At 32.1% G+C, this 72,089-nt stretch overlaps 4 protein-coding genes, 1 long non-coding RNA gene, 4 other non-coding genes and 1 pseudogene across 10 annotated transcripts in view; 5 read left to right on the top strand and 5 right to left on the bottom strand.

Annotated features, from left to right (window-relative positions):
• Positions 1–1,611, bottom strand: part of LOC145001298 (G-type lectin S-receptor-like serine/threonine-protein kinase SD2-5 pseudogene) — a 2,762-nt pseudogene extending 1,151 nt beyond the window's left edge.
• An 8,091-nt stretch (positions 1,612–9,702) lies between these two features.
• LOC145002360 (glutathione S-transferase T2-like) lies at positions 9,703–10,655 on the bottom strand. Its single transcript, XM_078961647.1, has 2 exons — positions 10,650–10,655; positions 9,703–10,539 (listed from the first exon to the last, which is right to left on the bottom strand). The coding sequence occupies exons 1-2, from the start codon at positions 10,653–10,655 to the stop codon at positions 9,703–9,705; spliced, it is 843 nt and encodes a 280-aa protein (XP_078817773.1).
• Positions 10,656–30,417: 19,762 nt separating this feature from the next.
• On the top strand, positions 30,418–32,681 carry LOC145001302 (uncharacterized). Its single transcript, XR_013661537.1, has 2 exons — positions 30,418–30,574; positions 30,847–32,681. It is a non-coding gene; the product is annotated as an uncharacterized LOC145001302 (long non-coding RNA).
• On the top strand, positions 30,860–30,934 carry LOC145003699 (small nucleolar RNA R66). The gene has a single exon (XR_013662146.1). It is a non-coding gene; the product is annotated as a small nucleolar RNA R66 (small nucleolar RNA).
• On the top strand, positions 31,011–31,100 carry LOC145003510 (small nucleolar RNA snoR118). Its single transcript, XR_013661979.1, has one exon. It is a non-coding gene; the product is annotated as a small nucleolar RNA snoR118 (small nucleolar RNA).
• Positions 31,292–31,389, top strand: LOC145003704 (small nucleolar RNA snoR69Y). Its single transcript, XR_013662151.1, has one exon. It is a non-coding gene; the product is annotated as a small nucleolar RNA snoR69Y (small nucleolar RNA).
• LOC145003503 (small nucleolar RNA snoR53Y) lies at positions 31,470–31,546 on the top strand. Its single transcript, XR_013661973.1, has one exon. It is a non-coding gene; the product is annotated as a small nucleolar RNA snoR53Y (small nucleolar RNA).
• A 16,021-nt stretch (positions 32,682–48,702) lies between the features above and the next one.
• Positions 48,703–51,578, bottom strand: LOC145001300 (ENTH/ANTH/VHS superfamily protein). Of its 2 annotated transcripts, none has more exons than XM_078960670.1 (2): positions 51,268–51,578; positions 48,703–50,845 (listed from the first exon to the last, which is right to left on the bottom strand). In XM_078960670.1, the coding sequence occupies exon 2, from the start codon at positions 50,797–50,799 to the stop codon at positions 48,913–48,915; it is 1,887 nt and encodes a 628-aa protein (XP_078816796.1). In that variant the 5' UTR covers positions 50,800–50,845; positions 51,268–51,578; the 3' UTR covers positions 48,703–48,912. The 2 variants fall into 2 exon arrangements, with proteins under 2 accessions (XP_078816796.1, XP_078816797.1); XM_078960671.1 differs by having other exon boundaries at positions 48,703–50,826.
• Positions 51,579–62,238: 10,660 nt separating this feature from the next.
• LOC145001301 (epi-cedrol synthase-like) lies at positions 62,239–64,925 on the bottom strand. Its single transcript, XM_078960673.1, has 7 exons — positions 64,821–64,925; positions 64,333–64,606; positions 63,873–64,251; positions 63,481–63,699; positions 63,261–63,399; positions 62,772–63,020; positions 62,239–62,591 (listed from the first exon to the last, which is right to left on the bottom strand). Exons 1-7 carry the CDS (start codon positions 64,905–64,907, stop codon positions 62,298–62,300), a joined length of 1,641 nt encoding a protein of 546 aa, XP_078816799.1. The 5' UTR covers positions 64,908–64,925; the 3' UTR covers positions 62,239–62,297.
• Positions 64,926–68,233: 3,308 nt separating this feature from the next.
• The window catches only part of LOC145001299 (uncharacterized), a 4,177-nt gene continuing 321 nt past the window's right edge, over positions 68,234–72,089 (bottom strand). The window contains exons 2-19 of the mRNA XM_078960669.1: positions 72,042–72,089; positions 71,848–71,919; positions 71,664–71,735; positions 71,497–71,568; positions 71,327–71,398; positions 71,025–71,096; positions 70,865–70,936; positions 70,709–70,780; positions 70,526–70,597; positions 70,312–70,383; positions 70,156–70,227; positions 69,997–70,065; positions 69,856–69,921; positions 69,732–69,776; positions 69,578–69,642; positions 69,099–69,481; positions 68,812–69,007; positions 68,234–68,695 (exon numbers count right to left, since the gene is read on the bottom strand). The exon at positions 72,042–72,089 is cut by the window's right edge and continues 109 nt beyond it. Of these exons, the coding sequence (XP_078816795.1) occupies positions 68,511–68,695; positions 68,812–69,007; positions 69,099–69,481; positions 69,578–69,642; positions 69,732–69,776; positions 69,856–69,921; positions 69,997–70,065; positions 70,156–70,227; positions 70,312–70,383; positions 70,526–70,597; positions 70,709–70,780; positions 70,865–70,936; positions 71,025–71,096; positions 71,327–71,398; positions 71,497–71,568; positions 71,664–71,735; positions 71,848–71,919; positions 72,042–72,089 (1,777 nt within the window). The 3' untranslated portion in view covers positions 68,234–68,510. The remainder of the gene's footprint in view (positions 68,696–68,811; positions 69,008–69,098; positions 69,482–69,577; positions 69,643–69,731; positions 69,777–69,855; positions 69,922–69,996; positions 70,066–70,155; positions 70,228–70,311; positions 70,384–70,525; positions 70,598–70,708; positions 70,781–70,864; positions 70,937–71,024; positions 71,097–71,326; positions 71,399–71,496; positions 71,569–71,663; positions 71,736–71,847; positions 71,920–72,041) is intronic.

The following is a 72,089-nucleotide window of genomic DNA, read 5'->3' as shown; positions in this document are numbered from 1 at the left end:
TCATCTTCCTGTTGTATCGAATTCCGACGATTACTAGTCCGATAATAACCAATGTTGCTGCTAGGACTACAGCAACCACTACTATCACCATTTGTGTCGACTGTTTCTTACTATTTTGACCCTGAGAAGAGTCAGATTGAGTATCTGAAACCTTAACGTATGATTCGATATTCGCGCCATTTTTAGCGTCTTCAAAGCTTCCAATTTGATCAAACAGGTAACAGTTTCCATTGTTGTTATCGAAGAACAAAGCCACGCAAGTGCAGTTGTTCAAACACGACGATTTACAGCCATCTAAATCGGTTTTGGAATCCGGCGAAACGAACCCTAGCGCAAAATAGCTCAGATTCTCCCCTGCGTTGACAAGAGAAGATGAAATTCTCGACTTGTTACATGAAGATTCGATTTCGGGTTTGCAGTTAACTTGAGCGAGTCCAGAAGGACATTGACAAGTGTTCCCATCATGACAAACGAGATATGGCGGACAAGCTAATGGTCTGCTGCATGAATCACCTGGAATTTTAGGGTTAGCAGTGATTTGTGATTGGAGATTATGGAATTTAACGAATCCATCATCTTCTAAAACTGCAATCCACGTGTCATTAGCATCAGAATCATCTGCAAAAACAAATTGCGAAAGAAAGATTCCATTTTCATCATATATCCTCCATGAATTAGCTTCAATGGTGGCAGAATTTGCATCTCCACCGCTTTTGTTGATGATTCTCCTTTTATCTTTCCCCATCGACCAATACGGTTGCGAGTTCTTAAACTCCGCTGACAAAATCAGATCTTTATTCTCGATTTGCAAAGAAAAACTCAAATTGTTATTCAAATTGCTTACGAGCTTCATCCCTTTCACAAAATCTTGATTCGACATAAGTGTGTTTGTCGGATGGCTGAAGCTTTCCCAAACAACACCACCGTCGTTCTTAACCAACACCAAGTTCCCGGAATCACGCAGTTCCATGGCGGAAACACCATTTTTGGCGGTGTTTGTTGACCAGACGACTCTCCCGTTGTTCTGTAAATAAGCATTTCCGTCATCGTCGAACAGAAACTTATCGGAATTGCCGACTGGGGAGCCTCGATTTGCAGACCAGATGATCGTTGAACTGGTCATATGAATGATGACTAAAGTGAATGAAGTGACGTCACTATTGGGATTGAAACCGAATCCGAAAATCGATGAATTTGATATCATGAATAATCCGTTGTTGTCTATGTATTTCATTTGAGTCGCTTCGAACCCTGGGTTCACTTTGCCATTTTGTCGAACACTTGATATGCATGTTTGAGGTGAAAACGAAAAGAAGGAAAAGATAACTAAGAAACAAAATAATCCCCAACTCCTCATGATTGAATTTAGCTGATTTTGATCTATTTGACTATTTCTTCATCAAGAAAGAATGGAGAATCACACAGAAACAGAGAATGGAGAATTAGATATGAAACGTCATCAATGGAAGCTCTCTTCACTACTGAAAAAAAAAACTTCACAAGAAGACAAGATTTGAAACCGGAGATTGAGAAAAATGATGGATGAATTTGTGGGTGCCGAGGTCAAAGAAATATGAACATCTCAGGTGGGTGTCAAGTGTCAACTTTCAAATTTCAACCCATTTAAAATAATATGCTTTTTCAAATATAGAGAAATAACATAAAACATGCTTTTTTAAGCCTCATGCAAAAAAAAAAAAGAATCATTGTTTTATTATTTTAATGCACCAAATTTAGTAGTTTTGGAATCGTTTATATAATTTACGTAAAATGATTTTGGAAAAGCACTACTAGCTTGTTACTTTAAATGATTTGATTTTATGTAATCATCGATTTAATAAAACAGAAATAGGAAAACCGTTTTCCATTTTAAAAACACAATGATCACATATTCAGTTTTTTTATTGAAATCCAAAACATGGTTCTGTAAAGTTCTGAAAAATTGAATATCCTCTTACCTTTTTATCCTATTAATCCTTATATCCATTTAAATGATGATATATGTCATATTATTATCCTAAAATATCATTAAATGAAGATTAAATGTTACACATGTTACAATTTCATTGGTTGTTTAAATATATATAACATTGAAATCATATTCTTAAACTTGTTGATCAAATTTCATATATTATTATTAAAAAATAAAGTCGGAGAGAATAAGTCAAATTTTGTCTAACCAACTAGTACTTCAACATCTCAACTTCAACATGAAGCGACTTCACATCTCTTTGCTGCGTTAAGACAAGAGAGCCGAAATTTTCAAACTTATTTTATTTGAATCTTTATTTTTAAATGAATTATATTTACAAACTAGTTGTAAGCCCTATGATTTATTGAAATATATATATATATATATATATATATATATATATATATATATATATATATATATATATATATATATATATATATATATATATATATAAAAGCCAAACACAAATATCGAAGAAAAAATATATTTAATTTGTATGTTGAAATATACTCAAACATTATAACCTAGTCTTGATCACCAATGTGATATCTACAGCTTTGAAGTATTAGTTAGAAAAATCATAAATAATAATAATAATAATAATAATAATAGCAACAACAACATATATTCTATAAGTAATTTATTAAAATCACTACAAGAGTATAAAACTAATATCAACAAAGGCAAAATCAATGAAGAGTTCTTAAGAAAACCAAATATGGATAATTCTGTTGGAACTTTAAGTACCAGAAGTAGGAGCCTTCAAGATTCTTTCAAAATTTTATTTTGGAAACGTACTTGGCAGATCATTAAATTATGGCAACTTTAATTAGTTTTAGGTTTGATTATTAACACTAATAAGTACAAGTACTACGTAATTTAAACAACTATATAAATTGAATACGTGCGCTTTCACTATTTCACAATTATGTTATATCTTTTATATCCAATTTAAAACTCTAAAAACGCAGTAAAGCACTTTTTTGAAATATCAATTCACATCCTCCTAAACGAAAGATTTTTTTGCCACATGTCATCTTCTTCTTCTTTTGGATACATGTCATTTTTTAGACTTTTTGAACTTTCTATTTTCCACTTATCATTTTATTGTAATTTTCATTTTATTAAATTAAAATTTCACATTTAATATATAAGGTAACATATATGTAAGGTATTTATTAGAAATGATTTATATATGTAATGTATACAATGTATTAAAGTCTCATTAGTTTAATAATTTAAATTTTTTCTTATTTTTCTTATAAATTCAAACTTCTCAAATTGTTAAAAGTTCATATTTTTTTTAAAATAAACTCATGTAATATATGGGTCTCACATCTAGTGTATATCTAAAGACTAAACTGCACAAATGGTCCCTATGGTTAGCTCAAAATTGCCACCTTGGTCCAAAAAGATTTGGACTAGCGCCAGAGGTCCAAACTTTTCATTTTGTTGCGAGTTTGGTCCAATTTGCTTTAAACTTTTTTCAAATGACATATTTGCCCATATTAATGTCTTTTTCTATTTTTCTGTATTTCAATAATTAAAAAAAAAAGGAGAAAAAAGAAAATTTGTGATTTTACCCCCCCCCCCCCCTCCTATCGCTCTGTACATTAAACACACTCAAATACTCATGATATAAACGCTACCACCGCCGGAAAAATATAAAGACCACCGTCGAAAAATATAAAAACCATTGTTGCCACAGGTCAACACCACCACCTTCTGAAGTCGAATCCAAATCTAACGAGCTAGGGGTTTGTTTTCACTTGAAAAACTTTTCAAATCCAAGATATTCCCAGGTTTGTTTTCAAATCTGAGGTTTTCACCCGAAAAATGATGGGGTATAAGATCGATAATGCTAGTTTCGGGTTTCTAGACGGTGGTGGTGGCTTTAAACGATGGGGTACAAGAGCGACCACACTAGGATTGTCAGAGAATGAGAGGCGGTGACATATAGATCTGTACACTAGCTTCGTCAAGGAATTAACAGTGGTTTGGTTGTTGCAGACCCGACATTGGATATTCATATCTTCATCTTTATCGTTGACGGTGGTTTGGATGTTCTGGTGGTTAGTGGTGGAGGATACGATGGGGATTTAAGACTATAACCTTAATTGGAGTCGGATCTGCAATGGTGGTCTCTCCCCCTCTAGTTGTTAATCGAGTGTTCGAGTGCTAGATCGTTTCCTTTGCTGACGGCGGTGCTAGAGCGACTCCACCCCCTTCTTCTCTGTCGGTTCTTCTTCTCCGGTAGCAGTGGCGAGCTTAAGGCGGCGACGAATTTCAAATTCAAGAAGGGTTTTCCAGATCAGAGGGTTTTGACTGGAAAACTTTGTTGTCGGGTGTGTTCTTGGATCTTGAGGGTTGTAGTCTGCAGGTTTTTAGGGATTGGAAGGGGTTTTGGAGGTGGTATCCGGCAAGAACGGTGGTTTTGGTGAAGGTTCTGGTAGGGTGACGATGTTCACAGCTTCATCTGTTTAATGAAAGTTTAATTTGGGAATTGAGATGGTTTATTTTGAGAGTGGGTGTAAATCTAAACATTTGATTCCGTAATGGGTGTATTTTTTTGTGTTTTTTTGTTTTTTTTATTTAAATCTAAAAGTTAGAAAAATAAATAAGAAAAAATAGAAAAATAAATTAATATGGGTAAATATATCATTTGAAAAAAGTTTAAAGTAAATTGGACTAAACTCGCAATAAAATGAAAAGTTTGAACCTCTGATGCTAATGCAAATCTTTTTTGGACTAAAGTTGCAATTTTGGGCTAACCATAGTAATTGCTACACGTAACATAAATTATGAAAATGAATACAAAAGAAATCACATTCAAGATCAAAATAAACATTAAATATTTTAATAGTATTAAATTTTCTTACTCTTGTGCCACTAAACAACAGATTTTTTTAATGATTTGTAACTAAAGTTGATATTATAGATCTAAATGAAAGGGAAAACATGAATATAATACTCGTATTTTTTTCTTATATCATTTATTAATTATAATAAACATATTTTCTACATTTCATTTATACTTTTCAGTTAGCTTATGAGTTAGTTATTATTAGACCATCCGTTATAGTCACCACATACCATATATGTGGTGGGTGGTACATCAGTACCGCATTCTCTTACCACTAACATGAGATATTTACCACTAATACACCACTCCATCTTATTTTTTTTAATTAAATTTAATTCAAAAATACATTAAAAAACATATAATTTTTTTAAATACTAATTATAAAAATAAGTTATTTGATAATAATAATAATAAGAATAATATTCTATATAATTAGGAAATATAAATCCAATGTTTATTTTGTCATTTTAGAAACTATTTATGTTAAATGATTTCTGGTTAGAGGTATTTTCTATAAATTGACTATATCTCAGGGTAAAAGTTGCCCAGACTTACAAACTTTGTCTTCTTCCGCAACAAAAATACTCAGCTCGAGCCCTCATCTTCTTTGTTTTAGTTCTTCAAATGAGCAATCCAACCTCATTGGTTGTTTTGATTCGTGATACCCACCACTGAAGACCACGAGCACAGAGAACCACGATGGTTCGGGCTAGTGTGGACGGACCACGGTCGTGGCCGGCTAGACCACGAGACCCACCGTGGTTTGTATACCAGTAGGTCTTATGTTATTTTTTATCAGTCAGTTTATCAATTATGGTATCAACTAGTTCTTCAGCTAGTCTATAGAAAATAGCCTTGGTATTTTAAGTTTTTGAAAATCCTCATCATCATTTAATTTTGTATATAGTTTTGCTATATTTTCGTAAAGTATATTAAACTATTTAAAAGTTCAATAAAACATATTTTAATGAAAAAATAATTTATATGTTAAGAAATTTATATTAAAAAGACAAAACTTCAAAAATGGTCCCTATGGTTTTCGAAAATATCAAGTTTAGTTCCTAAGTTCAAAAAACCTCACAGATGGTCCTTGTGGTTTCAAAACTTTTAATATTTAGTCCCTCCGTCTAACTCTGTCAGCTTTCTACCGTTAAGTGAGGGACATTTTCGTCATTTCAATACTCAGGGAACATTTATGAGGATTTTTATTTTTTATTTTTTTGAAAAAAAGAAAAAAATGAAATATAAAGGGGATCCCACCATCTCTCTCTCTCTCTCTCTCTCTCTCTCCCAAAAATCAAAAACCCACCATTCCAATTCATGTCTGAGTTCATGTTCGTGATTTCTAGCAAACCCACTATTCCAAAAATCAAAAACCGAAACCCAATTTCAAAAAGATATAAATTTCTAGAAATAATAACAAAAAAAAATAGAAATCAAATGTGTGTTATTCAGGATACAATTTTTATGTTTGTTTTGCAACACAGGAATCAAATATCCAATTGTTCATCTCTGAGTTTATGTTCTTCATTTTTAAGAAATCCATCATGACAAAAATCAAAAATCAAAACCAAAATTCAAAAAACCATTTCATAAATCGATTAAGAAACCAATCAAACAACCCTAGATTTCAAGAACTTGGACATGTGTGTAATATCGTTACATATCATGCTCAAGAAAACCAGATGAAGATGAACAAACATGAACAAACAGGTTAGGATGAACACACACGTATCATCGAATATGGAAACATTATAAATGCCGATCTACTATACTCTTCTTTATCTTGTTCTCTGGAACATCACAACCAAACATCACCATCATTGACATCACCAACACATGTGATCGCCATAATCAGGTGAGAGAACAAGGGTCGGTATTCATCTGCTCACTCCATCCAATCTATTGATATCAACATACCATATTAATGGGTCAAGATTCAAGCTTTTTAGCCCAAGGTGAGAGAACGATGGAAGCGAGCGTGCCCGTTACGCCTCTAAAACCGACGACTTCCGCCGATGAGACGACGCCACAATCGGAAACATATCGATCTGTTGATCCTCCGTCTCCGCCGCCACGTCACCTTCGAGTTCAGATCGGTTTGACGATCGTTGAGATGATTTCTTATGCATCTGACTGCTTCCTAAAACAATTTCTGTAGGTAAAATCGGTTGGTCGTTGCTCGGACTTCCCATCAACATCGCTAATGCTCGTTCTAACGCAGTTGTCACTTTATCCATCGACGGGCGTTCTTTCCCTCTCATTTGCACACATTTTCACGCGACATTCGCGATTCTTTTCAGTGCTTCTGGATCCGACGGCGACGTCAGGGCGGGGTCGAGAATCGTGTGGATCTCGCCGGATTTTATCAAGGGCACTGCCATTCGACGATGTTTCCTTCTTCGAATTGCATATCGATTGCTTTCCGGCCACTGAGGATTCAAGCTTCTTAGACGCCGTCGACTCCGGCGGCGGAGGCTCTATCGGGAACTTTTCTTCAAATTACGAAGAAATTAAAGGCGTGTGCGGATCAGAAGATGAAGGTATGCGGCGGAAGCGAGTGTGCCCGTTGCGCTTCAAGGCTGAGACAGCTTGTTTGAAACTAGGAGAGGCAGCGTAATCGTGATTTAGCAGCTGGAAGATGCGATTGAGGCGTTTAATGGTCTGAATTCCAACTAAATCCACCGCTATTGTTGTAGAAAAAATGCTTTAGAGAGAGAGAGAGAGAGAGAGAGAGAGAGAGGGGAAGAGAGAGATGGTGGGACCCTATTATTAAATAATTATATTTTTTTTTCTTTTTTTTTAAATAAGGCAAATCTTCAAAAATAGTCACTGGATAGTGAAATAACAAAAATACCCCTTACTTAACAGCCAAAAGCTAACAAAGTTAGCGAAAATGACAATTTGTTAAAAGTTTTGAAACCACAGGGACCACCTGTGAAGTTTTTTGAACTTAGGGATTAAACTTGATATTTTTAAAAACCACAGGGATCATTTTTAAAGTTTTGTCTATTAAAAATTTCTAACAATCGTGCATTTTAGCATGTTTGCAAAAACTAACTATATGTTATAATTTTTATTTGTGAATAACTATTCGGAGAAAATAACTCATAGCTTTTAAATGTGTAAATATGATAAAAACAAATAGTAAAATCTCCCAATAACTACTTCAAGTAGGTTTTCAATTATGTTTTTCTGTTTAAAATAAAATATAAAATATCAAAAGTAAAAAGTCAACAAAAACTTGATGTCAAAAACAATTTGTATCTGATTTAACTATTTCATTAAACTATATATTACTGGTTGTTAGACTTGCGTACTACACAAAATTATTCAAAAAGAAATAAATATAAGTGTATAAACATTTAGAAATTTCAATTCATAAGGAAAGTGAAAAATATTGAACTATTAAAATTGAAGTGTTTTTTTTAAATTTAAACAAATAATTAAAATACATAAACAATAGAAATAATTTGGTTTTATTTATGAAAAAATTAAAAGCGAAGTTGTATTAATGAAATTGATATTTTGTTATTACTATATTTATTACATTTCAATACCGTGTAGAATTTAGTAAAATAGCATATATATATATATATATATATATATATATATATATATATATATATATATATATATATATATATATATATATATATATATAAAAGAAATTAATTCATGAGAAAAAAATATTTATTAGAAGTTTAGTTGAAATCTTATGAAACCGAATCAAACCACAAAAATCTTGTAACCACACCTACCATTTTTGCTTGGATTTAGTCCATGATTGAAGCTTTTTGATAAAATATAAAATTACAATATTTAAAGACATGTTGTGAGATTTGGTTCATTATCAAACATATAAAATATAAAACAAATAATAGATAACATGATTTGAAAATTCATAAACCAAAACATACTTGGTTCAATTGTGTGATCTGCTAATATAAACATGGTGTCTTGAATCGCTACAAAAACTTACATCGAACATTTATATATAACTAATTATATTTAATGATGTTGAAGAATAGCCTAAAAATATAAAGATACTTTAATTGAAAGAATCTAATTGATGTGTAGTTATATAGCATGCTTGACCAAAAGTCAAGGAGATGTATATGTGCCCTCTTGTACAAGGAATAAATTTGGAGTCTTCTCGTCCAATACTTTGTGACTTATATATTCTCATGTCACCAATAAAACAAGAATAATGCATTTAGGGTTAAATTATTTTTTTACAAATTTGGAAATACGATAATGGATTATTAGATATTGAAAATACCTTTAAATATGGTTTCGTGTATCAAGCTAATGTGGTTCCATTCGACTTCTCAAAAAAAAAAAAAAAAAAAAAAAAAAAAAAAAAAAAATCTTGACTTACAAGTAAAGCTGGAGAGAGTGGTGGTGCCACCGAAACCGTACTCCCTCCCTCGTCACGTAAGCGTCACGTCACTTTTTACCACTTAAGTGTGGTTTCTTGCCACACCAAGGGTGTGGTGCCACAGTTTTAGTTTTTTTTTTTTTTTTTTTTTTCCTTTTTTTTTGTTTGTTTTTTTTTTTTTTTCCTTTTTTTTTGTTTGTTTTTTTTTTTTGTTAACTATTTTAATTTAATAATTTTTTTTTTTAATAAAAAAAACATAATTTTAAAGGCATAATATTTCATTAATTAAAAATACAAATACCATACATTACTTAATTTAAAAAAAAAAAACCTAAAAATTTAGAAAAACAAAGTACAAACAAAAAACCAACAACTTAAAAAACAACACACAAGAAACCATTAAAAACTTGAAAAAAAAAAACCTAGAAATTAGCCACGATTCATGTAACGGTTTTTCACTTCCTCCTTCATCGCCAAAACCACTTAAAGCTCGGCCCCGGTCATATTCGACGTGTCCATTGCTAGTATTCGCATGTCGCTCTCCCTTTGTTTCCGAAGCTCTCTTTCAGAAGCAATTTTCAAAATCTTGTCCATTCTCTCTTTTATATCCTTCATGTCGGTTCCCATTTCTTTCAAATCATCTGTATCCGACGCGTTGCCTTTGCCTTTGCTTTTAGATTTATCTCTTCCCAATGGTCGGGAAGGTGGTGAAACTGGAACAGGTTCATCTTCGTTCAAATCAAACTGAACACGAGCATCTGATGTAGTGTGGTCGGACTCAGATGTTCTGCTGCGTTTTGACCCACTGTCGATATGTTGGTCAGATATTTTGCTACTCAGCCATTTCCTATTATCTTTCAAAAAATTCCAAACTTCAAGAAATTTGAAAGCCTTCAGATTTTCTTTTTGATACACTTTCAACGCTTTCTTCAAAATGACTTCATCGCTTTCTCCACTTTTCCATTGACATTTCATGTTGTTCCACAAGTCATTAAACAACATGACTTCCTTGTCCATCTTCCCCCATTTGGAGTACACTTGATGTTTTGAATGGTATTCTCCACGGTTCATTCCTTTATGGAACCTGTGTAAAACGCGAATCCAAAAGCGGTCATGCTTTTGGTCTTTTCCAACCATCGCATCTTCTGAAATATCGATCCAAGATTGTGCCAACACTAACGCTTCCAAAGGTTCCCAACATCTAGCCTCCGCCTTCTCTTTTCTTTTAGTTGCTGCTCGAGTCGGCTGAGTTTCTGTAACGAATTCCGGTTCAGAACCAGAAACAACCGTTTGTGGTTGTGTTTGTGTTTGTTGAACAAACTCGGGTTGGGACAAAAAATCAAATGGATTAAAATCTGGGTCGGGTTGTGATAGTGGTGGTGTTTGTGGATGTGGTTACCCTGGTCGTTGTGGAAAAGAAGGAAACATACCGCCATAGTGGTAATACGGAGGTGAGAAAATCGGTTGATCAAATTAAGGTATTGGGGTGTTGGTATTTCTGACTGATATTTTCTCTTTGCTAGGTCTTTTGGAAGAAGATATTTTTTCAAAGAAAATTGGATGAAATGATTGTATTTATATGTGTTTAAAGGTTGTGTAAATGTAAAAGTGATAACATATGTATATATAGATGGAGTAAAAAGTTAAAAAAAAAAATACACGAATCTTTGAACGGTCAAAAGAAAAAGGAATAGTCAATCAGCAAACACGGTCTTCAAAGGCCGCAGTGTGGTCTAGACCGCCACAAACCGCACCCTGGGGGCGGTGTTCCTGTCCCACGTGGCGCAACCGCGATTCCAAACCGCATACCACACTGAGAAGCCTAAAGGCTCACTATACACTCAATAAAGTATGAAATTGCCCATATCATATTTGGGTTCTTATACGTCAAAATGGAAAGGTTTATTAAGTATAATATATATATATATATATATATATATATATATATATATATATATATATATATATATATATATATATATATATATATATATATATGCTCATGGGTACTCATGAGTATCCCTCAAAAAAAGTTAAGAAAAATACAAATCAAAAAATCGAGCACAATACTATATTAGAGAAAACAAATTGGGAAATTTTTTTTAGATCTTTAGAATTGAATCCTGAATCATATTAATGATCCATGATTCACTTTTTAATAATCAATGATTCAATTTTAATGATCCAAAATTTTTTTTCCCAAAAATTGTTTCTCTCCAATATAGTACTATGTTCCATTTTATGATTTGTATTTTTTTTCAACAGGAACCTATATATATATATATATATATATATATATATATATATATATATATATATATATATATATATATATATAAAACCCTCCAGACTATATAGTTTTGATCAATTATATCTAAACTAATCATAATATCTCGCTTACTATTCTTCTTTAATCATGCCACTTGTTAATCCGATCGAATTTATGTTGTTTTTCGTCATTGTGTCTAAGATCTTACAGCATTAAAAGTCAAGTCCATTTATTCAACCTTACTAAATTTTAAATAAAAACAAATACAATAAAAAGATAAAAGAAGAACACCCAATAACTTAATCAAGGTTTTCACAAATCACTGGATATCGTTTTTCAATTGAAAAAAAAACACATTTGACTTATATTCGTTAAAAATATATTTTCTTTTACTTTCCCTATAAACCTCAATGTTTTTTTTTTTTTTTTTTTTTTTTTTTTTTTTTTTTTTTGCAATAAAAAGATATATAATTGATCATTTCCATTCCATAATTTAACTTAATTCAATTGTAATATATTAAAACAAAATGAAGAGAAAATGAAATTGAATTTGTTTTGTTTAAAACTATGTTGTTTAAGAGGTTCTATACATATGCTTAGGTACATAACATTCATATATATTCACTTTTCATATATATATATATATATATATATATATATATATATATATATATATATATATATATATATATATATATATATATATATATATATGGGTTGTTTTATTCTAACTATTTATTTTGTAGATGTATGATTGATTGTGGCCCTAATGTATAATTCTTTCAGAATAAACTAGCTGAGTTTTTTATTACATTATAAAATTTTGAATAGATTGGGTTCTCACACAAAATTTTTGGGCAGAGACATAAGCATTGCATATATTAGATAATGAAGATAAATATGTTCTCACTGGGTGGGTATTCTCACAAAATGTAATTCTTGTCTAACGTTAGTCTCACATAATGTCATTCACGTAAGAATGGTTGGAATCAAGTCGACTCTAAACCATTGAAGAAAAGCAAATGCATTTGTTCAAGAATTGTATATTTAAGCATGCTATGTTTTTTAAGAATTTATTTCATTTTATGAGATTTTGTTAAAATGTGTATAATTGTATTAAAATGTGTAAGCCTATTATTATGTAAAAGAAATATATATGAATCTACATTCAGATGTCCATAAATATACAATAATCTTGTTATTTTTCAACTAATGGTTCAAAAATGTTGTCTTTCTTTAAAAAGATTCATTTAATAAAAATATGTATTATATCATAAATATGTATCCAGATATTCTTATAGAATATCATACTAACTAAATATCATTCTAATAAAATATAATTGAATATAATTAAAAATTACGTTATAACTAAAACTGAATTAATTAAAAAAAATCATAATTTTTACATCCAGAGATTAATTATCCTCAAAAATCTAGAATTTTCCTTTTTTTTTTTAATTTATCTCAATTGACTAAAATACCTTTATAGTGAAATTAGATGATATTTTTCAGTTATTTTTAATTCAATAATATTTATTAATCATTGTTTTAAAAGAACTAAAATGATTGATCCACAATCAATTATATATCCACATAATAGATAGTTAGAATAAAATTATATATATATATATATATATATATATATATATATATATATATATATATATATATATATATATATATATATGACGTCAAATTTTAATGGCTTTATGAATGATTAATCAGTCCATAGTCAACTTCATATAATTCTCTAATATCTTTTACAAATTCACTTTTTGAATTTCGGTGTAATACAAAGTGAATGTCTTATGTTTTAAAATTGATGAACTGAATGTATTATGTATGTGATGTTATTTTACAATTATAGAATTACTTGGATAATGATTTTCACTTAACAAATTTTAAAGTGCCTTAAAGTTCACAAATTTAATTTACCATAAAATTTTGTTTTATGTAAACATAATGCAAACCACGCACTTAGAAATCATATGTTTAAATCTACAAAATAAATGATAAATTAATAAATTATGTATCATGACACTCTTAAAAAACTATTTTTGCCATGATTAATTACCATCGTATATAGATTTAACCTTTATATTATTATCATGATAAATTAATAAATTTCGAAGACACCAAAGCTCGTTCATTGGATTAGATATCATGTTATGTAATATTATGTTATCGTGTAGTAGGGATCTGTTAGATTGGTATCTTGATATACAAGATGATGTTATTCTTAGTGATTTGTAGATCTGCATGTCTGATGGTAGACGGGTTATATGTTTATCTGTTTTATATGGGCACATATCGTTGGTGGTAGAGGTTTTAACTGCTTTGTGTGTGATCCATCAAACTGTGGGCATTCCAACCCGATGGTTGATTGGGTCCGAGGGTATTCCATCCCAAAGAGGATTTGACCCGTTGTATATTGGTATTCCAACCCGGTGGTTGATTAGACCCGATATGATAGTATGGTATGTGGTAAGACTGGACTGCTTTGTGCGTCGAATAATAGGCCTGGGTATTCCAACCCGATGGTTGATTAGACCCGACATGTTGGGTATTCCAACCCAAGGATGAGTGGGTAAATCGTAGACATGCCTAGTATTCCAGCCCAAGGTTGATTGGGCCAGGCATGAGTGTTTGAGTATGCTAGTTGTTGTTATCTGTTGTGTGGTCGTATTTTGGGGGAACTCACTAAGCTTCATGCTTACAGTTTGGTTTATGGTTTCAGGTACCTCAGAGGACCATGGCAAGGCGAAGGCGTGACCGTAAACATCCTTGGTTTTACGAATGAATGGATATTGAGAGTCTCTGATTTAATGCTTTAGAAATACTGATTTTGTAAACACTTTTATTAGTAAATGGGTTGTTTTGAAAAGTTTAAATTTTTGAAAATTTTGGGATGTTATAGTACATGCCCATTAAGTGCTTAATATTTACACCTAAAAGCCCAAATTTAAGGTCCACGTCTTATTAAACATCTTAATCCAAAAAGTTATGAACTTGGAGCCTTTGCATGGCTTAAAAGGACCCAAACCTTAGTTTTAGCATTCTACTTTCACTATAATGACCTAAACACATGCATGGTTGAGCCACAACCATAAAGATGCTAACTTTATGGACTAAGGACCTTGGAAACATCAAGAGAAACAACTCCTAACTTCTAGAGTGGAAGGAATCCACTAGATCTCATAATGTGATGAAAAATGGACCAAAACTCCATAAAGACTAAATCTAAGCAAACAAGGAGCAAGTTCTAAGCCTTATACCTGAATGAAGCTGGAAATGATGTGAGAAATATGGATCTACAAGTTCTCCTTTGATCAAAGCTCCTTCTTCCAAGCTCGTCTTCAACTTTCACCAACACACACTAAAACACACACAAGAGGGTCAAATCTCTTCAAGAAAGGCTGGGGTTTTGAAATAGCACTCTAAGGGAAATGTTGGCTGAGAAATGAGAGAATAAAGGGTCATAATGTTGTTTAAATAGGGTCCATTTCGGATTTTTCCCCTGCATGTGTACACCCAGCGTACTCCAACTTCTTCCGAAGTTGGCAAAACTGTCTCCTAGGAACCAAATCTAAAAAATATTTACATACCAAGGCTCAAAATAAAAAGTACCTTAAATCGAATGTTACAACATATATGCATATTATATTCAAGTATTTAACTGAATTGAAAAATTCAGTCTTTATGAATGACCAATTCTCATTTTGGAATGTGTAATATACTTAGATGAAACTTTTAATTGTTTCCACTTTTTGTTATGCACGTGTTTTCATTTGTTTGTTAACTATATTTTGTAAATTAAATGATTACATTAAAATAAGGTATGTATGATGGTGATTTAGCATCGTCATACAATATATGTAACCGATATTCAAAAGGTGTTAAGTGCACGCTTGCATAAGTTAGATAAACCCTACACACAACTAGTGGAAATCTTACCCTTTTTGGGGTTCACGACAACACCTAAAAACATAAATGGTTTGGTCGATTGCATGCGGAGGTGCTAAAATCGAAATCCTTAAACCATGGTCTTAAGATGGCTACTATCGAACGCACTTCTCCAACGTTAACCGTCATCATCCAAAACTTCTATTAACCAGTGCAAAATCGCCATTTGTGTTTATCCATTGGGATAGAACGTGTGTATATATGTATGTGTGTGTGTCTATATATATATATATATATATATATATATATATATATATATATGTGTGTGTGTGTGTGTGTGTGTGTGTCTATATATATATATATATATATATATATATATATATATATATCATAAAACATATTAGTCATATATTGAATTATAAAATGTATAAGGTACAAAACTTTTTGTACAAATCAATTATGTATAAATAAATCATTAATATTTGCTAAAAATTTGAAGACTTAAATTAAAGAAGGTCATTAATAAATTTAATTTTGAGCAAAATTTTAATTTTAAAATATTATATTAATCTATATAAATTAATTTTAAATTTTAAATTAATCGTCGATAATAATTACTTTACATAAAATGTATAAGTATGCAATATAAATATCAGTTCTAAAAATACATATTTTCTTTAAAAGGGATAATTTTTTTTATTACATAATAACTAATAATAAAATATAATAATTATTTTCTCATAAAAAACCAATTCACCAAAAAAAACTATTTATCTCCGCCACTTTATGCAGACAAATATCTACTATATATATATATATATATATATATATATATATATATATATATATATATATATTAAAAGTGAATATACCCTTAAGGGTATATAAGCTTAGGTACCCAAACCTACTATAATACGTCATTTTGTTTGATATATTCATTATAATGTTCTTAAACTTCAACTCCTAACTTGATTTACTTTCAAGATTTTTCAAAATTCCATTATTATCTTCCTCTTACATCACATTTTTTAGTCGAACACCTATTAGACTATATATATTATAGTTGAAAATGAAAATTATGTAAGAGGAAAATAAATGTGAAATTTATAAAAATCTTGGAAATAAATCAAGTTAGAAGTTGAATTATAAAATATTGGACAATTACAATGTGTGTGTATATATATATATATATATATATATATATATATATATATATATATATATATATATATAAAATACAAAACGACGTAGTATGATGAGTTTCGATACTTAAGCTTATATACCCTTAAGGGTATATTCACTTTTTCCGTATATATATATATATATATATGCCTCTCTTATGTTTTCGAACTTTTGTCGAATAATCCTTATACGAATTTAGTCAATTGAACTTCCCATTTTCACCTAAACTAAATTGTAGTTGCAATTGAGGGTCCGTTAAAAAAAAACTCATTTTACCATGTAGACACCTTCAACTGGATCACCCCCCCCCCCCCCCCCCCCCCCTTTCCCCGCGACAACTTTTGTGATCCCAAACAATTTAGGCTTTAATTATTTCTTAAAGGAATATCTCACACGATTTGGTTTTAGTACCCTTAAATTGTAAAAGTATATTACTAACAATTTTGGATTGATGATCCTAACATTATCCATTTTTAATAGATTCTTATTATTTATAGTTAGTTGTTTAGTCTTATTTTTTATCATAACTTTTATTATGTAATAATTAGTAAATATTTTAATATAAAATTCTGAACATTAAGGGTAGGCATTATTTGGTTTGGAATTCAAGAAATCAAAATCGAAATCGAATTCAGATTAAACCAAATTTAAAATTCAGTTTTCGGTTAGGTTTCAGACCAAACCGAATTATGAATTCGTTTATGGTTTGAGTTATAGTCTAGTGGAGTTCGAATCAATGGATTACCAAATTTAAATAGTTAAAATTAAATAGTCGAAGTTTCCTCCTTTAAAATATTACAATATTTTATATCTCCGGACACATCGACTTCTCGATCCAAAATCGTCGAAGTTCCCTCCTTTAAGACATTATTTTTATATTTCGTGTAGTTTAGAACTTTTGAATTTGAGGTTTGAAACTTTAGATATATTTATATTTGAAAATTGTGAACTTTAGCTTTAATTTTTAACCTTAAAATTGGTTTCCTTGGTTTTCAAATTGGATTGAAATTTGGTTTTTGGTCAGAGCTCAAAAAAAATTCAAACTAAAGAAAACATGAACTGAATCGATTCTTACCCTAGATATCGTTCCATTTTTATTTGCATAATAATATAAATTTGTTTACCGATTCTTGCCCCTAGATATCGTTTCATTTTTATTTGCATAATATTATAAATGTGTTTCAATCCGACCTGTAGTAGATATGATATATTTTCATTGTGAGCATTTGTTTTTCGTTATATTGTTAAAATATATATTTTTCATTTATATAATTTTAAATTAAGTTTTAATGTTTTATGTATTATGTAATACTCGATCTGAATTCGGATATACCGTTAAGACCATATCATTTTTTTTTACGTAGTTAGATAAAAGTTTCCGATCCAAAACAAGACATGGCGTATTTCTAGCGTTAAATCCCTTATTTTATATTGTTATAAAGTTCAATTTTTTTTCTTCGTATACTGTTTCCTTTTATAAATAATTCTAGTTGTTCCATATGATTTTTTATCATAATTTTATAACTTATTAGTTTATAACCCGTGAGAATCACGGTTATAAAATTAATTAAAGTTTCATATTAAAAAATCAAAATTATTAATCAATTATTTTAAATAAATTATTACCTAAGAGATATTTTTTTTAGTTATATAAAATTATATTCGTTGATTTAAATAAATATGTGAAGTTATATCATTTTATAATGTGTATTAATTATATTTTATTTTTTTAATATAATGTTATTAATTAATATAATTAAAGTGAAAATTTTTAAAATTTAATGTAATTATTGTGTGATATTTAAAATTTAAAATTTAAAATAGATAATTAATATGGTAACAAGTGACATGATAGGGATATATAGTATTAATGAAGAGTTCTAATATAATGATATTTGTCAATAAAAGAATAAACTTATTCATTTATTATAATAGAGAAGATTACGTAACAGTTGATCCAAATATGAATTTATTAGTGAGACCATTTTATTTTTACTAAACAATAATATAAATTTGTTTCAACTCAATATATATAGCATACATAAATATATGATTGAAACTAGGGGTGAGCATTTGGACCGGTGACCCGGACCGGACCGGTGAATCGGACCGGACCGGACCGTTTTTTTGGATCTCCGGGCCGGTTCTCGGTTCTAAGTTTTGTACCCGGTTCGGTCCGGTTTTTTTCCCGGTTCAGTCCGGTTTTTTTCCCGGTTCAGTCCGGTTTTTACCGGGTCCGGGACCGGTTGGACATGGTAATATATATATATATATATATATATATATATATATATATATATATATATATATATATATATATATATATATCGGCCTTATTATACCATAGCAAAAACGATCGTTCCCTTTCCCATAACACGTGATACGGCTATTAGTATTACCGATAATTTGCAAACCAAAAAAACCCTCGTTCGAAGTCGATCATCTCAAATCCTTAATCGGCCATGGTCTTTTTTGAAATTTGAATGGCATCGCAATCAGCAAGCAATACTGCAATAGTCGTCTAGTAGTCGATGCCAAGCAGCCAAGCAATAGTCCTCTACTCGTCTAGTACTCTAGTCGATGCCAAGCAGCCAAGCGAAATCGGAAATCTGAAATCTGTAACCTCAAATCGCAAGTAGTCAATTCGTTTCTCTCAAGTCTCAACTCTCAAGTGTGGTTTCTCTCAAGTCTCGATTCACTCAAGTCTCGATTCACAATTAATGGAATCAAAAACCGGGATCGCTAATTGGATTGCACTTGATGATGATGAAATTCAAGTAAGGGTTACGATTTTTGGTTATTTTTTTGTTAAATTTTGTTGAAATAACAAACAATATTGTTATATTTAGTTGAATACTTGTCAAAACAAAATTATTGTTATTATATGTAAACTAAGGTTATGTTTTTTGGTTGAATTTTGTTAATATTTGTTGAAAATTATAAAGAATGTTGCTACATTTTGTTGATTAATTGTGAAAAAGTTTGTGTTTTGATTGCATGTAAACTAGAGTTATGATTTTTTTGTTGATTTTTGTTAAATTTTATTGAATGTCATAAAGTATGTTGTTATATTTAGGTTATTTGTTGGTAAAAAAACTTATTGTGATTGTATGTAAAGTAAGGGTATGTTTTTTGGTTGAATTTTGTTAATATTTGTTGAAAGTTATAAAGTATGTTGCTATATTTTGTTGATTAATTGTGAAAAAGTTTGTGTTTTGATTGCATGTAAACTAGGGTTATGATTTTTTTTTTTGTTGATTTTTGTTAAATTTTATTGAATGTCATAAAGTATGTTGTTATATTTAGGTTATTTGTTGGTAAAAAAACTTATTGTGATTGTATGTAAAGTAAGGGTATGTTTTTTGGTTGAATTTTGTTAATATTTGTTGAAAGTTATAAAGTATGTTGCTATATTTTGTTGATTAATTGTGAAAAAGTTTGTGTTTTGATTGCATGTAAACTAGGGTTATGATTTTTTTTTGTTGATTTTTGTTAAATTTTATTGAATGTCATAAAGTATGTTGTTATATTTAGGTTATTTGTTGGTAAAAAAAAACTTATTGTTATTGTATGTAAAGTAAGGGTATGTTTTTTGGTTGAATTTTGTTAATATTTGTTGAAAGTTATAAAGTATGTCGTTATATTTTGTTGATTAATTGTGAAAACATTTTTGTTTTGATTGCATGTAAACTAGGGTTATGATTTTTTTGTTGATTTTTGTTAATTTTTATTGAATGTCATAAAGTATGTTGTTATATTTAGGTTATTTGTTGGTAAAAAAAAAACTTATTGTGATTGTATGTAAAGTAAGGGTATGTTTTTTGGTTGAATTTTGTTAATATTTGTTGAAAGTTATAAAGTATGTCGTTATATTTTGTTGATTGATTGTGAAAACATTTTTGTTTTGATTGCATGTAAACTAGGGTTATGATTTTTTTGTTGATTTTTGTTAATTTTTATTGAATGTCATAAAGTATGTTGTTATATTTAGGTTATTTGTTGGTAAAAAAAAACTTATTGTGATTGTATGTAAAGTAAGGGTATGTTTTTTGGTTGAATTTTGTTAATATTTATTGAAAGTTATAAAGTATGTCGTTATATTTTGTTGATTAATTGTGAAAACATTTTTGTTGCGACTATATGTAATGTAGGATACGAATGTTGATGAAGAGGAATTTATTGAGGATACACCACAAATCAATTTAGTTGATGATTCGGCAAAAGATGATCAATCAAATGTTAACAAACGAAAAAGAACAAATAGCAAAACGAAAACAAGTCACAAAAAAAAAAAAAAAAAAAAAACCAAACAAACAAGTGGCAAAGAAACATCCTCTTGTTGGGACTCATTTGATAAAGTTATGATAAAAGAAGATGATGGTATGGAAAGAAGATATGGAAAATGTCAATGGTGTGAAAGGCTACTAAAGGCGGATGTGGAAAGGAATGGGACTTCTAGTTTACTCAAACACGTAGATCGGTGTCAAAAAAACCCGAATAAGCTACAAGATCCAACTCAAACCAAATTGAATCTAAAAAAGGAGTCAAATGGAGATACTAGTGTTAAAACATGGAAACACGATGATGCAAGGATCAAAAAAGCATTACTTAACCTTTTTGTGGTAGGCGAATTACCTTTCAAGTTCGTTGAAAACGAGGTTTTTGTGGAATACACCAATGCACTTAATGCTAAGGTTGTGTTGCCATCTAGACATACAATATCCCGAAATGTTTCCAAATTTTACATACAAGAAAGAACCAAAATGCTTCAATTTTTAAGTAACCCAAAGACCGCTATACATTTGACAACGGACACTTGGACGTCTTCTTGTCAAAGGACTACTTACATGGTGGTCACGGCTCACTTCATAGATGAGAATTGGATGATGCACAAGAGAATTATAAACTTTAGGGAGATAGATAGCCATAAGGGAGAGGATATGGGCCGAGAATTACTCGATTGTATTCGTGGATGGGGAATGAAAAATGTCATGACCATTACCTTGGACAACGCCGCTACAAACGACAAGGCAATGGACTTTTTGGTCAAAAAGTTGCCCAATCTTTACGAGGGTGGAAAGCATTTCCAAGTTAGGTGTATGGCTCACATTTTAAACCTTATCGTAAAGGATGGACTAAAATACCAAAACTATCATGTTGAGTGTATCCAAAAGGCGGTACGGTACATTAGATTGTCACCACATAGAATAAACAAGTTCAAGAAGGCGATGAAAGATTGTGGCTTACAAACGAAGAAGTTTCTATGTGGTGACACTCCTACCCGATGGAACTCGACTTTCGAGTTATTGAAGTCCGCATATGAGTTACGAGAGGCATTTACGGAATTTGGCATAAGAGGTAATATTTATTTTTAAGTTATATATCATCTTTTCAGCAAAATTATTAAGATTTTGTTTAGACTATAATTTTGTTTGTTTATGTATCTTTGATAGATAAATCATGTGAAAGGGATATCGGTAGAGTACCGGAAAATTATGACTTTGAAGTTGTAACCGAAATGGTGAAATTCTTTGAAAAATTCAAAACAAAAACAGAGCTTGTTTCGGCTACATCAAAACCTTTGGTAAATCTTTTTATCAGGGAAGTCTTAGATGTGGACATACATCTAAGAAAGTGGTCAACCAAACCAATGTTTCTCGATATGGTAAAAGATATGAGGACGAAATACGAAAAGTATTGGGGTGCATACAACAAGATGAATGATTTTATGTACTTTGCGGTTTTACTTGATCCTACCACCAAATCACCTTTTTTGTTACATGCTTTTAAAAAAATGATCGGGTACATGGAACCATCATTGACCCCCGTGAGCATAGACATAAAAGCACGTCAAATGGTCCGAGAGGTTGAGAATAGGATGGAAAATTTATTTATGACCTACTTGGAACGATTTGACAGCGGTGGATCATCTCAACAAGAAGCGAGTCAAATAGCCATTGATGTTGATGGTGATAATGATTTTTTCGGTGATTTTCTTTGTACGGGAGGTAGCAACTCGGATCCAACGGATAACGAGTTACGAACTTATTTGAAAGAGAATATAGTTAATTATAAAAAAGATTTCTCAATTCTCGGGTGGTGGAGAGTAAACGCAATTAGGTTCCCAACAATTGCTCGGATGGCGAAAGGTGATTACTTTTTTTTATACTTTCATAATTTATTTATAAATTAATGTTATTACAATTTAATTCTTTGTTGTTAGATATATTGGCGATACAAATCTCAAGTGTAGCGTCCGAGTTCGCGTTTAGCACATGTGGTAGAGTTGTAAGTGAGTATCGGACTAGTTTATCAACGTTGATAGTTGAAGCTTTGTTATGCACCCAAGATTGGGTGAGAAAAACTACAAATCCGATAATTGACAACGTTGATGACATCTTGAACGATGATGATATAGCTTTGGGTAAAAAAAAATTACAAGCTTTGTTCTTTTTTTATACAATATTACTTTTTATTAAATACTAACAACATTTTCATTTGTGTTTATGTAGAGATTGCACAAGCTTTAAATATATTACATATTGATGATAATGATAAGGGGAAGAAGCCAATGGAAGATTAGATTATGAGTTTATGAAGTTTGTTGTTTTGATTGCTTTTAAAGTTTAAACTTTAAACTATGTTTTTTGTTGCTATGGTATTATTTTTGTATGTTTGTGTTTAAATTGTTAACTTTTGTTGGTGAACTTGAAATATATATTAGTTGTTTTTATTTGGAAAATTAAGTTTGCAAGTTATAATATTTTACATCAATGTAGATTACTTATACTTTACGCAACTAAAGTGGTACCGGTCCAAACGTGTCCAAAAACCGGAAAACCCGGACCCGGACACGGACACGATGCATCCGGTCCGGTCCATGGTCCACGATTTTCTCCCTAACCGGTCCGATCCAAGAGCTGGTCCGGTCCAAATGTTCACCCCTAATTGAAACCATCTTATATTTATCTATAGAAAATTCATTTTTCTTCATATAAAATACGTTTTATTTTATTGTATCATTATAAAATTTGCTACTCATATTACTTAATGGTCTTCATAAATCCAAATATATCATCTACATCATTTTATTTTTATCTACGTATCGATATGATTTTATTTTTAAATCAAAATATATTAGATAAGATATATTAAGCTATAAAATATGTCTTACTTTATATCGTTATAAACTATGTTTTCTTGTTTATATCATTATACAATACTTTTTTCCTTACATAATATTGTTGAAATACAAAAAAAAAAAAAAATAATAATAAAATAAAATAAAATAAAATAAAATAAAATCTATAGACGTTCAAATAAAAAAATTAAAAAAAAAAAAAAATACTAATATTATGTTATTTTCCATCAAACCTAATGCCATATATGTTTTTCGATTTTGAAACTAATTATATTGTTATAATCGTTTATTCCTGCTACATCATACAAGGTGGTATCCCTAATTCTCCAACATATATATAAATATGACGAGTTATTATACATTTACAATTGAATGTTATTTAAAAGCAATAAGAAAAATGCAAATCCTTTCAAACCAAAATACCTACACGTGTATGTTCCACTATCTCTTATTGGAAACAGTAAGTATAAAATAAAAATAGTATACATATTTTAATCCAATGAGGGATTTTTGAAGACTATAAGTATCATTTAGTATTAAAAAGGGAAGGACACTATTATATAATGAAATGGAAAATAGTGATCAACCTTACTTTTTGGCTATTCACGTAGTTGTTATCATGGGTATAGCTTTTATAATGGAACATTCTATAAACTTTGATGTTCATGCGTAAAAGATGACGAACTTGATGAAGTAAAGATGACCGTTTGATGATGCCGAAACGGTGAAGATGGCGACGGACGGACAATTCATCAGAAAGGGTTCTAGGTGTATTTATAGTATTTTTGGTTGATTATTTTCTTATGACAAAATTTCATAATTGGCTAAGTTGGTCTATAAAATATTTTATTTTGGGATTTTCAAAGAAAATATCACCCATTAGTCTGGTTTACAAAATTACATCAAATATCTTCCTACCTTAAATCTAACAATTCAGTTCAACTGTTAGATTTTAATAAAAAAAACTATTTTATCTGTGTACCAAATTTTAATATACTACAAATCTGAATAAACATTTGTGTAATTTTGTAAATTTAAAATTTTGTATATGTATAAATTATATATATATATATATATATATATATATATATATATATATATATATATATATATATATATATATATATATTCAACAATTTGATAACTTTTTTAAATATTTTTGATATTTTACTTTCTATTTTTATTTTATAATTTAAGTTATTATGGTTTTTTTCTAATATTTTTACTTATTTTGATTCAAACAATAAACTATGTCGAAACCGTTTTTTCTTTAATTTTTCTTATTTTTGAATTGAGCCGTTATTTTTTTTATTTTTATTTTTTTTTAAATTTATGGCCATTACGGTTTATGTTTTTTTTTTTACTTGGATGTTCCATAATTAATATTGTTAGCAATGATAGCTTATTTTATTTCTTTATTTTTATTAGTTTATTTTTAGATTTTTAGCTATTCTTATTAATATTGTATTGTATATTCTTTATTTTCTTTATCATGGTCCGTATCGGGGACTTTTTATTTTACATGAGGAATTTTGCAGGGTTTTGGAGCTCATTGCGATCGCGGTTTAACTGAAGTTAGGCTTAGTGGGCTTTTCGATGTATTATTGGGCTTGGTGGATCCACCAAAGGTGATTTGGGCTTAAAAAGATAAAGGCTTAGATGAAGTGGGCTTGTAAAGATGGATCATGGATAATTAATTTGGGCTTGGAGCATTTATTTTTGAAGCTAAAAGATGATTGACTAGTTTAAATCATGTAGGATATGGAGGGGACCAAGAGAATCTTTGGTAATGGGATGGTTAGTGGAGGAAAAATGAGCCAATAGCATTCCAGCAGCACTTGTGCGGGTGGAATTTCCGTCGCGTGAGTACCCGCGCAACTGCCCAGTTTTGGGCATTTTGGTCATTTGGCTTGCCATTACCTTAGGGGATGGGATCTATCTTACCCCATTTACGAAAGCGGATCACCCCTTTCCATGGGGATACCTTCAGAAGCACAAAGTCCTCGACCTGAAATTCTATCTTGGACTGTCGCCTATCCGCATAACTCTTCTAGCAACTTTGGGCTGCCAGTAACCTCTGTCTGACATGTTGAATCTGCTCGTCATCCTCAGCACTATCTCTGTGCCGCCCATCACCCTCTGCCCCACTTCTCCCCAACAAATGGGAGTCTGACACCTCCTCCCATACAGGAGCTCGAAAGGAGGCATACCAATACTTGAATGATGGTTGTTGTTATAAGAGAACTCAGTCAGTGCTATGTAGGTGTCCCAACTTCCTCCGAAGTCCATGACACATGCACGCAACATGTCCTTAGGTGTCTGAATTGTCCGCTCGCTCTGTTCATCTGTCTGCGGGTGGTACGCAGTGCTGAAATGTAAGCGCATGCCCAACTACTCGTGAAATTTTTTCCAAAACCTGGAAGTAAAGTGCACGTCTCATTCTGACACAATCGAGATCGGTACTCCATGCCGAGATACCACCTCTCTCACATAAATCTCGGCCAATTTCTCTGCAGAAGAGCTCTCACTAATAGCAAGGAAGTGAGCACTCTTCGTCAATCGGTCCACAATCACCCAAATCGCGTCAACTCCACGCGCAGTGCTCGGTAACTTGGTAATAAAATCCATAGAGATTTGTTCCAACTTCCACTGGGGAATCTTTAGAGGTTGCAATAGACCATGAGGACGCTGATGCTCTGCCTTGACCCGACGGCAGGTCAAGCACCTCTCGACTATCCAGGCAACACATCCACCCAAGTTTAGCATTTTTATGATCTTTGAGATTGCACTCTAATAAATATTTACACATTAACATACTCTTGTTTGATTGATATGGATATTTGATGATTTTTGATTAACTTAAAAATGAAAATTTTACTTATGAATTTTAGGACGTTACAAAATGAAAAAAATATCATTGTAACACAATCAATTATTTTCATTTACTCGATTATGTTACTAAATTTTTTTACGTAATAGCTTATTAAACATCCTCGATACGTCACACTTCCACATAGGCTCGGTAATCGGGTATCCGTTAAATTTTAATGGAAGTGACTTGATTAACGGGTAACTAGTGAGTTTAATGACCCATTGTGCAAAAAAAGATGGTTTAATGCAAAATCGGGTAAATGATGATGATTTATTGTGCTACAGTGACAATTTTCCTCTTAAAAATATCTATCTGCATAACACATATAACTTAACAAAATTGTTTGATTATTACTATATTTCTAAACACTTGTCAAGTAAGAAATTAGTGATCAAAATAAAAGTTTTTAATAGAATGTCTATCGACAAACTCACAAAAGTAGGATTAGTTTGAACAACTTTCATAAATCACATTTCTTTTGTACATACTCGGTCGGTTGATTATAAAGAAAAAGTGCAACAAACAAAAATGGGTTCATATGTATAATATTATTTAGGATTTAGGTCATTTTTGGTCACTTAACTTTTGGTTTTGTGTTTATTTGGTCACTTAACTCTTTTTAAGTTTTAAAAGGTCATCAAACTTTTAGCTTTGTGCTCATTTAGTCATTTAACTTTTGTTTTGGTCACATTTAGTCACCAAACTTTTAAAATTATGCTCATTTAGTCACTAAACTTTTAAATTTTTTTAAAAGTTTAATGACTAAATTAGCACAATTTTAAAAGTTAGGTGACTAAATGAGTACAAATCTAAAAGTTGGGTGATTAAATGAGCACAAAATCAAAAATTTGATGACCTTTTAAAACTTAAAAATAATTAAGTGACCAAATGAAGAAAAAACAAAAAATTAAGTGACAAAAAATGACATAAACCCTATTATTTATACTCCTTATACTACATGGGTGGATGGGCCATATATGGTTGCACTCTTGCTTATGTATTATCCAAGAAAAAAATGTTATAAATTCTTTTTTGGAACTAGAACATATTATATATGAAAAAAAAAATTTATTCCGAAAAAAGCATTATAATTTATATAAAGTTAGACGACTTTATTAAGAAATCAAATATTTAGGATGATTGTTAATACTTATATTGTTTTACGCGCCACAAACCAGCTGATAAATTAGCTTAATTTTCGAGATTTTCTTTTAAGTTATTAATTTGGCAAGCCAAAAAGTAACTTAAAAGATAATTTATAATTTTTTTTTTAAACTATGTTATTTTTTCAGAAGTTTAAATTTTGTTTTTTCAAATATACCCTTAGTTAATTAAATAAATCATATTTTTCTAAATCCTCATTTATGTAGTTTTATATCTCACTGATGGCTTATCGATTAGTTTTTAAAAAATGTAATTTTGTACAAACTAATATTTCAACTATCAATTAATTTTTTAATTGTCATCTAGTTTTTCAGTTGGTACATCAAACATAGTCTTATGAGTGTATCTACTAAGGAGTTCAGGATAACCCGTGTTACCTTCAAATTTTTAGGTGTAGTGGAAAATTTTCGTTGTAATGTAATTTTTCCGGTGAGCAACCACTAAATTTATATGTGCTACCCTTAATATTTTGTTCTGGTTTCGCCACTTGCCTTAACACCAATAAATTGACTTTTTTTTTTGTTCGTTATAAATATTTTGTAATGACTTTTAATTAATAGTTATTTAAAATTGAAATATATTTGTATTTTTTAACGTGGAGTAGATGTTACATTTTCATAAAAAAATGTGTTTGATGAAAAGGTAAAAGCTAAATTCTTGCTAAACGTTGACTAATTAAAAGTTTTATTAAAATTGGGTATAATCCAACAACTTGCATGGAAATTTTAGATTAGGTACCAATGCAAGGCAGTTTTTCAAAAAGGAACATTAGTTTATATATTTTTAATTGAGAATCAATTATTTGTGATCAAAGAATTTTATTTTATTAAAATGGTAATTCTTAAATAAAAGCACAAGTACGATCGTGTTTTAATACATACATTTATAAATATTCAAAAATATTTTGTACTAACAAAACATACCTTTATTTTGATAACTTATAACACAAAGATTTGTTGATTATAATAACCAGAGGTGCATAAACCAATCAGATTTTTTTTATTTATTTATTTTTTAATCTAAGAAAACATCCTCACCCAATATTATATTACCGGTTACCTCTTATTCGGGTCGAATTCTTCTAATTTGTCGGATAGGTGGTGGATCTTACAAAAAACATATATCAGGTTTTTACCTTAGAAGTTGATTTTCCATATAATTTAAAACACCCTTCAACTATTGTATAAGTTAGCGAAACTTATTTTTATTATGTGAATGAAACAATTTAAGTGAAAGAATCACCTTCATTCTGAAAGATTCTTGAGGTGACATTAAACATTGAAAAACAAACTTTTCGATTAGTTTTTAACAAACGTAAATTGTTTCAATGGCCTCTGGAGTTAGTATAAGTAGGTATTGATTGTAATTCCAATACATCGTAAAAAACGTTCTCTATTCTCCTATCTTGACTTATTCACAATATCGTATTCTTGAGTGCATAGTTCTTTATTCAAGTTCTATTCACAAAAAATGGCATTCGTTCAGAGCTAAAATAGTGTTGAAAGGGTAAAAAAGAAGAGACAACGGGCCTTTACATTACCAATAATACAGATATGATAGTTTATTAATATTTTGTACAATTTGAAGCCTGACTTTTTGTGGGTCATTTGATCCAGCTGTGGTGAAATTAATTAACCCCAATACTAGCATTAGTAATCTCTTGATTCCTTGTGGCAATTTGGACTTTTGGGCTTTGGTCTTTTAGCCTAAGAAATGATGAAGGTGTCATTTTTTTGTCCAAGTTTGTGTATTAAGTATTAACACAAGGAAATCAAAGTGTACACAGAACATGGGCTAACATATTTGTCTAAGTGTGTTATTGAAGAATTAGAGGTTCCTGAAGTATGTGATACTTGCAATGTTATCGTTCTCTATGGCCTTTTTAGAGTAGGAAGATGCAATCAAGAAAAGTTGAGGAAGTGTGAAGATTGCTTTCGTTTGATATTGTACTTTGGTAATGTCTTTGGTATACAAGTTAAGTTGACAATAGTTTATGGTTTACTATGTGTTATGGTCATGCAACTTCAAATGAGAATGTCGGTTGATGTTTTTGGTATTGCAAAAGATCACTTTTTCACTTATATTCTTCCACAAATTACTTCTCTCATAGAACATAGAACAAAACAAATTTTATATGTGTTTGTCTCTTGGATTTGGTTTTTAATCGTGTGTTTAAAGTTTATCCTATAAGGTTGTGGTCAAAGTTTGACTGCCATTTCATCATTCTAGTTTCTTTAAAAAAAACCATATTGTCTTCTTTCGTTCTTTTTCTTCTTCTTCTGTAAAGAGAAATCTCTGATAAAATCTTAATATTTTAAGCTAATTTATACTTTAATCTTGATTTATATTTTTTGAACTGAAAAGTCTCGATTACTTTATATTTTGTCCAAGTTAACAAAACAATTCTTATTTTTTTTAACAAAAAATAACAAATTATCATATAAAATTAGAAAATCCAGACTTTTCTATTAAAAAGATAAATATTAACATTAAACCGTAAATAAACTGACTTAAAATGTTAGAAATTTATCGGAGATTTCCAATATATTATTTTGAGCAAACAATTACAAACTTACAATCCGTAGAGTGAAATTCGAATAATAATTATAGGAGTTTGACCGATACTTTAATTAACCTAATTTAATTCTCTATTTTGGGCCACAGTTACGTGCTCCAAATCCATAAAATATCAAAAACTGCCCAAAAAATCAAAACCCTAATCGCCAAATTCATGAAACTACTATATAAACTGAAGCTGTAAGGGTTTATTCCACAGATCCACAATATTCCAACGATACGAAGTCATTCATCTGTTTCTACACTGGTATCTCTAAATTTGCCCCTTTTTGTTGATTTTTTTCTTTTCTCCTTTTTGCTATAGCAGATATCTGAAAGTTTTCTCTCCTCTTTGTGAGAAATCCTTTACAAATCGTATTAATTGATGTGATTTTTCTTTGGATATACGTCCTCAAGACTAGAGGCATAAATTTATTGCGCAGCTAATAAACTCCCGCTAAATTCATCAATTTATCTACGTTTTTTGTGTGTTTTTCGATTTGTCATTACGAATTGATGTTGTTTTTCGTATTTTCGAAGCATATTTTGGTGATCCAATGATGGCATGATATCTTTGAGACCTGATTTTAACATCTTGATGACAGCTATAAGCATTTACGCTGAGGATCCTTTCAAAAGAAGTTCTTTATACTTCCAACTAATTTCTAATGATTCATTATTTTCGTAAAAATAAGAAATTGTTCGGAGATGATGAAGTTTGCACTGGGCTCTGAGAGCAATTGATTAATTGCTTGATTTGATGCATAATGCAGCCTAGAAAGCTAGTCTGATCCTTTTTGTATCTTCTTTACATGATCGAATATAAGTTTCATTTATTGATTGCTGTTTGCGATGAAGATCGAACTTGCATCCCAGCTCACTCTGAGACCTTAATATGTTTAAGGTTGTGGATTAAAATTAGTTCATGTTTATCTGAGCTTTTTGTTTTGATTATTTCTTCTTAATTTTTGTTGTTTATTGCTATTGCAATGATGATGACATTATCTAATCCCAGCTCTATGAGACTTTAATTTGTTTAAGGTCAGGGAATTACAACGTTTAGTGTTTTATCTGAGCTTTGAGCTATTTTAACTCTGTTTTTTCAAAGTTTAATTTTTTTGCAATAAAAAGTTACAAACTTTTCGTTGGTTTATCTATTTTATGTTCCCAATGATGCATGAAATTGACCATGCTAATTCTGATTTTGATGATATATTGTTATGTCATTTCTGAGGGGACATTAAAACGTTTACAAAGTTTCATTATACACAATCATTTGTGATGGATATGTTTTTACTTTATGGTTATTGTAATCTAAGATACTTGAACAATTAGATCACAAAAGACAACGAAAATATTATGCTACATTAATTTGTAAATAATGGTTTTACAGAAAATTAATCTACGAAACGTTCTTAGATCTTATTGATAATCATTAAGGTAATAAAAGTACATCAACCGCAATACATATATCAAATTATTATGTGATAGCAGTATATAAATATATCAAGCAAACAATAACATAAAAAACATCTTATAAGTAAATGCCTCAATATTATGCTGTTTCACCAGTAATCTTTTATTGTCACGTTATATAAAAACACAAATATCCAATTCCAAGAAGCCAAAGCGTTTTTTAGAGTGCAATGAACGGAATTTTAAAGATTTGTTTATATACATGTAATTCCCTAAAAAGTGTATCATTTTCACATCAAACATATTATAAGCTGAATAATACCTACTCATATTTGAAATGTAAGTTGCCTAAAAAGATAATAAAATAACATCAACCATAATACATATATCGAATTTCAGTAAAGCATTTCAACAAACAATTTGCACGCAAAATTTAAGTACATAAACAAGTATCTTATATGGCAGTAAAGATGAGTGCATGGACCCATGATCAAAGATTAATTTAAGAGTAGGTGAAAGTATAGTTCACACTGAGAACAAATGTTCCAGAATCTGAGAATATGCATGCAAACAGAAAAGAAAAAGCTTTCAACTTCATACCAAAATCCAGAATCGATTTTAGATAAGGAAAAGAAAAAGATTTTTTATTTTAAGTTCATAACTAGATAGTAAATCAATTTCAGAGAAAGACCTTAGTCCTTAGGAAGAAGACATGCAAGTGCGTAGGAAGCCGACGAAGAAACCGACTAAATGGCAGCGCCAACAGGGGAAATTGAAGGGCGAAGAGAAAAAGCGAAGCTTGGGAGGGAATGGGGTTAATGGGCACAAACGAAATTCTTTATCAAAAAGAGAACCAGATCTTATGTATAATGTTAAATTAGTGTCGTATAGATACATCCTTACTTGATGTACTCTTTATGAAGCATATACAATACAATTCACAATCGTCCATTCCACAACTCTTTTGGGAGCATGCCTTCAAAACCGCAACATATCTTCACAATCACATAATCATTCCTCTTCTCAACTTTGATTCAACAAAACACCATACTATACCTTCCTCAAAACCTTTGGTTGCTTGTGTTATCCTTTCTTACGCCCATATAATTCTCACAAAATAGATTTTTGATCCCTCCACTGTATCTTTCTCGACTATAGTACAACACACAAATGATACATTTGTTTCCACCAATCATAACCTCCCCGTTATTTTTAATGAAATTGTCTTTCCCTATTTACCCCCAGTCTTTGCACCGCCCTCATCAACTCTTCCCCTCCATCTGATATTAACTCTAACTTACTAACTCACGTTGCCTCACTTTTATACCCATCACCACCATTAGACCCTACACCACCCTTCACTTACTCTTCCTCCACTTCTCCCTCCACACCTTCCATTACCCAACCATTTCCACCACCCTCTACAAACCCTACCAATCGTACTCCGCCTTATCAAAATCTTACCATCAGTTCTCGTGCCAAACACACTCAACCATCCACCTCTCATTATCGACTCAATCCATGTAACACTCATAGCATGGTTAACCCATACCACAAACCAACTCTCTCAAACATTGAATTTTCCATACATCTCTATCCGACACATCAACCTTTGAACCACACCTTTTCTCTCAAGATATTAAACATCCATGTTGGCAACATGCTATGCAATCTGAATATGATGCTCTTATGAGGAATAACACATGATCTATTGTTTCTTGTCTTACTAACGTAAATGTCATCAGTTGTAAGTGGATTTTCAAGATTAAAAGACGATCGGATGGTACCTTTGAACAACATAAAGCACGTATAGTAGCTCAAGGATTCACTCAAGAAACGAATGTAGCTACTTTGAAACATTCACCCCTGTCATCAAACCAACAACCATTCACCTTGTTCTCTCCATCACCATCTCTCATAGGTAGTCTATTAGATAGCTAGATGTTAACAACGCTTTTCTTAATGATGATCTAAACAAGGTTGTTTACATGAAACATACACGTTTCTTTGAAGACCCAACTCATCCCACTTACGTTTGTCGTCTACATAAAGCTCTTTATGAGTTAAAATAGGTTTCATGAGCCTCGTTTACTAAGCTCAAACATTATCTCGTTGATCAAGGTTTCAAAGCTTGCCAAGTGGATAGGGAAGCTAAAAACAATTAGAAATAGTCTTTGGTCACTATACTTTGAAGCATGACACAAGATAGATGACATTGCAGGAAGCCTATTGCTAAGGCTTTGCTTCTTGGTGTGTGATATTCTATTGATAACATCAAATCTGATTTGGAGGAGTGGAATGTTAGCCTGGATTTACCTGTGAGGAGAAAGGTAGGGTTGGGGAATGATACTTTTTTTTTTGTAAAGGTAAGTGGCTAAAGGGTTTTGTTCTTAAGGATGTATTTCCAGAGTTGTATCGAATTATATCCAACAAGAACTATAGAGTTATGGATAGGTTGTCTAGAGGCGGGTATGATGAGATAGTGGAGTTAGTTTGTGGGTGGAGTCAATATCATAGAAGGGGGAATGAGTCGTTTCTTTATTAAGGGCTATAGGGCAAAATTGGAAATATTTCCTTATCCTCTGCCATCAATTCTTGGAGTTTGGTGTATACTACTAATGGTGATTTCTCGACTGACTTATTGAGGATGTGCATGATGGAGGTTATCTTTGGGAGGAGTCGAGTACTTTTTGTAACGACCCAAATTTACAAGAAAAATTTTTCATTTAATTTAATAAACACATTTACGTAAAACCATGAGATCCCACATTTAGTTTAAATACATTATCCATTACATTATATAAATCATCACAGTGTCCCCAAACAAATTGGAGAAAGAGAAATAGAGTGTACGCCGCGCCATCACGCCTTGCCCTTGCCCTTTGGCTCCATGTACCAGAAACAAATCAACAACCTGTAAGCGAAACGCTTAGTGAGTTCCCCAGAGCATACCCCAAACTACACATACACATATCCTAGTAGCAAATCAAGCTACAAACATATCGCATAAGCCATGCATACATAAATCAACAAGAATGCCATTGGCTACCCCACATGGTTTTTACCTAGGACTGCCATGGGCTACCCCACATGGTCTTATATCCAATGCCATGGGCTACCCCACATGGTCTTTACCTAGGACTGTCATGGACTACCCCACATGGTCTTACATCCAATGCTACGGGCTCCCCTCTGGGTCTTCATGCAAAACATAGAATCGCATATCATATCAAATCACAGACTACACAAATACCATAAACACATAATGGGCCGGTCTTGGTGCCGTAGACCCATGGGTATGGTGAGAAGACTCACATCTGTCCAAATAATATGAATATTGTCCTCCTAATGATCCGCAACCTCCCAAACTGAATAATAACAATAATAATATAATCAATGATTGGTCCTTAATTTACCCCAAGGAAGGGCCCAACCTTTAAACCCTACCCCAAAGGCCCAATCACCCATTCTTTGCAAATGGGCCCAAAAGTCTAAGTCCAATATCCTTAATGGGCCCTTTAGCCCAATAAGGCCCAACTGATAAGTCCATGGCCCAAACAAAGGAAAAGGTCTCTAACTCACAGAATCCAATTAGGCCCAACAACCCAATGAGGCCCAAAAGTTCGTCATCCCAAAACAGGAACAACCCAAACTGCCCTGCGTACGCTCAGCGTACCGGCTTTTCAAGGGCTACGCGCAGCGTACACAAAGGACGCCCGGTGTAAGTCTGAGTTAAGCATTTTCATTAAGTGCTTAATATTCCATTTTTTTACGTCCAAAATCTAGATCTGAGTTCATTAACACGTCCCAAGGCATAAAGTTGCTAACTTTATGTCTTTGCATGTCCCTTATACCTCCAAAATCATCATTAAGACCTTTCCAAAGTCTTTAACTCATGCACAAGGTCAAGACCTCCACCAAGATCCTATTTTTATGCTCCTAAATGGCTTAAGGACCTTAGATATGACTTTATTGTCGAATGGGCACGATCTAGCCAACAAATGAGGTCCAAAGTTCATCAAAGGGACCAACTACATAGACCCTAGCTAGATCTAAAGAATAAAGAGGAAAGATGCAAGCTTTTTACCTCTAGGAGCTCTGTAAGATGATTATGATGCAAGATCTTGAAGCACCCACTCGATCCAAGCTTGCTTGACCAAATCTTTTTTTTAAATGGACACTAAAGACCACAAATGCACACTTTGAAGGCTCAAAGATGATCTCTCAAAGCTTCCAGAAGTGTAATGACGTTCTAGGGCAATGAAGGCTCTCTAGGGTTCAGTCCAAGGAGCTTAAAGTCGTTTATATAGGCCTCAAGTCCAAGAATTCGGGTTTTTGATCCCTGGCGTGTACACGCGTGCTCACGGTACGCCCAGCGTACCTCCAAACATCCGCGACCAAGAAGGGACTTAGTACGCTAAGCGTACACTTAAGTACGCCCAACGTACTTAAGAGACTATTTATGCAATAATTCCAATTTAAAGGTTCAAGGACATACCATTTATTTCTGGATGTTACACTTTTGATCAGATTAGTTTGGTTCGGTTAAAAGTAAACTGTTTTGTGTGGAGCCTTATGTGTAACAGAATCCCTTTGGCAACTAATCTCTTTCATAAGAGAGTGCACATCAATTTTGTTTTATTCCATTAATGCTTGAAGGATGTTGATGATGTTGACCATGTTTTTTTTAAGTATGATTTTGCAGTTAGGGTATGGCAATGGTTGTGCTCCTGGTATGGTCTGAATTTTGTTGCTCCAAATTGCTTTTCATAATTGATTTCGATGGCTAATACCTAGATGAGGATAAAAGGAGACGTAAGTTGTTTTTGTCTGTCTTATTTGGTTCTATGATGCTTATGGAAAGCTAAAAATTATCTTATTTTCAAGAAGAGAGGCGATTCTTTAGAACGGCGGATTAGGTGCAAATTTTGTCTTTTGGTTGGTTAAAGCATGGAGATAGTTTTAATTTGTTAAGTTGGTTTGACTAGGGGTGCAAACGAGTCAAGCCGAGCCCGAGCCTGGCCAGACTCGACTTGGGCTCGTTTAATTTATATGAAGTCCGAGCTCGTTAAGAAACTCGTTTACAAATACCCTAAATCCATAATTCCCCTAATATGTCTTATTTTAATATATATATATATATATATATAATAATAATAATAATAATAATAATAATAATAATAATAATAATAATAATAAATTATATTATATAAAGTCTCGTTTAAGCTCGCGAGCCTAATCGAGCTTAATGACATAGGCTTGAGCTCGAGCTCGTTTAATAAACGAACTTAATAGTAAGCTCGAGCTCGTCTAAAGGTTTCGAGTCAAGTTTTTAATGATCCTATCCCGAGTAGCTTGGCTCATTTGTACCCCTAGGTTTAACTGGTGCATTTTTCCTAATATTGTTTGTACTTTGTAATGGTTTCTAACGCCTTGCTAGCTCGTTAATATTATCTCTGCCATTCAAAAAAAGTTCGAAGACTTTAATTAGAAAACAGATATTTAAGATGATTGTTAATAATTATTTATAATCGGAACAAATGTAATATTTTATAGAGTTAATATTAACTAGAGAAATATAATGTATTTTTTAATGCGGAGTAAATGTTACAATTTCATTAAAAAAAAAAGTTGGTATGATGGATGAAAAGGTAAAAGCTAAATTCTTGCTAAATGTTGACTAATTAAAAGTTTTCCTAAAGTATATATAATCCAACAACTTGCATGGAAATTTTAGATTAGGTGCCAATGCAAGGCAGTTTTTCAAAAGGAACATTAGTTTATGTATTTTTAATTGAGAATCAAGTGTTATCAAAATAATTCATTTTACTAAAATGGTAATTCTAAAATAAGAGTACTAGTTAGATCGTGTTGTAATATATATATATATATATATATATATATATATATATATATATATATATATATATATATATATATATATATATATATATATATATATATATATGGGAAAAGTGAATATATCCTTAAGGGTATATAAACTTACGTACCCAAACACACCATAATATGTCATTTTGTTTGATATATTCATTATAATGTTCTTAAACTTCAACTCTTAGCTTGATTTAATTTCAAAATTTTCGAAATTTTATTATTATCTTTCTCTTACATCACATGTTTTTGCCGAACACCTACTAGGCTATATATATTGTAGTTGAAAATGAAATCCATGTAAGAGGAAGATAAATGTGTAATTTATACAAATCATGGAAGTAATTACGTTAGAAGTTAAATTATAAAAACATTGGACAATTAGAATGTATTATATGATACAAAACGATATAGTATAGTGAGTTTGGGTACGTAAGCTTATATAACCTTAAGGGTATATATATATATATATATATATATATATATATATATATATATATATATAAAACAATGATTTGTTGATTATAATAATTAGAGGTGCATAAAACAATGATCTGCAGATTATAATAATCATAAGGATGACTTGCAAAGAACTTAAGCAAGCTTTCGACCGAACACAAAGAAACTATCGACTAGGGTAGGGCATTAGTTAGTAGTATATGACAACGAGTCCCGATTTTGATATTTCGGAGGCTTTGTGCGAAAAAAAAAAGTAAAACCTTATAAAAAAATTCTTATAAAATATTATTAAATCAATTTACTACCTATAAATGCAAAACCGAAAGTTGCTAAATAACATCTCGTAAGTTCACTACCACAGCAGCAAGTTTCAACTCATTACATGTTTTAGTTTCTATGATCATAGATATTTATTATAATATCTTCTTTGTCATCACTCTTACTATTCAATGTGGCTATTTTTTCATTTATTAAAGGCATATCTTCTCACATTTATAGTTCAATTTATTCTCTAGGTTCTTCCACAACACCATGAACTTATTCTCTAGGTTTTTCCACAGCTTAATGAATTTCATCTATGTTTTTTGGCACGTTCAACTTCTTCTCTATGTTCATCCACAATTGATTCTTCATTACGATGATATTCCAACATTTCTTTGAGAAGCCTATTGTCCCCTACACCCTAAAATCTACTTGACAATCTATTGACACTGATATTAGATTTGTTATGGTTTATTTTTTTATGAGTGTTATAGAAATCTATAATGTTTGGTTGACCTTATATAAGAAACATATGTTTTTCGGATACATATACTTTCCTTAATGTGAAAAATACCAAAACCATTACTATATATTTGCTTATAAATTCGGAGGCCCTTTAAAAATTGGAGACCTCTTGCAAGATCAACGATAACTATTCACGAATTAAGTGATGCAAGAAGCAATTTCATTTGACAACTCACAATTTATGAAATTCATGAGAAAACCACATTATAATTTTGGTAACTCATACCATTTTTAGATGAAATGGAATAAAACTTTGGAACAAAGCACATAAAATATAAATATTTTAGGTTTTGACAATTAAACTTATAAATTTTTTTTTGGAAGAGTACTTATAATATATTTCTTTAGCTTCTCGTGGAATGATTTCATATCTAGACATTACAATTCGTCGGTTCAACATGTAGAGTTGGTCAATGATAAAACAAACAATGTTGTTTGAATTGTTTGTGTATTCACATACCAATTAAATTTATATAATATTTTACATGGCGTAAATTCTATATTTGTATTAAAAATTAAACTTTTTCTTTTTTTCATTTTTTCTTGATAATGCATCAATTGATAACATCATTGTTGCATTAGACAACATTTTTTCATATCGAGTTGCACATATTATAAATTTATTCAAGTTGTACCAAAAGTTAATGAAACAATAAGTTAAAATTTTATATTTATTTTATCTATGGTTTATGATATGATCAATGTTAGGAGAAAAAACTACTATAAATTTAGATTGAAACATCATTAGGGTATAGTTATGTCGTAGTCACATAAGGAATTCAAATGATCTAGGTTGAGTTTGGTAGTATTGTTTTTATTTATATAAAAAACGTTTTCAAAAAATATAATTGAGTTTTCATTTTCAGTTTTCAATAAAAATTTTAAGAAATATGTTTGGTTGAAATCGATGGAGATTTCATTTTTCATTTTAGAAATTTAGAAAACTTTGGAAAATTTAAAAAATTACGTTGTCTAATTTACATACAATTCAGAAAATATAAAATTTATATTTGCTTGGATTTTTTTTTTTGGTTTTTTTTTTTTGAAAATTGAATCAACCAAATGTGTTTTCAAAATTTTCATTTTCATTCATTAAATTTCATGGAGAATTGAAAAACTTTTCACAACCAAACGTTTCAACGCCTTAAAATATTTTGCGGCAAGAAGTTGTTGAGTTAGGGCCTCAAACTTGGCATGCCAAGCTCAAAGGGGCGATGTGCATCAAGCTCCATTGGCTCTTGCCTAACTGTATGTCGTGTCACACCCTTGGGTCTTACAACAATGTTTACTTTTGTTTAAGTAAGTTCGAAGGATGAGACTATAGCATGCAAAGTGAAGCAATATTTATATATAGTTTTGAGTTAGTTTCTTTGCCCTTATGAGTTAGGCAATCTAATGTGTTTATCAATAATACATAATAATTGTTTCTAACAAGGTTGGTTAAAACATGTTTGAAATTGAAGAAATTCGTATTAACCGTAAGAATGTTACAGACTCAGAATACGTATGAAGGGTTTTTCTTTTTCTGTTATTCACATAACCAACAAGTACATATATAGGGTATACAATACAGGATAATTATCTACCTTCAAAACTAACTATCGGATATACACCATACAAGATATCCACAAAACTAATTATTATCTTAAAAAGACTCTTGACCACACTCCCCCTCAAGCTGATGAATGTATATCGATCATTCGAAGCTTGTCCAAAGAGTCGTTGAATATTCGCACACACACAACCTTGGTTAACATGTCAGCTAACTGCTCATTCGAATTCACATACGGTAGACTAATCGTCTTTTTCTCAAGATGATCTTTAATGAAATGCCGGTCCAATTCAACATGTTTAGTCCGATCGTGTTGAACTGGATTACTCGCTATCTTCACAGCCGCTTGATTATCACAAAATAACTCCATAGTACCCTTCACATTTATGCCCAGATCCTTTAACACCCGTTTGACCCAAAGTAACTCGCATACACCGTGAACCATACCTCGAAACTCTGCCTCCGCACTCGAGCGCGACACAAACTTCTGTTTCTTACTACGCCACGTTACAAGATTACCACCAACAAATACGAAATAACCTGACGTGGACTTACCGTCAGACTTGTCTCCTGCCCAATCAGAATCCGTATACCCTTTAACTTCTACGCTTCCATTTCTGCCAAAGAACAAACCCTTACCCGGCGACGACTTCAAATAACGTAGAATCCGGAAAACAGCCTTCATGTGACTCTCACTAGGAGCATGCATAAAACGGCTTACAATGCTAACCGCATATGCAATATCCGGTCGTGTATGTGCAAGATAGATTAATTTTCCGACCAATTTTTGATACCTCTCTCTATTGGTTGGAACTTGACCTGTCGATTCTGTAAGCTTATGATTCACTTCTATAGGAGTATCAATCGGTTGACACTCCAACATTCCCGTTTCTGCAAGAAGGTCTAAAACATACTTTCGTTGACACATTACTATCCCATGCTTAGATCTAGCAACTTCAATTCCCAAGAAATACCGTAAGTCCCCGAGATCCTTCAATTCAAACTCGCGACTCAACAAACCTTGTAGTGTGTTAATCTCGTCTGGATCGTTGCCCGTAACAACCATATCATCCACATACACGATTAGGGCTGTGACCTTATCACCGTAACTCTTCACAAACAAAGTGTGATCTGCGTCTGATTGTTTATACCCGATCTTTCTCATGAACTTTGAAAATCTTCCGAACCACGCCCTAGGGGATTGCTTCAGCCCATATAGTGCTTTGTTCAATTTACACACCTTGCCGCCATAATTCATTCCAGGAGGAGGATCCATAAACACTTCCTCTTCTAGATAACCATTGAGGAAAGCATTTTTCACGTCGAACTGCTTAAGTGGCCAGTCTTGATTTGCCGCAATTGACACAAGGACTCTAATAGTATTAATTTTAGCCACTGGTGCAAAGGTATCTTCATAATCAATACCGAACTTTTGCGTGTAACCCTTTGCAACTAACCTTGCTTTGTACCGAGCCACCTTTCCATTTGAATCGAGCTTCACAGTGAACACCCATCTACACCCTACGGTTTTCTTTTCAGTTGGGAGTAACACCTCTTCCCACGTTTGATTTCTTTTGAGAGCGTCAACCTCTTCAGACACCGCTTTTCTCCATTCAGGGTGTTTCATTGCGTCTTGTATGTTTTTCGGAATCACCACGGATGATAACTCTTCCACTATGCAACGTTGAGTGTCGGCTAGCTTGGCCGTCGAGACAAAGTTATTGATCGGATATCGAGACTTCGATGTTAGATCCGGTTGATATTGTTTACGTGGTACCCCTCTATTACGTCTAACTGGATACCTAGACGCAGGTGTCTCATGTTCCTGTTCACCCACAACTTCACCATACACGTTAGAGTTCTCATTAAAAAACATACCTTGCGACGTGTTTGGATCAGACTCGCTTGGATGAGGCTCGTTAACAGGCTCGCTTGGATCAGACTCGCTTGGTATCGGGCTCGTTGTACTATCTGTTGGTGTACTATCTGTTTGGGCTTCACTACCGTTTTGCCCATCTCCCCCTGAATCGGATCCGCCATTACCTATGTCGTTCGGCCCATTCTCGCTTAGTCCATCTTCATAAATCGCATTTCCGGATGGACCCAACTCATTGGGCTGTATATTTCCCTCATTAGATTTCTCCCCCTGAGGGAAATATTCAGGTGTAAAATATGGAATTTTTTCATGGAAGCTAACATCACGAGTAACATAAACCTTCCCACTTTTCGGATCAACACATCTGTACCCCTTCTTGTAATCAGCATATCCAATGAACATGCATTTTTTGGCCCGTGGTTCCAATTTTCCATCATTACTATGCACATAGGCCGAACACCCGAATACTCTTGGTTCGAGATTGGGTCCGATGATTAATTCCAGTTTTTCGTGTACTACTTGTAAAGGTGTTTTGAAATTGAGGACTCTTGAAGGAGTCCGATTCATTAGGTATGCCGCACTCCGCACAGCTTCTCCCCAATATTGACGGGGTACCTTCATGTCGAAAAGAGATGCTCTTACAATCTCGAGTATTTGTTTATTCCGTCTTTCCGCGAGCCCATTTTGTTGAGGAGTATTGGCGCATGATGTTTGATGTCGAATGGAGTTTGCCTTACAAAATGCCTCCATTTCCTGATTAACATACTCACCTCCATTATCGGATTGGAGCACTTTGATCTCACATTTAAATTGAGATTTAATTATCTGATATAGTTCCTTGAACACATGCGGTACTTCACTCTTGTTTTTCAATAACGACACCCAAATCATACGTGAGAATTCATCGATAAAAGTTACAAAATAACGATACCCACTTGGGGTTGCAATTTTAGCCGGACCCCAAACATCCGAGTGGATCTTCATGAATGGAATTGTTGTTTTGTTTTCACTGGGAAGATATGAGACTCTATGATGCTTAGCCAATTCACAAATATCACAACTAGAATCAAATGTTTTATTATTCAAAAATAATTCAGGTTTTAATCTTTTTAAATACCCAAACGACAAATGTCCTAATCTACGGTGCCATAACCACGCTAACTCGTTTCTTCCTTCTACGTTATACGCCTCCGCTAATCTTTCTTCTTCGAGATAGTACAACCTGCCCCTCCTAGTACCATAGCTAAGAATCTGATCCGTCGCGATATCCTGAAAGAAACATTTATTTGGCCAAAACGAGACATAACAATTGAGTTGGTCAATAACTTGGCTAACAGATAACAAACTTGAAGATAAGGATGGGACAACAAGGATTGATTCAAGATTCATTGATTCCGAAATTTTTGCTGAACCTTCGGAAATTACGTCAGCCGATCCTCCGTTTGCCGTTTTAATTAAACTTTGTGTTGGTTGGGTTTTAATTTCCAATATAGAAGGATCGTTTGTCATGTGATCCGTAGCGCCAGAATCAATGACCCATTCATGACTAAAAAATCGGGATATAGTAGGCTTACCGTGATCACTAAATGACTCGGTATGTGCCGCAACCGGAGTCCCATCATCACCTTTTGTTGTAGCCATGGATGTCTGTCCCACCTTCCTTCGTGGCCTCTTTGAGAAGTCCCACCATTCGGGGTACCCAACTAGTTCATAGCACCTTTGTTTTGAGTGTCCCTCTTCACCACAGTGGGTACACACAAAATTATTCTTCTTATTGTTGGAACTCTTCTCCTTTTCTTTCTCCTTCACGGTGCGACTCCGAGTAGCCAAGTTCACGACACTGTCGGTCTCGCGTTTCACGTCCTCCATTGTAGATCGTTGTTGCTGATCTTTGCGAACGAAAGCATAGCAAGCTTCTAGGTCCATTGGAGGGTCCTTACGCAAGATCTCTCCCCTCGCTTGATTGAATTCAACGTCCAATCCCGCGAGGAAGATGTGCACTCGGAGTCGTCCCAAGATTTTTTTCAAGGATACGATCTTATCAACTTCATCTTCATGACCCATTAGTCGGGTATCAATCTCCTGAAAAATTCCAACCAATTCGTTATAGTATGCTGCGAGTGGCCGTCCATTTTGCTTCGTGCTGAACGATCTCCGATTTAACTCGAACAACTGCGTTTCATCCGTTCCATCGTAGAAGGTTTTCGCCACGGCGTCCCAGATTTCTTTTGCCGTGTTCAACCGGATAAACGTCGAGATCAAGGTTGGACTCATGGAATCGATGAGCCAACTCTTGACTCGATTATTATCCATTAGCCAGGTTTCGATCTGTTTCGCGCCGGATTCAGGTTTCTTGGAGGTTCCCGTCAAGAACCCAAGTTTGTTTCGAGCGCCAATCCTCATCTCCATCAGTTGGGACCACAACTGATAATTGGTTTCGTCCAGAATGATCCCCGTCGGAAAAGGAGCATCTTGGACGATGAGACGAGGTTCTTGAGGAGCGGTGGTATCCTTATCAGTCATTGCGATTCGAGGTTATTCGTGCTTCGATTTGTTTTTGATGTGGGTTTCAAACGGTATGCTCTGATACCATACAGACTTAGAATACGTATGAAGGGTTTTTCTTTTTCTGTTATTCACATAACCAACAAGTACATATATAGGGTATACAATACAGGATAATTATCTACCTTCAAAACTAACTATCGGATATACACCATACAAGATATCCACAAAACTAATTATTATCTTAAAAAGACTCTTGACCACAAATGTTGTTAAACAAACATATAAAAAAGTGTTCAATATTAAAATAATGTTGAGAGGGAAAACAAGGATATGAAAAATACCCTCTTCGTCTTATATTTATTGTCTACTTTTGATTTTTGAAGTCTTCATTCTCCAACTTTGACAATATATATTTTTATTTGTGTTTATATATTACTTAAGGAATCTTGTAACAATGAAAAGACATTTAAAATAGACTTCATTCATATATTTTGCATCAAGTATTATATATAAAAAAATATTTAAACACAAAATGCAAGAATAAAAATTTTAAAATAAAAAATGTACAATAAATATGAAACAAATATAATACTAAGTTTTGGCAATCAAAAACATATAAAATAAGAGACAACGGGCTGTTACTTTGGAGGGTAGTGGGTTGGGCCCAATAAAATAAATATGACAATTTGTTGCAACCTAACTTTTTTTGGATCATTTGACCTGAAATTACCCTTATTAGTATTATTTGTAATTTGTTAAATTTTCAGAAAAAAATTATTATTTTAAAAAAAATAACAATTAAGTCCTAAATTTATTTTTCTGAATAAAAAAACTCAAGAAATCAGTAAATTTCTTTACTCTAGCCCTATTTTGACCTATTTAGCATGTTATAGAACCAAATCGTTAATTTTTCCAAAATAATAAGATTTTTTCTATATATTTCCACAATATTTGTATATAATATATAAACATGTTTTTAAATAATTTTATTTATTTTTTATTTTTAATATATTTATGTATTTTTAAGTTTTTATTTTTTTATATTGTTTTTTTTACGTATTTTAAATATATAAATATATTTTTTTACGTTTTATTTTTATATATTTTTATGTATTTGGGTATATTTTCAGTATTTATGTATTTTTTTAATGTTTTTCATATAGTTTTTTTTTACATATTTTTTATGTATTCTAAATATATAAATGTACTTTTACGTGTTTAAATGTATTTTGAAACTATTTTTTCTATGTATTTTTACGCATTTTGGTATATTTGTTTACGTATTTATTTATTCTTTTTTTTTTCAACCTTCATTTTAAACTAACTATTAAACATTATAATTAAAAAAAAAACATTGTACTTAAAAAAAAATCAAAGATGATCTTTAGCAATAATGATATTTGTAAACTTTAGTCATCTACAAATTTGAATTTAAGAAAAGAATAAAAGATTTTACCATAAAAAATGGTGTTGATTGCCAAGTGCGGGTCTTTGAAAAATGTTTGTTTTGAAATACTCTACTGTTTTTTTTTTCTTAATGTACAAAGTCTAATAGTTAGCTTACAATGAAACTTGAACTAAAAAAAATATATAAAAACATAAAAACAATATACCAAAATACATAAAGTTACTTAAAAAAACTACATATACATATGTAAAAAAAATATGTTTACACATTTAAAATACATAAAAATGTGTAGAAAAACTATATAATTTTTTTTTAAAATACATAAATACATGAAAAATATACCAAAATAAATAAAAATACATAAAAATTCATATAAAAATGTAAAAAATACGTTTATACATTTAAAATATATAAAAACATAAAAACAATATACCAAAATACATAAAGTTACTTAAAAAAAAACTACATATTTAAAAAAAATATATGTTTACACATTTAAAATACATAAAAATGTGTAGAAAAACTATATAAAAAAATTTTAAAATACATAAATACATGAAAAATATACCAAAATAAATAAAAATACATAAAAATTCATATAAAAATGTAAAAAATACGTTTATACATTTAAAATATATAAAAAATATTTTAAAAAATTATATAAAAATTATTAAATTTTTGTTAAAAAAAATACATAAATATGTAAAATATATATAAAAATATGTTTATACCTTGAATATAATTTTTGAGAAAATCGGTAAAAATATCTCGTTATTTTGGAAAAAAAAATAATAATTTGATCCATGACTTGCTGCTGAATATGTCAAAAGGGACTAAAGTGAAGAAATTTACCAGTTTCTTAGACTTTTCTAGTAAAAAAAATTGAGACTTAATCGTTAATTTCTCTAAATAATGAGACTTTTGTAGAAAATTGTCTAACCCTGGTTCCTCGGTTCAATTTAACAAGAGAAAAGAAAAGAAATGAATGTGATAAAAAAAATTAAAAGAAATTACACCCCGTTTCCGAGTTTATCAAAAGAAAAGAAAAGAAGAGAAAAGAAGGTCACGAGAGAAAAAAGAGAAATGAAAGGAAAACAAAATTTTCTTTTGTGTTCCCGAGTTGGAGAGAAGTGGAAGGAAAATTAATTATTTTCTTCTTTTCTTCCAAATCCTCCCAAATCGGAATGAAAGATACAAGGGAAAGTGATCATTCAATTTCTCACCACTTCCTTCCACGTCCTTCCTTCAATGAAACTCAGGAACATTAATTTTTTTTCATTTTCTTCTCATTTCCACCCATTTCTTTTCCTTTCTTTCGTTAAGTTGAACTCGGGAACAGGGTGTTAACGTTATCGAGTTTCATTAATGGAAGATAATTGAAAGATCACTTCCTCTCTTAACTTGCATTCCGATTTGGAATGATTTGAAAAGAAAAAAAAAGAACAAAATATTTTATTTTCCTTCCATTTCTCTCCTATTCGGATACACAAAAGATACATTTCTTTTTCTTTCAATTCTTTTTATTTCTCTCCTCACTTTCTTTTCTTCTCTAGAACTAGGTTAGTTAGTAATTTCTTGATTCCTCATGGCAATTTGGGCTTTGGTCTTTTAGCAGTAGGACACAACAAAAATAGCTTTTTTTTGTGTAAGTTTTTTGATTAACACAAGGAAATGTAATTCTACACGGAACATGTGCGAATATATGTGTCTAAGTGTGTTATTGAAGAATTAGAGGTTCCTGAAGTATGTGATACTTCCAAAGACATTGTTCTCTATGGTCATTTTATGGTTTACTATGTGTTATGGTTATGCAACTTCAAATGATAATATCGGTTGATGTTTTTGGTTTTCCATAAGATCGCTTTTTCACGCATGCATTTCTACAAATTCCTCGTCTCATAGAACATAGAACAAAGCAAGTTTTCGTGTTTGTCTCCTGGTGGATTTTAAACAGAGCCCAACCACTTATTTATCTTAACACCTACTCATAGGGTCAAAATTACAAAATTTTAGAATATCCCAAAATTCTTCGATATTCATCAACTCTCTTTCTAACAGCGTAGATGCATTAGCCATCAAGCCATTCCACATATGCATGATTTTAGGGACCACATGAACCATTTGCTTAATTTATTCTAGAAACTCAGATTTCATTCTTTGCTTGAACCGTGTGGTCAAAGTTTGACTGCCATTTTCTTTTCTTTGAATATATAATTTTATCAACATTTTCAATCCGTATAATTAGCTTCTAATAATTAACCATTACTTCAATTAACCTAAATTTTGGCTAATAACATAATTTATTAATCTAAGTGGTAACACAAATTAGATCAATTGTGTGCCAAAAGGGAAGGAATACTTAGGCATTAAGGAAACAAGCATTTATGCTTTTCTCTATCCAACTAAAAGCATAAAGCAATACCAATATCAATAGACCCTCTAACAGAATAAAGTTACTTCCAAATGGCATCAATTCATCACTTATAAAAAAAGATAGTATAACAAAATAACAGATGAATAATCTAGTACTTAGTAGTAGCAAATAATTACATAATCGAATTAGTTACTCATGTGTTCTAACAAAAACATAGTATAACAACAAAAATGCCAACAAAAAAAAAAAACCTCAGAGTGGAAACATAAAAAAAAAAACATCACAATATATGTAACACATAATAAGAATTATAAAAAAAAAATGTATTTAGATATTTAGTAAGTAGGATAGTAGTACCCGGATCCGTTTACAGGTGGAGCTCCATAAGGCATCATGGGTGGTTGACCCGGTGCAACATATCCACCATTATTGATTTTAGCCAAACTAACTTGACCTTGCATTCCATCTCTCGCATACTGATTCCAAACCATCTGTTCTTGAACAAGCAAATGTTGTTTCTTTTCAATGTCCGCCATCTGGACATAAGCAGGTGGTGGGACACTTAACGAAGCAGCAAACGGGTCACCACCCACGGGTTGAACCGACCCGTCAGGAGCCGGGAGGGCCAACACCGGTGTTGTGGATGACTTCCCTGGTAAAGCCACGCTACTCGCACTGCCGCCACTCAAACTGGTGGTGCTCACATGTTGCCTCACTATTCCCTGGTCATACATTCCGTTCAACAACAACGGGTCAAGCCCACCACCCATTGCCGCCTTTTGTTTCTCCAAATTACTAGTGGTTTCCACCAACGCAAGCTCCCAATCGGCTTTTCCGGCCTCCGCCGCCGGATTCTGCCATGCCGACGTCACCTCCGCCTCACCACCGCCAAAAGCCTCCCAGTTTCCGTTGGCGCCACCTTTCGCCGGACCGGCGAACAAAGCCAATGCGAATCTATTTCCCTGGTCGTCGGCTGTCACCGATTCCTCACGTAAGTCGACTAAGTCACCAGTGTGTTGCGGTTTGGGTGGCGGAGCCGCCACTGGTGGTGGCGGTGGCGGTGGTGGAGTATGAATCTCCGGTGCTGGTAAAGCTTTTATTTCGTTCATGTCGGGAACGGGTTCTTCTTTAACTTCGGGTTTTTTTTCAGGGCTTTTTGTAGCTTTTGCTCTGTCTCTAACAAACTCTTCTAAAGTTTCTAGTAATTTTCCTGTGATTTTTTGAACTTCTGGATACTCTGATGATCTTGCAATTCCCATATCTTTGCACCAATTATAAAACCCTACAAGTTCATCAATCTGTTTTGCAGCAGTTGCGTAAGCATCGAATGCTTTCACACAATCATGATGTTCCATATCAAAGAATCGATCGAGTAAAATGGCTAAAACTTCACATATATCAGAATAAAGTTTGAAGCTTTCTTGAACAATTGGGTATAAAGCAACTAAAACCATTCTACTGTTTCTTGCTAGACCAGTAGGTCGACAGGATAATACCCTGTCTAATAGCCTTTGTAAATGTCCCATTTTCCCAAAGATTCTTTCAGGTTTCATATCTCTCAAAGGGGTTGTATTTGTATCTTTCTTGTCGTGAGATGATCCAGATCCTTCTCTAACATCTCCTGAAGATCTTGATTTCCTTATATTTCCATACCCTGGTTCATCGTCATAATCGTATCCGCGATTTGGTGGAGATCTCCATTGATCTTCCCTGGACCTCACGGAATCTCCATTGCTGCCACCGGTTTGCTTTCTTTCATATGCAATCAAATCGAGTCTCTGATCAAGGTAAAAACCGTAAGTTCTAACGAAAGTGGAGTGATCCCATGAATTGGAGTGTGCTTCATCGCGGAAGTCTGACATGTTTAGCAATCTGGTTCCTCTTCTAGTAGCGTACATGATTTCCTGCTGGAAAACTGAGTCGCCGTCGTTCAAGAGTCGGTGGATGAGAACTAAGCATTTTAGGGCGACGATCCAATCACGAGTCTTGCTTAATCTTTTGGAAACAGCGTGGACGCAAGCGCTGACGTAGCCTCGTGAGTATGATGTGAGCTGGAGGATTTCTCGTATGTATTTCTCGCCGGCGGGATCGTCGTCGTGACTGGTGGCTTTTACTATAGCGACTTCTAGCTCCGGTGCCATGTTGCTAGCTACTTTTGCGATTCCAATGCTTGTTTGATCCTTCACCGCTCCAATAGCTTTCCGCAAGGTTGTCGGCGCCATTGCTGCAATCCTTCTTCAGCAAAAACCCTAGAAAGCAAAATCGGATCTATAGAAACATAAACAAATTGCATTAAATCATCCACACGGAATCAGATCTCATTAGTTGAAAAATCAACAGTACACAAATTAGACGCTAAAAGTGTTATGAGTTCTAGATTCATGGCTTTAAAAAAAAAAAAAAAATCACAACTAAATTTTAAAATTTTCAAAAAATTGGAGTTAAAGCAAACATGACTATAATTGATTAGCTTCTCATAAAATTAAACAATGAAAAATGAACACACTTCATTAATCATCGGCAAAAATATTAAGCACGATCATTAATTGTTATTAATAGCGAAATGAAATTCAAATAATAAATCACAAATGCAGTTGGTTCACTAACTTTACAAAAGTTTACTAAAAGTTCAAACCTATCAAAATGCCAACTGAGATCGGTTGAGACTAAATCAGATTCGGTGGCCTTACCGTTTATGATCTGCAACAGGAAACCGGTACAGGTGATCGGAAAAGTGGAGGAATGGATCTGTAGACTTCGGTGGAAAAACGATCAGATCTGAAGTTGACGCAGCCACATATCGATGAGTATCTTGTCGTTGCTTCGCCGGATTTCCCTGCCACTTTTTAGCTGGATTTTCTGCTGAGAAAAAAAGGTAGATGGGAGAAACAGGTGGGAGAGTTGGGGTTGGTTGAATCGGTGAGATCCAGAGAGAGACAGGGGGTTTAGTGTGTGTGTTTGTGTGTGACAGAGAAATTCGGGCGGTGTCTTAAATGTGTTTGTGTGGGTTGACGATATATGTTAATTATTGTGAGGACGCGTTTCTTCTACGTTGATCGTGATTTATTTGTTTACGGGTTAACGACCGTAATCAACTTTTTTTTTTTTTTTTTTTTTGCCCATTAATTTTTTTAGACAAAATTGTAAAAATGGAAAAATAAAATAATTATCTAATTTGGGGTCTCTCTCATCAAGTACAAAGATCGAGAAGGAGATCTAATCACCATCAACGCCTGAGGTGAGATCTGGAGAAACTTTAAGTAATCCTCAAGGTACGTTCAAACTCTACCTAGTGGAAGTTACTCCAGATAAAGAACCAACATACGAGCTCTTCCAAAATGAACAACTTCCCATTGTTTTTGAGGGAAAATCAGAAGGAATCATGAATTCCAAAGAGGAATGGATTGTCCAGTTCTCAAGACTCTTCAAGAGCCATGTGGGATTCGATACAGATCCATATTTAGATCTTCATGAACTTGGAATGGAGATTTACTCAGAAGCAATGGAAGATACAACCACAACAAAAAGCTCCCAGAACCTTTTCAACATGGTTGGATCAAAATTCCAAGAAATGTCCGCTTTAGCTTTGTTCAACCTAGGTAACGTCCACATGAACAAAGCAAGAAAATCGATTGTTATTACAGAAGATGATAACACTAGCAAAGAATCAGTATCAGAACAAGTGCAAATCGGATTCGAATTCTCCTAAAAAGAATACGAAAAAGCAGGGGAAAGATACGAACAATCAGCACAAGTCAAAACTAATTTCTACGAAGGACACCTGAGAGATATCTTCTATTTGAATCTTGCATAATCCTGGAATCAAATCGAACGAACCAGTAGAGCATAGAAAATCTTTAACAACCGATTAATTTTGATGAATGTGCAGATTTTGCTCTTTTCTCTGATTATAACCTAATAAGCTTCGAAAAGGCAAGTAAAAAGGAGAATTGGATGCTTGCAATTGATGACTAGATGAAAGCCATACTGAAACCTGTGTGATAAAACCCAATTCTAAGAAACACAACCTATTTGTTTCACTTTTGATTTGGGAATAACATACAGAGATCCGACTTCTTTGTACATACTTTATATGGGCAATCGACCTTCTTTATAGAGCTGAGGGATGATTCAGGAATGTAGGTTGGTGGGTTTTATGAGTGATAATCATGAACGAGGTGGTGACATAATAATGAGGTGGAAGAGAAGATAGATTGAGGTCTATGATTGAAGAAGAGGAAGGTGGTCGATTTTGAGTTCTAGGTATTAAACCTGATAAGAGAGAGAGAGTGAGTGTGAGTGAGAAAGAGACAGAGAATCTTTATTTAATATATAAAGAAGAAAATGGAAAATAAATATAATAAGTGCAATTTAGTCATTTTAATTTTACGATGGACCAAATCTACGTACAAACATGGCCAAAAGGACTACAAAATCCAAAAAAGTCAAGTTTGGACCAAAACCCCAAAAAATGCATAACACAAGAACCATTTTTGCAATTTTGTCTTTTTTATAAGATTGTAAAAATATATGTGATTTTTCGAAAATTATTGAATTCGGTCCAACAAGTTTTGAATTAACACTATTGATCAAAAATAGAAATTTTATCGCAATTTTGATCCAAATTTTCTTTAAATAATTAAAATAACAATTATACCTTTCATCTTTTTCTATTTATTTTACTATTTATCGAACTAAAACAAATTAAAAACCTACACTAATAACCCGCCCATCCATATCCCTCTTTAACAAAATACATTCGAGATTGTCAGACCACTGCCATCGGAAATTGCTAGACCACCATTGATGAAGATGGCAATGCTAGGGTTTCTACAAACACATGTGGCTTGCCGGAGAAGGAGTGAAGCAATAACGAATGTCGATGTAACTGTAGAACTTCGAACTCCGTCTGTGACTTGAGTTTGCAACGACTTTGCCTCTGTAATACTCTGATAGTGGAGAGGTTGATTTCGGATACCTTTTTACATTTGAGTTTTGTGTGGTAGGCCTAATCTTCATTTGTTTAAGAAAAAACAAGTTTTTTTTAATTTACCATTTTATATTTATGGCTTTTGTTTCCTTTGATTTATGAATTTCATATGTTAGTTCTGAGATGTACAAAAGATTAAATGTGGAAAACTTGGGATTTGTGTGTAATTTGATATTTCTTTGAATCAGTTTTTGGGTTTTACGGTTGTTTGTATTTAATATGTGTGTGTTTTGTGTTGAATATGTTGGTTATTCTTAATCTTGTCACAATGACTAGTGGTGGTCCTCACTTCGTCTCTCTCTTTTTCTTGAGAGTCGTTGATTTCTCGGATTCGGAGCTCCGATGATGATAGACATATGGTTTGCAGGTTCAAATAATGGTAGAGAATCGGGGGGGGGGGGGGGGGGGGATAAACAGTTAAAGAGTTTTGTATTTGTTTTTTAATTATTGTAATATAAAAATAGAAAAAGTAAATATCAGGGGCATATTCATCATTTTAAATGTTTTGAAAACACTTTTGACTAAACACCTAACAAAATAAAAGTTTTGGATTGATGGTGCTAGTCAAAAACTTTTTGGACAAAAGTAGCAACTTTAAGCTATACACAAGGACCATTTTGCAATTTAATCATTTTTTTTATCCAATTTATTATTGAATTGAATTTAAAATTATGTATATCATCATGGTCGAATATTGCTAGTAACACAAGTTTTTTTTACACATCAACGATTTATTCGGTCATCTTTTGAAATTGTGTTTAAGAAATCATTTATGGTATGTTATCAATACACCGCTTCAGTAGATCCTGTTTTCATCAGTATCGAATTCTAGCTATTTACATTTTGATCGTTGGTATGAGATTTTTTTTGCAAATTGGTCATGAATGTCATTTAAATGAAAATTTGGATTTGATCACGTACGTTGGGGGTACGTGGCAAAGACTCAAACCCAAATTTTTAGGGTTTGGACCATATTTAAACATCCTTAACTCTTTGAGACCCCTTCATTCATCAGCCCCCATCCTCATTTTTTGTCCTAAGGAAACCCTATTTCATTGTATGTGCATTTTAAGCTTAAAAGCGTTTTTGTGGTGTCTTTAAAGGAAGGAGAAAGAAAAGATACCATCTTAGAAGAGTAAAGCACTTTGGATCTAGAAGTACTATTCCACCAAGCTTCACTTGGAGGTGACTTGTAGAGTTGGTATACATAACGATGTTATATCCATATATCTTTTCAGACTGAGACGTGAGTTTTTCCTTACTATACTTGTGGGTTGAAGGCACCAATGTCGGCCCACTAGGTTATGTATCCTGATATATAGGATGTTGGTATGTTGTAGAGATCTATTAGATCTATATACTGGTATATAGGATGTTGTTATGTTGTAGCCATCTGTTAGATTTGTATCGTGGTATATGGAATGTTGCTATGCAGTAGTGATATGTAGATTTGCATGTTGCATGTTGATTGTTTATATGTTTACTAGGTGTGAAACCCATGTATTACATGGGTTTAATTAAAAAAAATAAATATAAAATTTTAATAATTTGAAAAGTTTGAATTTATAAGAAAAATAAGAAAAATTTGAATTATTAAAATTAATGAGACTTTAATATATTGAATACATTACATATATAAACTTTTTCTAATAAATATTTTACATATATAGTATCTTACACATTAAATGTGGAAGTTTAATTTAATAAAATGAAAAAATACAATAAAATGACAAGTAGAAAATAGAAAATTTAAAAATGCTAGAAAATGCCATGTGTCCAAATGAATGAGAAGATGACATGTGGCAAAAAAAAACTTCATTTATTATAGTAGATTTGTTGCATATGTTGACATAGTATTGTTTTTGGTTGAGGCTTTACAACTATGTGCGTTAGGCAATAGACCAGGGGTAATCCAGCCCGATGGCTGTGGACCCGAGGGTATACCAGTCCGATGACTAATTTGACCTGTTTTATAGTGGCATTCTAGTCCGATGACTTATTTGGTTGGGGATAATCCAGCCTGATAGTTGTGGACTTGAAGGTATTCCAGTCTGATGATTGTAAGGGGTAATCCAGCACGACGACTGTGGACCCGAAGGTATTCGAGTCCGATAACTCATTAGACATAGCATGCATGATTATATATGTTATATGTTGTGTGTGGTACTTTGGGGGTACTCACTAAGTGTTGGCTTACAATTTCATTTTATTATTTCAGGTACTCCAGACGATCGTAGGAAAGCAAAGGCGTGAACATGCATATCCTCTTGGTTTTATGATTTTGGATTTTGTGATATTCTGATTGTGACTATTATTCTTGGAAACAATGTTTTGTAAACATTTATGGTCGTTGGATTGTTTTTGCAAAAATAAAAATTTTACTCTGGTTTTTTGGATGTTAAAAGTTGGTATCAGAGCTCTGGTTTGATTGAAAAAAATAAAATATTAATATGATTAAACTGCAAAACTACCCAAAATATAATTGTTTTTTTAAATTGTCTATAAAATTAAAGCTCATTAAAACCCAAATATGATCATAATATATATTCTTGTTATTTTTAGATGATACAATTGTAAAAATAACAAGAATATATATATTATGATCGTATTTGGGTTTTAATGAGTTTTAATTTTATAGACAATTTTAAAAAAACAATTATATTTTGGGTAGTTTTGCAGTTGAATCATATTAATATTTTATTTTTTTCAATCAAATCACAAATGTTTAAAATAATAATAACTACCAAACAAGTGGTTTTCTTACTATTATCAATACATCTAGTACACACAGTACATATCAATACTTGCTAGATAGTGAGAGAACATACAATACAACTAGTACACGCAGAACATAACAATATATACAGGCTAGACAGAGAAAGAACACACAATACAGTTAGCACATACATTACATATACATTCATGCAGTTTTGTGAGCCACTAAACGGGGCATGTCACTACCTGCCATGACCGTTTTTGTATCTATAATCTCCTTAATTGGGGAGCGTATGAGTTTGCGTATAGATCTATACTGGATTGACTATCCTACACCTTGCTGCTCGCTACAGTGGGACTTGCAAGTCTACGGGTGCCAAATATCATTTCTTACGGTGTCTTACATCGTCGTTTTACTATTGAGTTGGTAGCAGGGTACAAGCCGATTACATGGTACTTTAAATAACAATTGTTTTAAGGTAGTTAGTACAGTAGTAGTTACTTAATACAACACTACAGTACTATAATATATTTCCCATTACATTCACTTCGTGAACATTCACACGATGCACGGTAATGTAAAAACTATATTTTTGGTTAATGATAGTCGGATTTGGGAAAATACACACTCTTACAAGAGACACACACACAGATACTAGATGCCTTGGTAAAAGACTACTTTTAGTAGGAAACATAGGGTTTTCTAGGAGTGTTCAAACAAATACAAACTTTACAAAACTTATACATTACATCTTACAAATGCTTTCATACAAATACAAACACTAATATATTTATGATCTCATCAACTTTAAAGCTGATACTCGATTTCAAAATAACTTGTATTCTCAGGTCACCAGTAGATAGGTACCGGTGCCAGGTTTTTGAGAAGATGGAGCTTGTTCAAGACTCCTCTTTTATTTTGATGTACATTTTTTGTGTCTATATAACTTGACAGAACACACTTGTATGAAATTATATTATTAATGCAATGGATGATGTTGTTGCTTGTTTACTACTTTGCATTGTTGTGATACTATACATGACGTCCTCCACCCCCGAACGATTTTGCCGTTTAGGTTTTGGGGTGTGACATGTTTTAGCATGAATACCTAAGAAAATGTGACAATTTCGCAGGAACAAGCCAAAATATGACATTTTCACATGATTTCATGCAAACTGTCACATTTTGGTAGGAATCCTTGCGAAATTAACATAATTTGGTTTATTTCTATGTATTTATGATATTTATGTATGGTAGATGATCTGACTGAAACCTTTATGGATAAGGGATAGAAAGACAAACAGGACCAAAAGAGGCCCAACTTAAAATGAGCATAACTTTTGATCTGTAAGGAATTTTGAGGGTTGCAATATATCAACGGATATGCATCTACAAGCCGAAGATCCTCATAGTTGAAAAAATGGCCATCCCTCAAATTCCACTATTTAGGCCCCCAAACTCAGTTTTCCATAATTTTTGAACAATTTCCGTTTTTATTTTATTCTGTTTTAATGACAAAATATTCGTTTTCCTTACTTTCTGAAATTCCATTTCCTATTTAGAATATTATTTGTTAGAATTTATTGTCAATTTCAGTTTTTTAAATTTGGCCGTACCTGCCAAATTTAGCTTCACCCTTTATAAAGGGTTATTGTAAGCCTGTAGAGGCATCTTGATTTTTTTAGTAATAAAATACTTTGAGTTTCTCTTTATTTTTTTATTTCTTTGTGTGTCAATGTATAAGAATATGAATTTGTTGTCATGTATTTATATCAGTTGTTAGACTTCTCAATAGTATGCTCAGACGTAGTACTTTGGTCAGACTTCATAATAATGTTTTTAGACTTCACATTACTATAGTTTGACTTCTCATGGTACTACTTTGATGTATTATGGTCTGGCTTCGTAGTATTATGGTCGGACTTTGCAATACAATGGATAATCTACCCTAGCAACCGCCACTTCAACACTCTATATAAAAAGTGTAAACATATAACAAATTCTTATCAAATCTTCTTACTTTAAGAACATAAAATTCAATTACTTGTCAAAAATGTCTTTATCTAATTCTCCACCTAGGGGCTGGTCAAAAATCTCACATAAATTCAATCGTCTTTCCACCTCAACTAGGCATTTTAGAGCTTAGGGGATATCTGATGACATCAAGGAATTGATAACTGTTAAAGAAAAAGAAATTGTCTATAACCTATATGATATTCATGTAAGAAGGGATGGGATGGCTGCTTTGGAATATTAAATCAAAAGAAAAGATAAATGGATAAATTAATACACACAACAGGAAATCAAGAAAGCTAAACAATAGATAGAGGCCAAATGATCTCTTATATGGAAAGTGTCACACCCCTGAACCAGACGGCGGAAACGTCCGAGGGCTCACGTGACTTTAATTGAATATCATCACAATGAATATACATGAATCATAACATAAATGTCACCATGCATCAATATATTACAACTGGAATTGTTCACATCAAATACATTGTTTTAACATTACACATTCATAGCATAAATTGTTTGAGTACATTTAACAACATAACATCTAACATTACTTCTTATTACTCTTCCGCTTACCTATTACCTGAGAATACAAGTTATTTTGGAAAAACGTCAACATATGAAATGTTGGTGAGTTCATAAGCAATGTTGTGATAAAATGATTTGTGTAGTTTGTAAAACCCAGAAAATCCGATATTTTCTGAAAATACTATTGTTTATCAAAGTGTGAAGATCCATAAGTTGATGCATGAGTGATTTCTAAAACATATATATAAATGGTATTTTGTATTATAGTTATTAAATTTTGAACGAGTTGTATTGAATTAATTCCCCAGAAAACCCGATGTTTTCCGATGTTGAAATGTATTCGTGATTACTGATTTTTGTATTGTCTTAACGAATGAATATTGATTAATCCACATTGTATATCGTCCTAATTTTGTCTACTTTTATTTCTCGTAAGCCTTAACGAACGAAGAGAAGGGGAGCATTATGTCCCACTACTATTGTAAGTACCTTAGGCTGTCGTGGATGCGAAAGACACGATGGTCCAACTCGTATTTGATTATTGTGACCTTACTAGCTTTTCTAACGGGACACTTTGGCCCACTAGCACATAAAAGGTATTGAAAGTCATTTTATAAAATATTAGGTCATTGAAGGCCCAATAATATATAAGTGTTATCCCTTTGGGCCCACAGATCATGTTGGTGGGCTTGCAAGGCCCAACAAGTATGATTTGAAATTCATAAGCCCAAAGTTTGTATATTAACTCATTGTAGTCATCACGTATCTATTGAAGAGTTTTGATTTAACGATTGTTGTTTTATATTGATTCGAGACCGAATCAATTCGTTTATAACAATATTTGGTGTTGAATGTGTATTTGTTTTCCGTTTTTTCAGTAGTCGTGGACATTGTATTTTATCTTAATGGATTAATTTGTTTAAAAGTAGAATTTGACCTTTACTACCTTTTTTTATATAAAAATAACACTTTTAGTCCTTTATATAAAAGAATTTCATTTTAGTCCTTAAAACATTTTCTTGACACTTTTGTATCATAAACTTGTTGAAAAGATAGTTTTAACCCAAAATTTGTTTTGTTAACAGCTTTAATCCTTCTAGAATGGTATTTCTCGGTTAGAACCCCATTTTTCTTAACTTTTACAGTTTTGGCCCAAAATCTAAAAAGTTTACATTTTTGGTCTTTTTTGGAATTGAAAAGCATTTTTGACCTTTGAAATAGTTTTATTACACTTCTTATCTCCTAATTTGCAGAATGTTACATTTCAGCCCTTTTAAACTTCAAATTTCGCAATTATGGGCTTATTGGGCCGAAAAGCCCAAATTTAGCCCATCAAGCTAAAAATTTGCATTTCAAGTCCTTTGAAAATTCTAATCTTCAGAAAAATTATTATAGAAACTGTTTTGACCCTTTTGACCCTCAAGAAACTGTGACTTGACAGTTTTTAACCCAAGTTTTTGTATTTTTGACAATTTAAGCCCTAAAATGGGTTTTATGCTAGAATATGTTTCTCATAACCTTATAAGCTAATTTTCTTGACTTGATTAGTGTAAAATAACTTAGATTATGCTTGTTTCCTTTCTCATGTCATAGATCTCGAGTTAACATCTCTTTTGGTTATGTTTTTATCACAAAAACACATTAAATCACACACATACATGCATAAAATCACACATAGCATACATATACGCATAGATCTACACATTTTTTTGTATTCTCCCCCATAAAACATATGAAAACCAAAAAGATAGGGGTATGAAGCTCACCTTGAGTTGTGTTTTACGTTTTTGAAGAGAGAAGATGAGGAAATGTCGATCCTAGTAAGCTTTCTTGGAGGATCTCGAACTTAGATGCTTCTAAGGTGCAAGATCACAAGTTTGATTAGATTTAGAAGAGATTTTGATGAAATAAAGTAGCTAGATCATGGATTATCATCAACTTACCTTAGATGATGAATTACTTGATGAAAGCCTCTTGAACACAAGCAAATTTCGAGATTTTGGATGAAGAAGAAGGGATGAATCTTGAGTGATTTAGAGAGAGTTTTGTGAGGTGTGTGTGTTGTGTTCTCTTGCTCTCAGCCGAAGAAAAGAGAGAGATGGGAAGAGAGAAGATTGATGAGATGTTTACTTGGATGTATGGGAATTGCATGGAAAACCATTAAGTAAAAATGAGGTGGCACACTAAGAGTCAACTCTTCCTTCTTTGTGGGCTTGGGCCGAGAATGGAGAGGGAAAATAGAAGATGATTGGGCCTTGCATGCTTAAGCCCATATTATAGTTAAGTTAGATGATGCTTGAACCAATTAAATCAAAGTATAATTTTTATGATTCATTAGGGCTAAAATAAATTGGTTGTGACCCATTACGGCCCATTTAAGTTAACCTAGTATATTTTGGGCTCATAAGGCCCAAAAATATTAAGTTTCATGTATATGGATCCAACTAGGGCCCATTTGAGAGTTCTAGGTTCAAGATAGACAAATTGGAAACTTATTAGTCCATTAGGCCCAATAAGGAATTTCTAGTCCAATGTGGACTCAATTCGGAATTTCAAGGGTTTTCCAATTCTTTGTTGACCATTTGTAGTGCTAGAATGAAGTTTTTGATGAAGTTTTGTTGTTATAGAATAAGCATCATGCATGCTATCATGTTATTGATCCATAGTTGTTATAAGTGTTGTAGTTACAAGGCACCGAAATTTCTAGTTGTGACAGAAAGATCATTTGGCAATAGACGAGGCAAAGGAGATGAATGAGAAACAAACATGGATTAACATGTAGAAAAAAATCATATGATTTATCTACGGGCGATTGTAATGAAGATGACAAGTAGTATTGTGTGTTTTAAAAGCTTATGTTTTATTTCGTATACTATTAGGTAGTGTTTTATTTAGTAATATTTTGTAATTTATGTTTTTAATGTTTTAATGGTATGGTTTTTATTATCAATGAAAATATAAGCTTTATTTTTTTATCACCAAATAATGGATATGTGATTTAGCCAAGAACTGCATGGGTGGTAAGTGGCATAATTTCTGTGTAGGTTTTCACAACACAAAAGCATTACTTCTAACCCAAGGTTGAAAATGTCGTTAAAATTGTCTGAAATTCTTGCTAAACTAAGATGACCTTCAACCCAAAGTTATGTTCTCTTCTATGAAACCTAGGAAGGTTGTGTTGTTAGACTTCATAGTTTCTCAATTGTATTTTCTGATTAATGTTAGAAAATCTAAATTTTAGTTTCATTGGGTAGGGTGGTTGCAAATCCTTTCTAGGTAATTCATTCCTGGTAATTTTCTAGCTTTTTCTAGTTACTAATTTTATGTCGTTGTTCCAAAAAGAAATAAAAAAATTAAGACATCATACACAAAAAAACTTGACATCTTATTATTCCCATAATCAACCATCGTAAAGAAAAATCTCCCACTTCAAAACATATGGAAGACAATAACTAATGAGGTATTGGGACTCATATGATGATAGCATCGACAAGGAGAGAGTTGATATGATTTATAAGTTCTTCGCCAACGTGTGTGAAATGGTCTTTATTCTTGTACATAACATCCATTCCTCGTCCTAAATTGATAACCCGCCTAATTATAGGCATTTTAACATCTTTACACATGTTGGACTCTTTATTCATTTCTTTCCAAGCATCTTCAACTTTCTCATTGAATACACCATATACATGTTGCTCAGCCACATCAAATTGCTTCATGTAGCATTCGATGACAGAGGCAACATGATTTCTTTCTTGCTCGCCCTGCATTTTTTATCAAATGATTTGAAATAGCATATGTTATACTTAATTAACAAAGTATACATCCAAGATTAATGAATAACACATAAGCTTTTAATGATATAAGGGAGAGGTTAATGTTGGTTGTTATGCAATTACATATACATTACTTTGTAGCATAACAAAATTCATAGTTAGTTGTACCTTGTGGGTGACAATATCATCCATCAACCTACAAAGCCCACAACAAGCTTTGACAATAGGAGGATAGGTGAAAAGCCATTGGAATGTCTCCCCTGTTATTTCATCATCCATGGCAGCAAAACTTGATGCAAGAGCAAATATAAATCCGGTAGAGATATATGCAACTTCTCCGTGTTCCTCAATGGTTGGAATATACTTATCATGTGTCCATTGTGCTTCTCTCATGTAGCTTCTCATGTATTCTTTCATCTACTCAATCACATACAACCAAATCAACATGATTCAATAAATTTTAAAAACTCCAATAAAATAGCCTTAATGTTCTAAAACCCTATATAAAACAAAAGAATTCTATATTTTCTACATTAAAGAAAACCCCTATATAATAAATTGGATAGTCCATGATAAGCTTAAGTTGAAGAACTATGCATATTCATATTACTTTTATGAAAGATACTAATACAAAGAGGAAATCATGTTGAATCTTACCGACTCTTTGACATAATTAAGATGATTGACTTTTCCTTGTTTAGCCAAAGTTTCCTCCATTTCTTCAAAAAGATTCATGAGCATTTGGTATAGAAGTTTCATGTTTTCTGGAAGGTTGTCTGGACATTTAATCGACCACCTGTAGATAATTAAAAACAAAATGTAACTCAATATGTCTTTTTAAACTATAACTTCTTTTTTTTTTTCAAATTTATTTTACCTTTGGATTGCTTCTGTAAAAATCACAAGTTCTTCATATGTACCATAAGCATCATAGGTGTCATCTATAAGTGTTCCTATTGCTAAACCTCTAGCCACAAACATTCTACCTATAGAATATTGAGGATCAGAGTACACTGCTAATGCCCATAAGTAGCATTCAACCAATCTATCTCTTGCATAAGGTAGATTATTTGGGACATCGAAGCTTTTCCACCACCTATAGTTTTTAAAAATATACACATTTATAGTTAGTTAGTCTATATATTTGAGAGATATTTTGGATCCATAACAATACCTAAGGAGAAGGAAAGAGCTTAAATATATATATATATATATATATATATATATATATATATATATATATATATATATATGTATATATATACATACTTGGATATTTGGCACATCTCCTTTTTATGGAGAGATTGAAGCAGGTTAAACCCTAACTTTGCAAGTTTTAGCAACGAAACATTATGACAAGTTTGTCGTTCATAGAAAGGTATGTAACGTATTGCCTCGAGTCTCGGCAACCTTTTATTTAAAGGTTGCTTTAGTGCTTCATGTATTTCAGTAGAAACTAGGTTTAGATTGTTGCTTTTTGCCATGTCATCAAGACACTTTCTTGAAAAATCAAGAGCATCATCCAGTATGACCTCGCCGGGTATACTCATATACGAAGCCTCATACAAATCAAGTAAGCCTTGAAGGTCGTTTTTTAAGGGCTCGTGACTAAAACACCCCTCTTTATCCTTGTATGTGTTCAGATTATCTATTTCATTTCATATAAGGCATCATTAGTTATGTCAAAAATAAACGAGAAACACACACACAAAGAGAGTATAGTAATTACCACTTGAGATGAAAAAGCCTTGTTGTCGCATGAGTCGAAACCATAGGGAAGTACCCATACCATTCCAATTATCCCCATATGCATCATAGATTTGTTGCAAAGCTTGATTAATCTCCTTTTCAAAATAATATGCAATGCCAAGGCGTTGGATAGCATCGATCAGTTTTAACAAATTTAAATGCTCGATGGGATCATTCAAACTTGCCAATATTTCTTTCCTCACTTCTTCTTTCAACTCATCAACCACTTTTTCTATCTCGTCATTGTCTTCATGCTTCATTTACATATGAGACACGATTAAATTAATTGAAATTCCACACGAAGGAACATTAATTCTTCATAAAACGTCTACATAAATTATCTTATCTTATATAGAAGCATGAATATATAGATAATATAGAGATGCATCATGTTACGCTAGCTTGATAACATTTATTTCTAATACACACAAATGTTGTGTTTATGATAACTTGTAATACTTTGCATACCTCTTTATAGTCCAGAAACACATCTCCCCAAATGCTCGGTGGAAAATCAACGGTGGGTCGGATAACTTCCTCTTGTTGAACTGGCATGCTTTTTGCTTTATTACAGATTTGGTGATGCTTTAGCTAATTTGATGTATAGCTAAAAGGTATATATATATAGGTTGATGGATATATCCTCAGCATATCTTATGTGATAAAATGGGATATTAAATTAATGTGGCACATTGTTCAACTGTCTATACATAACATGCATTCCTCTGTATTAAACCTTGGGAATGAAAACCTTTAAAAAGTATATCATCTTTGCCTAATCCCATCTTTCAATGTAGACATGTTTTTGTCTACAATAATTAATTGGTATTACGAGTAAGAAAGTGAACATATATAGTTGGAGAGTATTTGAACATATATAGTTGGAGAGTATTGAGGAATTAAATATTTTCAAAAGCCGGTGAGTCAAAAAAATGGCTCTTATATTTATTATAAATTTTTATTTTTAAATAAAAATGTATAATAAAAAAATTGGTCCTGAGAAAATAAATTTTTATATGTTTATATTAGATGTTTTGAGCATTCAAATCTCTAATGTATCATCCAAGTCACCTTTTAGCACAAGAGGTTGCATACTTGATTCTTACCGAATAAACTTTGTTGCACCTATAGTAGAGACCTTGGTTTGCATAGAAGATTGAGTAAGAAAAACAAAGAAGCGGTTGCGGATGTGGACAACATCGAAGACATTTTTAAAGATGATGACATCGCTAAAGGCAATAAGTTTATTTTATTATTTAATAATAAAGTGGTGGTTATATATTCACTTTCACATTAAATTTTTTCCGGTATATATGAGGGTTGGAAGACACGGTAAACAACCGAAATGGAAATACTATAAAAGTTATTGGATAGTTAGATAGTATTAGTGTTTTTGTTTTTTGTTTTTGTTTTTTTTTTTTTTTTTTTTTTATTTTATTTAAAATGGTTATTGGTTTGTATTTTTTTTGTAAATGGTTATTGGTTTGTATGTGATATTCGTTTGGTTGGTATTTGATTCATGCTTAATGTTTTTCTGAACTTGAATTTTGGGTATAAGCTTGTGTGTTTAATGATATTATATATATGTAATGTAAATATTGTCTATTAGGATACAAATGAGTGAATGATTGCCGATTAATGTTTTTTTAACTTGAATTTTGGGTATATAAAATTAGAGCCTCTCCAAAGATATAATGCCAGGGCAAAAAGAAAAAATGAACCCCTAAAATTAAAAAAATTAAACAAACCGTTATAAAATTCATTATTAATATTAAAAAGAATAAATATTGCCACAACATTACAAAAACAATAAATTTAAAGAAAAAATTTTTTCCTAGCATTTTTAGATAAGTTTGTTTTTTTCTTTCTATATATATACCATATATTCTAGGAATTTTGGCCCCTTAGAGACATGATCCTACGACTGTCCAAGTTGCCCACCGTGTAGACCGGGCCTAATAAAATTATGTGTTTAAGTGAATTACGATAGAATTAATATTCAATATTTACAATTAATTTGGTAAAATGCATTTTAAAAACTTTAGTTGGATCATTTAAAATGTTTGAAACGTGGTAACACAATTTATAAATTAAAGTCATTTTTGTTTTCTGATTTGTTCATAGAAACAACTGGAACAATAATACTTAGAATTTTTTCTTCAAATTACCTCAGAAATATGAACATGTAAAAATTGGTATCTGTTAGAAAGTCACATTCCATTCCCTCAATCAATTTTTTTATCCCAAAATGTAAAGCAATATTCCATAAAAAATTGAAAAATAAATCCTATTTGTTTAAATACTTTCTAAATCACAAAGGACAACAGAACTAATAAGGCATAAAAACCTCTGTGAGCTAAAGTAGAAGAAATTTTATGAACTATGAGATAATGTAAAACCAAAGTCAAACAAATATAAGAACTTCACAAATAAACTACGTGTAAAGGAGATGCAAGTCTTCAAGAATACAAAAGACAAAGAGTTTAGTATCTAAAACACTACATTGATAATACAAAATTTAACAATTCATCAGACCATTATTCAAATACCCGTTATTAGGAAATAACAAAGAGGAAATAGAACTACCAATCATGAGTAGAAGAAAGATGTAAAGGAAAAAAATGGCCAGAATAGTCCATGAGGATTGGGTGAATAGTCAACGGATTAACAAAAAATATTTACATGGAAGAAAGGTTGAAAGAGGGAGAAAGTAACAATGAAGAGAGGTCTGGGAGAAGGTATCTATGAAGTTTCTCAACAAACGAAATAAAATAAAAAAAACCATCTCACTTTGGGGATTTGGAAATCCCTAAAAACGATTGTTCAAATATAAACGAACTTAAAGTAACCTAAAATTGGATAACAAGATTAATTAAAAAGAAACACACCTATAATCAATAAATAGTCAACGGATTAACCAAAAAAATTTACCTTTATCTATTAATCTGAAGAAATGGAACAAAAGATTGAGAAACAAATATAACGGGAAGCATTGAAAACAATAAAGACCGGATAATTTATTTCATCTATGTCCTAAATATTACAATAAGAGGACTAACCTTGATACTAAATATTACAATAAAAAAAAAGGTTCTAAATAATGTTAGTTGTGACTTGGTGATAATGTCAAATCTTAAATTTTTATGAGCCATGTGGTTTGTAAGGCATGATTAAAGTGATTATTTTGTACATCATGAATATTTGATATGTATTTTCTATTATTATTCATAAATATATACATATATGGCTAAATGAGACATTTTGTTAAAGCTTGACGTCAAATATAAACCTTGAAGTCATGACAAGCTTTTTAGAACCTTGCAAAAAACCAACCATCTTTCTAACACCCCGTTTAAGAGTTATGATATCTAACTCTCTCTGTTTTGGACGCTTTACAACTAGGGTTGGAACCTATTTTTATAGCCTAACCAGCCACCATTTGTACAACCATTATTAATTGTGTTCATCATAAAGGAGTAAGAAAATGCCATCATAGGTTCTCTTTTGTCAAATTAAGTGGTGGCTTTGATTTGGAGGCTGGAACAAAACAATTTCTTAATCGAAAACCCATATGCAAATTCTTGATTTAGTCATCACCAAACATTCTTCACCCCTCCAATCGACCACTAGACTCAATTTCACTTCAAAGACTAGAAGTATTCACCAAATTGCCCACACCACACAAAGCCATTCCGCTTAACAACGTTTACATTTTCATAGTGCGGTTTGCAGTTCATAATCACAAACATATAGTATGTCCAAAACTGCATTGTTCAATCTAAATCCTCTTCCCCCATATGGCTTTTATAACATTTTGTTGTGTACTTGTGTAATCAAACAATAAATCAAGAATAAAATTTTAATAGGAGAAACCAACAAGATGACCACAAATCTTATGCATCATTATTTCTTACCTATACAAAGAGAGAAATGAGATTACAACAATGGCAAAAGAAAACTAGAATGAAAAGTGAAATAGCAAGGCACTAGTGAAAGTCAACGTTGACCCAAGACTTTTACTCTTTTTCATATTTAGTCCCTTGACATCTAGCTATATCATTATATGACGCACACCATTTTTTAATATTACTACAATGCATACACAGATTCAACATGCAGAATGCAGATCATACGCCACAAGAAGGAGGATTTGTTCACTTAGACGGAAGTTAAGCTCTTCTTGGGCGAATCTGTAAGGATACGAACATGTTCTGGGGTCTTCTTCTTCCACCATAAGTAAAAAACAGAGCATGCTATGAAAATTCCGGCGACACCTCCGAGTGTTATTCCGACGATCCTTCCGACCTGCTTCTTATCATTGGAAGAACCACCACGGGAAGATACTAGTAAAACGAAACTAAGATTATACCACAAGAAATGAAGAAATTGGCATTTGAAACTATGAACCCTAAATGTCGATGTTTAAAACCCTAATGTTCGCCGGTGACCGGAAACTAACCTTGTGAAACATGTATAGCCGAGATCAAGGGGCCAAATGTGCTTTGAACCGGAATGCAACAAGTACCCTTTCCAGCCCACACCAGATGAACATCAATGATCGTGTTCGTCACGTTCGCTTCAAATGATCTCACCAACGCTTTATTTGATCCCTGTGCTTCGTTTCTTATGTTGAAATCTTGAAGAACCCTTTCTCCCTTTTCAATTTTGTTACATCAAAATTAGGTTAAACATGAACCACAATTACACTATCTGAATCTGATCCGAATCTGTAATCAATCGATGTACCTGGATGTAAACATCGAACAAGCGTCTTCCGAGGCCTTTCCATGATGATCTTGAATCATCATCCATTTGTATTTCAGAAAAATGGAGTTCGACATTGTATTTCGCGTTTCTCAATCCCAATCCGTAATACCTCAACGAATTTGGTGAGATTCTTGCTGTTTTATACAACTCGGAATCTAAAGTAGCTGTGATTTGAGAAGCTGTCTGTGTCGTGTATTGAGGTCCATTAGGGTTCGATATGAAACTCCCTGTGTTGCTTACTACCCATCTGTTGTTCGAACCTGTGTAGATTGATGAAGCTCCTAGGGTTTCTGAATCATCATCGAATGCAACACCATATGTAGATACCATTGAAGATCCACCACATTTTACAGCAAACGAATCTACAGCCATTCAAGTAAAGTCAAACATACTGATCGATATGAATTGATATGAATTCTTCAAATTCTGTGAGACTTTTTGATGTTCATGGAACTTACTGACTGGAACCTTTTCTGTGCACTGGTTATCAGTTACCAGGCAACGTGAGATCTCAGAGGTTTTCCTGCACTGACTCATAATCAGTTCTTGACAGAAAATATCTCAAGAAAATTGGATTAGATGAAGATGATGAAGAACACCATGAAATTTTACCCTTCTAGTAAGCCATCTCCATTTACCAAAGTTCCTACAGCATTCCTGTAGAAGAACTGTTACATTTTATGCAGTGTTTGAATGATTCTTACTTTTTAAAACGTTGTTGAAAGTTGAAACTCACATTGATCTTCCAATTTTGGTGAAATTAGCAGGCAAATTCCCAGTGATGGAATTGAAGGAGACATCTCTGTTGTAAGATTATAAAAAAAAATAAACACATGAATATCGAAGGGCAAAATAGTCAATTTACATGAAAACTTACAACGCCCGGAGCTGTGGAGTTATGATATTCAGTGGAATCACCCCATTTAAGTCATTGCTTCCAAGATACCTAAATTTTTTATAAAATTGTGTTTTAATTGAAGATTTGTAATCTTTTAAATTTAAAAAATAAAATAAAATAAAAAATCCAAATACTTACAAGAAATGCAAAGATTGTGAATCTTGTAAAGAGTCCGGGATGGCGCCTGTTAATTTGTTGAAGCTTAAGTCCCTTTTAACATATTAAGTCAAAAAGAAACAAGTTATATATCTATATCTATTAAGTCCATTAAGTAAAAAAGAAACAGGATCTTACAGGATTTGTAAGTTGGCGAAAGTGCCAATTTGTGAAGGAATTTCACCACCAACTCTTGAGCTTCTCAAGGAGCTATACACAAAGGTTGAGTTACATTAAATATTTCCAAAACTTTATAACTAATAAAGGGTAGTTTAGTCATTTAACTTAGAGACGTAAGAACTAATAATCTAAACAAAAGTAAATGAGAAGGTAGTGATTAGTGAAGTCGTACAGAATGGAAAGGCTTGTGAAGTTAACTAAGAAATCAAGTGTAGAATCTTCACCACCTAGATCACCGATTCTCCTAAAAAAAAAACAAAAGAAATGAACAAATAGATTAAACTAATTATATCATATAATCAATATTTATTCTCTAATTATTTCGAAAATTTTATAAAATTGCTAATGATCTTACAGATCTTCTAGTTTTGTCAAAGCTGCATAACTACTAGGAATTGGGCCTTCAAGAGATGTCCCTTCAAGTCTCCTAAAACACAAATGAGAATTTATTTACATGAACTAAATTTTAATAACCAAAAGATATATGATTTCTAGAAGTAATCTTGTTTACAATGTTTTTAGATTTGTAAAGGTTCCCAAAAACTCGGGAAGCTTTCCAGTAAAGCCATTGTCAGAAGCCCACCTGTCACACACAAAAAAAAAACCTTTCAAGATATGAAAATTTTTTTATAATAAAAAGTTAACAAATGTTTCTAGAATTAATTAATTACAGCGTATGAAGTGATTTCAAGTTTGAAAGTTCTTGAGGAAATGGTCCACTCACTCCACTGCTGTCTATGTACCTAATTCAACAATAACATAAATCAAACAAAGAAACTTGTAAGCAAAATTATATATATATATATATATATATATATATATATATATATATATATATATATATATATATATATATATATATATATATATATAGCTTACAAAGTTAGGGTATGTTTTCTAATGGGTAAAACACTAATCCGGATAGTTATACATTGTTATTAGTTTTTGAGTTAATCTTGATAGAATGACTTACAGTTGCTCTAAGGAGGTCAACTTTCCTAAATCAATAGGCAAAGGTCCATTGAAATTGTTTGAACTGAAGCTTCTGAATGAGAGAAAAAAAAATATATTATTATAAATAATAAGGGTGATTAATTAATATTTTATATCATTAAAATATAAATTAAAGATTTTTATACTAACAAAGATTTCAAATCCGTGAGATTCCCAAGCTCCATAGGCACGACACCGCTAAAATTATTGATACCAAGGCTCCTGATAATAAATATTAAATAATTAATAAAATGACATTTTATTATTATTGAATTCACAATTATAATAAGTTTGAGAGAATTTCAAAAGATACTAACAAATATTGCATTTTGAATAATATTCCAATTTCTTTAGGGATAGAGCCACTCAATACATTCTGTCCGAGGTTCCTGTAGCATAAATTATATCAATTTTAAGTTAAAAAGAAATACATTTCAGCAAAAATTTTAAAATTCAATTTTTTTTAATATTTCTTTATAAATAAGTTTATTGTTTTCTTACAAGTCCATAAGCTCAGTAAGTTGAAAAAGTTCTAGTGGGAGTTCACCAGATATATCTAAAGCATATAATTTCCTGCAAAAATAATTGAATTTAATGTAAACTTTCATTTTCTTTACAACTTGCAGCATTAATTTTGTATTTAATTTTAAAACATAAATATTAAAAAAAAAAAAAAAAAAGAATGAAGAACCGACAAGTGAGTTATATGGCAAATATTGTTAGAGCAATCACAAACAATTCGT

This window comes from Lactuca saligna, chromosome 6 (genome assembly GCF_052625555.1).
Source record: "Lactuca saligna cultivar CGN05327 chromosome 6, ASM5262555v1, whole genome shotgun sequence".
Taxonomy (NCBI): Eukaryota; Viridiplantae; Streptophyta; class Magnoliopsida; order Asterales; family Asteraceae; genus Lactuca; species Lactuca saligna.
The sequence above is the reverse complement of the archived record's forward strand: the minus strand, read 5'-3'. Positions and strand labels throughout refer to the sequence as shown.

Coding starts and splice junctions, on each gene's coding strand:
- LOC145001300 (XM_078960670.1), bottom strand. CDS start 50,799: ATGGCGCCGACAACCTTGCGGAAAGCTATTGGAGCGGTGAAGGATCAA.
- LOC145001301 (XM_078960673.1), bottom strand. CDS start 64,907: ATGCCAGTTCAACAAGAGGAAGTTATCCGACCCACCGTTGATTTTCCA. Junction 63,021..63,260: donor TTAATTATGTCAAAGAGTCG/GTAAGATTCAAC, acceptor GTGATTGAGTAG/ATGAAAGAATACATGAGAAG. Junction 62,592..62,771: donor ATGATATTGTCACCCACAAG/GTACAACTAACT, acceptor TAAAAAATGCAG/GGCGAGCAAGAAAGAAATCA.